A 60,948-nucleotide genomic window follows, 5' to 3' on the forward strand; every position below is an offset into this window, starting at 1 on the left:
AGATGGCTTCTCACTGTTACAGTCTTCAAGGAAGGAAAGGAAATTATTTTCAAACGCTTCACTAAAGAAAAAAAATTTACCACAGTTTAAAAATCTTCTCCCTCTTTTGTACACAGGAACGTCATTTTTTATCAGAACCATTCTTAGAAATGTATGGCTCCAAGCAAAATTTCAAGAAGGAATTCCCCTATTGTTTGTTAGGTCAAAATCCAAACCAAACAAACAAACAAAACCGATTTAACTCTTCCCACCTCCTAAGCGTTATAAACGTTGTAACCAAAGAAACTAGCCAGAACTATAGCACCACTTCTGTTTTCAATTTGCTTGCTAGGGCATTTTTGTATTTTCACCCACGCTGTTTAGATCCTTTAAGGAATCAGTGATGAGTTCTAATTTACTAAGAAGTGTGTAATTTGGGCAAGAAGCAGTATTAACTGCTTTCTTTGTACAAGGCAACAGAGTAAGCACCTTTTTGGAGGGGGTTAGTGAAGAGAAATAGACCTTTAAAGAGCTTATAATACAACTGGGAAGGGAACAAGGAGGAAAAGAAATCACCATTTAATGTGCATCTGCGAAGCCCTGTGATGTGTACTTTGTGTACTGTACTGCTTTGAGATCCTGTTGCAAATGATAGAAACTGATTCTGGAACACTTAAAACAGAAAGGAAATTTACAGTTAGCTTACTAAATCTAAGAAATAATGGGGAATCAGGTTTGGGAAATGATAAAGAATCAAGGAAATCTAAACAGAAGAGACTTGGCTTAGAAATACTCTGATTAAGGTTATGCCGCTAAAATCTCTTGCAGTAATACCAGGACTGCTGGAAACTCTCCATCCCACTGGACACTTACCACTACCCCAGAAAATAATCTTTGTTCCCTGCATCACTGCATCACTCCCCAGATTCAAAGTTCCAGTTGGGAGTGTGTTTGGACAAGTTTGGGTCATGTGCTCACTCCTAGCTGTCGCGAAGGAAACGGTCCCCTTTACCTTACTACAGGTACGCAGAACCCTGCCCCCAAACAAACTTGATTCACTGATGAATGAGGTTTGAAATGGACAGATTTGGATGTTGGGCAGCCAACAGAATAGCAAGTGTTCACAGCTGTCTACCACTTTGGTCTCCTAATATCTATATGCACCACTCATCCTTTATGTTAAAACAAACTTTACATGTCAAAATAAATCCTCCTTCCTAAGATAATACAATGCTTGGCAAAAGCTTGGAATGTAAAATTTTTAATGGCAGAACCACCATTCCAAAATGTCAAAATAAGTTGGAATAATGAGCCCAACCTATCAGTTTAATAGAGAAACAAGTTAAATCCTTAGGTTCAAAATAGCAATTTAGTTCAAAATACACAAATACAGAACTGGAAAATCATATTTAAAACATATCACATTAAAAACAACCAAAACAAAACACGGGGATTTGAGTTGACTGCAAGTATGGTGAGAGTAAGGCTGCCAGGCAGATGATGACATTTTGACTACAATGATGTGCAGTGCCCAGAAGAAAGGGAGCAAGGGTTCCCTGCTCTCTGCTTCAGTCAGGCCATAAGGTTCTCATTTCTGGACCTTCAAGACAATAGGTAGGAGAAACACAGACAAATTAAAAGAGGAAAACCCGGTGCAGGAAAGGTCTGGAGACTGTGTCATATGAGGAACAGCGGAAGAAAGCAGGAGTTGTTAGATAAAAGGGATACGGTTTTCAGACATTTTAAGGGTTACCATGCGGAAGTGGTTTGAAATTTATGATCCATCGCTCCACATAACAAATGCTTAGTCAGGGTCTGACAGGAAAACTGTCTCCATGCCTAAACCATGTGGCATTCAAGCATAGTTGCCGGCAGGCAGACCTTTGTACAGCACATCCTTTCACAGAGAATGTCAAGGGCCGTGTCTCTGGAGCATCCCTGAAGTTTGACCCTTCCCATCTGTAAACATGACCTGGACTAAACATCAAAAACATCAGAGAAATGTTTTCCTCTATTTCCACTACATTCTGAAATGGCTATCAGAAGGAGCCTTCAAAGTGGGGGCAGCTCAGCAGTACTGAAATGAGACAGACTTTCCTCTGATCTCTTTGGAAGAAGATACTGCAAGAACCAAATCTGTCTACAACCTTAAGGACTTTATTTACTCATAAAACTCTACTGAGCACTGACTCTGGGCCCGTCACTGTGTTGAGAACACTTAGATAAAAGACACCATCTTTGTTCCCAAGGAACTCACAGTCTAGTGGTGATATGGGTAAATAGATCATTGTAATGAAACTCAATGAAACGTTATAATCATGAATATTTTTCTAGGTAGATCTTATAGTTCCCTACTTGACACTAATATTAATAAATCATTTTGATTCTTTAAGTTTTCCATACTTAATTCTAAATGTTCTGAGGATTAACAGATGCATACTTATTACGAAAGATATCTCCCTTCCTAATTAACTGAGGTTATTTACTATTTAGAGACAGACGGAGGATACAGATAATTCCCAACACCGGAGGATACATGTTCCCAAGAGTTGAAGATACATGCAAACTCTACTAATAGTTATTATGTTAATATTCCATAACTCTGATCAAGGTTATCATCCAGTCCACTTTCCTGGATTTACAGTATCTAATAACTCTCTCATCTACCTATAGGAACCTATAACTGCTATACAGGATGATCCATTTGGTGTGTTTGGGATTTTTAAACTATGTAAATATGTCTTTGACTCTAAAAACTTATAAGCGGATAACAACATAAAACATATAGATGCCTTTCCACTTAATCTTTTTCATAATTGAAATTTTTGTTCCATAATCAGCCCACAGATGTTATGAAACTATTTTTAAATAATTCTTAATACTGAAAAATTTTTAATTCATGAGTTATAATCCATAGCAAATTTCCAATGATTTTCTATCTTAAAATTTGCAGACAAATTGTTCTTAAATAGAGGATTTCAAATACCAATATTTTAAAATAATGATAAGCTGTTAGACCTAATTTCCCTCCAACTTGTAATTTAATACATATACACCACATGCTCAAAAATGTCCAATCTTTCTCAACACATTATTAAAGTAATAAGGAAAACTGGACTACCAGTATCAGAGATGTCACAGTTCTAATGGAAGAGCTAAGGACAGGAGGCAAGCATTCATGGGAACAATTCTACTTTTAAAAATGGGTAAAAAAGGTAAGTCATTTAAAGTATTTGTCATGTGAATGCATGATTATGACTTCAAATTGCTATTTAGTTACATTTCATATTGTAGGCTATTAAAACTGCACTTCTGCAGCCCATCGAATGCTAAGTTGACAAAGAAAACAGTATTCACTTTTTTAACAGTGGTTTGCACTAAGAAAAAAAGAAAACAAAACAAACCCACCTACCTAAATATGTTAAAAAGAAAAACATAGAGTAAGAAGTGAGATTCTTCCCTTTCAAACGTCCTGCCAGAGCTACCAAATATTTGCATTTATAAATGAATTGATACAAATGTTTACCTTGAGATTAACAAAAAGAGAAACACATGAGGATCACTGGTGAGACTTGGTTTACACAGCTGGACTTGGTTTCTTTTTCACTTGCTTCATCAGAGACCAGACTGACTTCATGTTTAGCCACTCTGCTTTCTGCAGGAGTCTCCTGTAGTTTCTTCATTAGCCACCTCAGGCTTTTCTCTTTTGTTTGCATTTATTTTTATCTGAAGAGCTGTCCTGTCCTGGGCCTTTCCTGGTGTTTTCAACATGCACTTGCAGGCTTGGCTTCTGCTCCTGCGGTTGAATGGACCTCCTTTTTTGCCTTGTGGTAATGTTTGCTTTTTCCACTTACCTAGAACAACATTTGCAGCACTGCATTCTTTCACATTCTTTACATCATTTAAAAACTGATACAAATGAATTGTGGCTACTTCCTGTGGTGTTTTTCTGACTTGTGGGCACAGCATAACAGAATATTCTACTGACAATCCCACCTTGTGTCAGAAAATGCCTCCTGATATATTTAGCATTAGCTAATTTCTATACTCTTTATAGACACAATAAATGAGCCAAGAACACCAAATAAATGACAAGGCTCAGCAGTAATAAATTCTAGTCCCTTCATCTTCTTTCCAAAACTTAATGTAATTTTTTTTTCCATTTGTTCATCATTGGGGAATCACGGCTTTTTAATAGATTAAATGTGTTTAAGTTAACTGGAAGATTTATTATAATTTTTAATGTCACAACTTTGGCCAGCAGTAGCTTCAGTGGTAGATTTTTAGGTAGGTTCCTATGTCTTTTTGGTATGAGTTTATTAATCTTTGAAAGCTTTCTTGCTTTCTGGCACAAGATGATCCAAGCTATCTGGTATATTTCTAAGCCAAGCATAGACTGAGATGTTTCTCCAAGGATCCTTAGTTTCCTTTAGTGAAAAAATACAGAGAGCAAGAACTGGGTGATAGAGTGCAACATGGGGTACCATTGTCCCTAGGTTATTGCAGTATCAAAGGTACAAATTTTTCTTTTAAAGTTTATATCGATATTTCTAATTCTGTTCCAGAATTACAATGTTCCTATGTAATTTGAGGGATTCTATAATTGTAGCACTTTTTCTCTTACACAAGCAAGAATAATTCCTATTTTCCTTACTGAACTAAGAGTTCCAAGATACCCACCCCAAAATCAATATGGATGATAAAGTACTAACGAAAACTCAGTACTTTCTGGGTAGCCGTTTTGTTTTGAGAAGGGATCCCAGGAAGGATGGGATCCTTCCAGCTACTCAGTTATAGGTTCACTCTTCAGCCTTCATTCTCCGTGGCTATGTAGGTGCTTGTTCGACAGATAGTTTGCTTCACTTTTTTCAACCGGTTTTTTTTTTCTTTTTTCTTTTTCTTTTTTTTTCTTTTTTTTTTTTCAACTGGTTTTGAGTGAGGTCTTTTGCATCCTCATCACTGCCAGCTCTGCACTGTCAGAAGTAGAAGCTTTGGGTCACTGCCCTTCTTGGTTATAATACCCAGTTTTGGAAGAAAGTCCAACAGCTAGTCTAGTTCAGTCTGAAAGGATGGAAAAATTTCCCTATGTGGTCCATTATAACTTACTGCACAATTAAAAGTACAAATTCATTTATCCAAGGGGATGCTGGGCAAATTGATTCTTCCCATTTCTCTTTAATTTCTAGTAATTAAGTTAAAATTTAGCTCTCCTAAATTTTGCCCTTATCATAAAACTCTTTAAATGTACCCTGGTCTCTTTCCTAAGCCAAAAGCACTTCCTTGTATATACCACAAAACATTTTCTCATTCCCTTGGCAAACTGATATATCATGGAATGTTGTATTTGTATTAATGAACCTAAGTGATTGTCCCAGTGAATACCACTTCCATCCAGCCCGGGCCAGTTCAAAGTGTTTAATTTTCTTCAGGAAGATCAAAGAAAGACCTCACGTGCAAATAACATTACGTGTAAACTCAAGAGTTTTGAAGTTTAGACTAAAAGTCTCTCCTCTGACCCATGATCCAAAATTCATTTATTTTGAATATATCATCTGATAAATTTTCATGTACCAAAAACACATATATCTTTAATTATAGATGACACTGGTGTAGAACTCCAATTTTTCAGTCTTGGACTCCATTTTTCAATCTTCCAGAAACTACTTTAGAATATCAGAAAACAAGCAGAATGCACCAAAATGAGACAGTTCAATAGAAATACTATGTACATTTACATAATGTAATTGCATATCTTCACTTCAGTTTTTCTGTCACTTATCCTTATAGAGAAAAAACACGACATCACATTTAATTTACCAGTTCCATTATACAATATAGGTGTGGTTACCCTTTGAAATTTTAACAGGTTTTTAATTTAAAAAACACCAAATTTTGAAATAAATATTATTTAAAAACCCACCAGATTAATTTTTGTTGTTGCTATTTTTCAACCCCTGTTTTTCTATAACTGGGACTTTTACTATTTAGGACAGATTTTCAAACTATCACATTTTTCCCTTCTCAGACTCAGGCCCAAGATTCCGATCTTTTCCATGACCTTATTCTTTTCTTATTTGTACAAAGTTAAATTTCTCTTCTTGAGTTTAAGTCTCTGATATAAAAAAGTATTCATTTAAAACAGCTTAGTTCATATAATATTTAACTTTATATACATAAATTTATATTGTCATCCTATTTTTTTAGCTAAATATACAAAACACATTCAAGCAAAATATTCCAATTTTACAGATATGCTTCTTACCAATAAAGCCTCATAGTTTCAATTAAGCGTATGGTTTTTGTTTCATTGTTTGCTTGTTGTTGCTTCCCCCCCTCAAAAGATACTCATTCTTTAGATTCTAAGATCTCTGAATTTTACATTTTGAATTTTAAAAACGTTAAATATATTAGTAGCCTGCCAAGTGTGGTTTGTTTTGTCTTGCTTTTCTGTTTCTTGTTTTTCTGTTTTGTTTTGTTAATGCACACACAGTTATTTATGATTATACATATTTAAATATGTACTCTGGGGGGAATTAGTCCATTTTTATCTACACCCTGTGACTCTAAAAGTAAGGTTCAGGCAGTGGAAGTGTTGATTTCTGTGAACAGACTTCTCCTGGCGAGGCCCCTTTTCCCATTCTGTGTGGGACACTGCAGGACTGCACTTCCTTAGGTGAGGACCCAAACCCATTACTTCTAGGCTGTGCTCTTCTAATCCATGGGGAGGTAGTGATCCATCTCAGGGACTTAATCTTATTTCCAGACAATCTATAGAAAACTTCTTTTCACCAATGGGGACCTCATAGGAAGGTAGATTTGGGGCTACGAGTGGAAGTTTACAGCTGGGTTTTCATTACTTTTTAATAATAGTTACATTTTCCCACAAGAAAGTCTTTAAAGAAGTCATCTTTTGCACTTGGTGGCACCATACAGATAGCTGAGAGGATTCCCCTGCATTTTTTCTTCGTGCTTTTAATGACTTTGCAATCTCTCTTGCATATCTGTGGGGAAGGCAGTTAGGAATTTGTCCTTTCAAGGATACCGTGACTGCCTCTGGCCACAGTTCCAGGTTGAGTCTAGGACCATCATACTGCAGAAAACCAGTGGGGCCCACATTTATCTTGTTTGAACAGTGACCCCTGGAGTCAGGCAACATGGCAGCTCTGTCAGGATTCAGCTACAATTTAGGATCATAACTGATAAACAAGATTAACTGATTAACATGATTAATTTGGTACAACTCAAATTGATACAGAATGGATTACAAAATGGTTCAAAGATGAATGGAAGAGGTGAGGGCTTCCTTTCCAGTTCCTGAACTTGAATCAAGGCCCGCACATGGTAAATTAATCGAATCTAGGGACAACCAGTCACAAAAGACATTTAGAACAGGAAAGTGTTCTTAAAGACTAGGCAGGCAGATAGACAAACTCAATTAATACTCTGTTTCTAAAATAACAAAGCCTAGGCATCCGTGCAACACAGAGGGAGGTAAGGAGGTGACATAATAAAGAGGATTAAAAAGCAAAGGATCAGAGTTCTAACCATTTGCTCACTCCCTCCTAACCCACTGACCACCTCTGCCTTCTCAGGGTTTCTGTTGTTCCAGATTCTATCAAATTACTGTGGAGAAAAAGACCATACACTCAGAATTTAAGAATAGGTCCATACTCTTTGATAAGAACTGCATTGCAAGAAGGAAGGAAAAGAGTACTCACCGCATCGTAATTAGGTGACCACCACACCCCTGTTTTTTAACACATCAAAATGAAAGGCTTTCCTTTAAACATAATTTCAACTTTAGACCCCTTCTTAGAATTGCTTTGTGATCAACAGCAGAAGTGGAGCCTCATGACACCCAGGTAGGGGAAAGGAGAACTCATGAGCCTTGGAGAAGAAAATCAAAATCAAATCAATCAAAAACTAACACTAGGGGCTTCCCTGGTGGCGCAGTGGTTGAGAATCTGCCTGCTAATGCAGGGGACATCGGTTCGAGCCCTGGTCTGGGAGGATCCCACATGCCGCAGAGCAACTAGGCCCGTGAGTCACAACTACTGAGCCTGCACGTCTGGAGCCTGTGCTCGGCAACAAGAGAGGCCGCGATAGTGAGAGGCCCACGCACGGCGATGAAGAGTAGTAGCCCCCGCTTGCCACAACTAGAGAAAGCCTTCGCACAGAAACGAAGACCCAACACAGCAAAAAAACAAATTAATTAATAAACTCCTAGCCTCAACATCTTAAAAAAAACAAAAAAACAAAAAACTAACACTAAAAGTGTTAGTTACCGAACCTCAAAAAAAAAGCTATTTGAAAGAGATGCCTTTGGCAAACCTTTGAAAGGAGGCACAATGCTCAAATGGCAAAACACCATGGATCTATCATTTTTGGAGAACTGATTCCTTTATTTAACTATTGGCAAGCAGTGCTGTCTTATTAGGAAGGGCTGATTTTTTTTTTTTCATCAAATCTCATCTACCTGAGGATGGATCAGGGTGGCTCTGGACAGGACCTCTGAGTCCAAGGGAGGTGGGAAGATGATCTGTGGGATCCCTTCCCTTGCCAAGATTCTGCAGATGCCACTATAACCATCAAACCCCGGAACAAGGAGGAATGAGAAGAGGGGATGGAGGAAAGAAATACACCTGACAGTCAAGTCCCAGTGCAAAACCACAGGTCCTCAAAGTTGGGAACATCAGCAACTGACATTTCAGTCAGTCTGCATCATTGCCTTCTTGTCATTAATTTTGGTATCTTATGACCAGAGTTCTTTCAAAAGGAATCTATTTCCCAAGTCTCCTGTGGGGAACATGAGCCAGAGGAAGGGGGACACCATGAAGTGACTGTAACCCTGGAGTTCGGGAATTCTGCCCCCAGGGTTATGCTAGAGTATTCGAATGCCAGCAGGGTTTTCCTGCCAAGCTGCAGCAACAAGCAGACCACTACCCAAAATAGTATCCTAGAACTCGGCTGGATAAACTGTTGGTGACACAGGTTTAGACAGGATGGAGGGGAGAAACATCACCATGCTTCAGCCATATGGTCTTCCAGCCCCCTTGCCGGCAGGTTAGAACAGTGAAGCCTGTTCTGGAGAATGCCATTGCTGCAGTCCTTGGTGGCCATGAAAACTCAGCTCTACCCTCAGTGCACACATTTCATGTGAACAAGGCAGTACACAGTCCCATGCTCCTGGGTCTCTACTACATTCAGCAATGCAGTAGGGAGGGAGTCTTCAGAGATGAATCCAATATTACTGCGATATGACAGATTTTATTCTGACCTTCCTTGAACAAAATATTGACATGAGCCAAATCTCCCTTGTGGAATGCATGCAGCAAATCTTTTTAATTGAGATTAGAGAATCTGTGTAAAGGAGCTTACTCTAAAATTTATCTGCATTATTTATAAGAAGAAATTCATGATTAAATTGTTATCATGAAAAAATATTTAAGTGTAAATATTTTTACACTTAAGAAGTGGAGTTCTTCTTCCCAAGTGTGGCACCCAATACTTATGCAAATTTCAAATGATTTATTTTATTTGTGAAAGCTACTTCACATTGCCCTTTAACAGAGACAATCCTTGTTTAACTAATTCTCACTTTAAAGTAATAAAACTAAATTCTTTTCATAGGGTGTGAATCATACATTTCACTTCTGGAGACCATCTACACACAGCTAGTACAAATTAAAGAGGTATCACCATAGGAATCGAATATTGTAACTTGCTGCATGGTTTTGTATTCAGACTAATTGAAAATAATCTCTGCTTGACCACAAGCCCACACTTTCTCCTATTCTAGAAACACAAAGGTGATGTCTGCTGAGGAAAACAGAGTGTACAGACTTGCTCCTTACCCCAAGACAAATCTAACCCAGGTCAAGTGTATATATACCATGACCAAGAAATGATAAAATAGATTCTCACACTTAAACTCGATTCTAAACAGCAACAATTTCAAAATGCTATTAGTTCAGAAAATATTAATTCCCATTTCACAGGCTTGTCTTAAATGCATCATTACTGGAATTAGTTAACTTAGTGTTCATTACATAGATCACATTTACTGTGTTAATCTCAGATCAACCGTATAAAATAGTAGTCCCATTTTACAGAGTAAGAAATTAAAGCTGAAGAAATTAAAATAGAGCCTAAGTAAAAGACAGAACTGGAATTCATATGGAGGCTGCCTAATTTGCAGGATTATAGCCATAATTATTATATGATTTCTGCTTCTCTTAAGCCCGTGGTAGAATTCATAAACTCTTATATTTGAAAGAGATCATAAGCGAGTCATTTAATCTAATCCTCCCCCACTGCTCCCACCATGCAGAAATTTCTTCTTCAGAATCTTTAAAAGAAAGAACAACCAGGCTTTATTGGATATTTCCAAAAGTGGAGCTTCTTTCTTTGGAAGATAGTTCATTTCATTGCTGGACTATTAAAATGGTTAAGTAGATCTCCCTGAATCCAAGATGACATTATAAAGATTTTTTTCTGACCTCTTTCTCCTCTAAAACTCACTAGCAAACAAGAACAAGAAACAGAAATAGAAACTCTAACATCAATGAAATCAGAAGAACTGAATCCATAAACCCCAAACCACAATGAATGAGGACTACAACACAAGACATAATGGCAAATGATCCCACAGAAAAAGTGTGCTTGACAGAAACAGGGCTGGATGGCCACAGGAAAGGCAGTGAGAAAGTGAAAAGCAAGCTAATTTGCCTGGTAGACTCTGAAAAGGCTAAAGAATTTCAAGTTAATACTCAGCAAGTGGTGATACTATCAAAAGTAATAGTAAGGCAGGAGACTACAATGGGATCATTTGATGGCTAGTCTTTTGTTTAGTTTCTGTATTTGGTTTTTTAACTAGGAGAACAGTTAAACCGAAGGGTCCCCAACTCCACATCACAAAGTCAAGTAACCTCTCTCCACCTTTTTGGGATACCTGAGGATTGTTCTCTGGAGAAAGTTAACCAAAAAGGTTCTGGACTCAGGGATATGAGGTCCAGAGGAGAACAAGGTGAGAACAAATTATAAAGTGGGAAGGAGGTTAAATACATGAGTCTCCAGATTTAAAAACCCACTAAGCACCCAACACAATCAATGAAAAACGGCCCACATCAAATTTTATTATTGTGAAGCTTCATGATATCAGAGTTAAAGAGTAGATTCTAAGAGGTTCCAGAGAGGAAAAAAGAAATAGATCATACAAAGGACCAGGAATAAAATTTTAAGAAAAAAATCTGAAATGAATAGACAAGGGAATAATGCCTTAAAAACTTTGATAGAGATGTAAAAACGTTTCATCCAAAATTTTTTTTTACATTTTGTAAAAAGGTTTATATCTAACCAATTAATCAAGTAAGTACAAGAGTAGCAAAAAGGCATTTGAGGCGTACAAAGTTTCCCATAAATGCTTTCTCAGGAAGCCAATAGACAATATGTTTCACTAAATGAGGAAGTAAACCAAGAAAGAGGAAGAATGGAAATTAGGAAACATGAGAAAGGTAAAGGGAATTCCCAGGATGACAGCAAAGGAAGTGCTAGGACCACAGCTGTGCAGCAGACCAAGAAAGTTACCAAACTGGACCAGAGCAGGAAGTCAAGGCTCTGAGGGTGTTGGTATGTGGAAGTGATATCTCCAAGAAATATTAGAATGTATAAAATTACCTGATAGATTTGATCTTGGAGGAAATTGCATAGAGAGGTATTTTACAGAGTTCTTGTACAGGTTGGGAAGACAGAGTGTTCTCAATACGAAACACATAAAAAGAAAAGGTAATCATTAACTCCAGGAAAAACAGAAAATTGCAAAAGAATGGACCTATTATCACAGTGTTCTACCTGATTTAGCATTGAACTTTATTTCAATAATGAAAACATAGATATGAATTAAAAATTGAGATGTAATTTTCTTGAGAAATAAGGAAAGGAAAAGTGGTGTAAATAATTTAAATCTTTACCTATCATTATGGGAAGACAATAGGTAATGTCAAAAATTGATGAGTTGACAGATAGCAATCTAGGCATCTTATTTACAAATGAGGAAATAAATCACAGAAGCAATATCTGTAATAGTTTAATATTTTTGCCTGGGGAGCTTTGGGGAGCATGGCAAAGTTGGAGGAAGGGATAGTGGGGAGAACAAAGGAATACCGTTTCTCGTGATAAGCTTTTTAGTATCATTTTCAACTATTTTCTTGTAATACTTACATAACAATGTTATTTTCAAAAAATAAATTTATTCCTTACAGTAGCTCCAAGATTGATTTTATATTGGTCTTCCCTGCTGGTGCAGTGGTTTAAAGTCCGCCTGCCGATGCAGGGGACGTGGGTTCGTGCCCCGGTCCGGGAAGATCCCACATGCCGCGGAGCGGCTGGGCCCGTGAGCCATGGCCGATGAGCCTGTGCGTCCGGAGCCTGTGCTCCACAACGGGAGAGGCCACAACAGTGAGAGGCCCGCGTACAGCAAAAAAAAAAAGATTGATTTTATAATAAAGCACTGAGCTCTACTGATTTGTCTTTTTAGTTGCCTTCTTTTAGCCTCTACCACGTTACAGACAGATTCTTGGGAGCCACTAGTTAGTGTGTTTGTATATTCATTTAATTGTAATTAATATGTACAGGTATACCTCATGTTACTGAGTTTTGCTTTACTGTGCTTCACATATATTGCATTTTTTACAAATTGAAGGTTTGAGGCAACCCTGCATCTAGCAAGTCTATTGGTACCATTTTTTTCTAATAGTATTTGCTCACTTCATGTCTCTGTATCACATTTTGGTAATTCTCCAAATATTTCAAACTTTTTCATTATTATCATATTTCTTATGGCAATCTGTAATTAGTAATCTTTGATGTTATTATTGTAATTTGTTGGAACACCACAAACCACGCTCATATAAGATGTGGAACTTAATGGATAAGTGTTGCTTGTCCACCGACCAGCTGTTTCCCTGTCTCTCCTTCTCCTCAGGCCTCCCTATTCCCTGAGACATGACAATACTAAAATTAGGCCAAGTAATAACCCTACAATGGCCTCTAAGTAAAAGGAAGAGTCATACATGTCTCACTTTAAATCAAAAGCTGGAAATGACTAGGCTTCGTGAGGAAGCCGTGTTGAAAGCCAAGATAGGCTGAAAGCTAAGTCTCATGCACAAGTTGTGATTGTAAACATTCTTTTTTTTTTTTTTTTGGTACGCGGGCCTCTTCGTGGCCTCTCCCGTTGCGGAGCACAGGCTCTGGACGCGCAGGCTCGGCGGCCATGGCTCACGGACCCAGCCGCTCCGCGGCATGTGGGATCTTCCCGGACCGGGGCACGAACCCGTGTCCCCTGCATCGGCAGGCAGACTCTCAACCACTGCACCACCGGGGAAGCCCTGTAAACATTCCTGAAGGAAAGTAAAAGTGCTATTCCAGTGAACACATGAATGATAAGAAAGCAAAACAGCCTTCTCACTGTTAGGGAAAATGTTTTAGTGGTCTGGATAGAAGATCAAACCAGCCACGATATTCCCTTAAGCCAAAGCCTAATCCAGAGCATTAACCCTCTTCAATTCTATGAAGGCTGAGAGAGGTCAGGAAGCTGCAGAAGAGAAGTCTGAATCTAGCGAGGTTGGTTCATGAGGTTTAAGGAAAGAAGCCGTCTCCATCATATAAAAGTATAAGGTGAAGCAGCAAGTCCCTGATATAGAAGCTGCAGCAAGTTATCCAGAAGATCTAGCTAAGATAATTAATGAAGGTGGCAACACTAAACAGATTTTTAGTGTAGACAAAACAGTCTTATATTGGAAGAAGATGCCATCTAGGACTTTCACAGCTAGAGAGGAGGAGTCAATGCTTGGCTTCAAAGCTTCAAAGGACAGGCTGACTCTCTTGTTAGGAAGAGAAGTTGAAACCAATGCTCATTTACCATTCCAAAAATCCTACGGCCCTCAAGAATTATGCTAAATCTACTCTGCCTGTGCTCTATCAGTGGAACAACAAAGCCCGGATGACAGCACATCTATTTACAACATAGTTTACTGAATATTTTAAGCCAACTGTTGAGACCTATTGCCCAGAAAAAAAGACTCCTTTCAAAAGATTACTGTTCATTGACAAAGCACCTGGTCATCCAAGAGCTCTGATGGAGGTGTACTATGAGATTAGTGTTGTTTTCATGACTGCTAACAAAACACCCATTCTTCAGTCCATAGATCAAGGAATTATTTCAACTTTTAAGTCTTATTATTTAAGAAATATATTTTGTAAGGCTATAGCTGCCATAGATAGTGATTTCTCTGATAGATCTGGGTAAAGTAAATTGAAAACTTTCTGGAAAGGATTCACCATTCTAGATACCTTTAAGAACATTCATGATTCATGGGAAGAGGTCAGAATATCAACATTCACTAGAGTTTGGCAGAAGTTGATTCCAGCCCTCATGGATGACTTTGAGGGGTTCAAGACTTCAGTAGAGGAAGTAACTGCAGATGTGAAATAGAATTAGAAGTGGAGTCTGAAGGTGTGACTGAATTGCTGCAATCTCACGGTAAAACCCTTAACATAAGGAGTTGCTTCTTATGTATGAACAAAGAAAGTGTTTTTTTGAGATGGACTCTACTCCTGGTGAAGATGCTGTGAAGACTGTTGAAATGACAGTAAACGATTTAGAATTTTACATAAACTTTGTTCATAAAACAGCAGCAGGGTTGGAGAGGACAGACTCTAATTTTGAAAACTCTACTGTGGGTAAGATGTTATCAAACAGGATTGCATGCTACAGAGAAATCATTTGTGAAAGGAAGAGTTAATCAGTGTGGCAAACTTCACTGTTGTCTTATTTAAGAAATTACCCCAGTGGGCTTCCCTGGTGGCACAGTGGTTGAGAGTCCGCCTGCCGATGCAGGGGACACGGGTTTGTGCCCCGGTCCGGGAAGATCCCACATGCCGCGGAGCGGCTGGGCCTGTGAGCCATGGCACATCCGGAGCCTGTGCTCTGCAACGGGAGAGGCCACAGCGGTGAGAGGCCCGCGTACCGCACACAAAAAAAAAAAAAAAAGAAAAGAAAAGAAATTACCCCAGCCACCCCAGCCTTGAGCAGCCACCATCCTGATAAATCAGCAGCCAACACTGAGGCAAAACCCTCTGTCAGCAAAAATATTCCAACTCACTGAAGGCTCAGATGACGGCTAGCATTTTTTATCAAAACAGTATTTTTTAATTAAGCTATGTACACTGGTTTTTTTTAGACATAATGCTATGGCATCCTTAATAGACTACAGTACAGTGTAAACATAACTTTTATATACACTGGGAAACAAAAAAGTTCATGTGACTTTATTTATTGCAATATTAGCTTTATTTTGGTGGTCTGAAACTTAACTCGCAATATATCCAAGGTATGCCTGTGTAAGTCAATTCTGGATTATCTGGGTAGCTGTCATTTCAGTGTTACCAGGTATATCGTTCATTTTGTGCCTTCATTATCATGTGTACATCTAGTTAAGTTAGCACCAATTATTTTAATAATTGCAGGAAGATGAGAAAGAGCAATAAATGATGCATTAATATCAAAGGAAGTCCAGTTGAAATTATGGCAGGTCATATGAATGAAACTTATGTAGTAATCTGAATGGACCAAGTGTTGATGAAATTGAGTCATTTCATAAAGCCTATTGTAGAAGAGTGCCAGGAACTCAAAAGGACCAGTAGCCAGTACCATATTCATGTTGCAAGTAGCAATCTGGGTTCAGCAAAATATTATCAGTCACATAAAAGTAATGTTGTTATTCTGAATTGTATTTATTGGTTCTGTAGGGTTTTCTAAATAATATTTTTTAATTGTATCATATAATAACTAAGTATCAGAAGTTTATACCTATTTTTACATCATATATATTGGTACAAATAATAATATAATTTGTTTCAGTCATGGTGAGTTCTCTTTCTTCCTTTAAATTAATTTCAACATTAAGTTATTCTGTTAAGAGAATATGTGCATTACTTAAATTTGAGAAGCACTGACTTATTGTTTGTATTTACTGAGAGATCTCTCCGGGCTGGTTTGCTACAATCCAATATGAAATATCACTCACTGTGGCCCTCACCAAGTACTCATTAACTTCGAAGGAAGTACTTTTTCCTCTCACCCATTTTAATTCACCAACTTTATTATCAAATGATGCAGTAAACAGCTTCACTGTCTTCCTCTCTGGAATTTCTTTATCCTGACCTCCACTTACTGGGTACTCATCTATCTATAACCTATGCCTTCCCTGAACTTGGAGAAAGGGGTGAAAAAAAGTTGGAGAGTAGGATTATTTCAGTTTCCTTTTGCTACTATAACAGGTTACCACAAATCTAGTGGCTTATAAACAACACAAATTTCTTCTTTTATAGTTCTGGAGGTCAAAAATCCAAAATGAGTTTCACTGGGCTGAAATCAGGTGTCAGCAGAATTGCATTCCTTCTGGAGGATCTCAAGAAAAATGTGCTTCCTTGTCTTTCCCAGCTTCTCGGGGGTCCTCACATTTCTTGGCTTGTGTCCCTCCATCACTCTGACCTCTGCTTGGATCATCAAATTTTCTTTTCTGACTCTGACCCTCCTGCTTCCCTCTTTCATTTACAAGGACCCTTGTGATTACAAGGGACCCACCCAAGTAATTCTGGATAGTGTGTCTATCTCAAGATCCTCAACTTGATCACATCTGCAAAGTCTGTTTCACCATGTAACATAGCATATTCACAGGTTCCTGGGACTAGGATGTGGAAGTCTTTCTGGTGGCATGATTCTGCCTAACACAGTGGCTATCAATATGCCCAGCCAGTCCCAAGAGCAGAAACTCTGATGGGGGAACCCAACTTGGAAAAGTGTGGGAACACATTCTCCAGAAAGAGAAGAAAAGGGGAATGGACGTAGGTTAAGAGAAAGAGGCATTATATGGTGAATGAAGAGGAGGTTATTTTTCTGAGGAGGATTAAGGAACAGGTTGAAGGCTTGAGATGGTGGGAAAGACTTGGAAAAGTCACTGTGGAAGGTGGGAAAGCCTGCAACTAAAGAAAAAGCAACTGCTTCCCCAGGGCTTACCTGAGTAAAGGCAGTTACCTGAGTAAGACGTGGGGTCTGAGGTCACGCCAATTAGCATGTACATGAAGATGGCACTAAACCCAGTGCCAAAAGAGCTGTCTAAATTTTTATTTCATATTTTAGGACAAAACCAAACAATGACATAAGAATTAAAGTGTTTCTACCATCTCCTTTTTGTTATGCCATGTTTCTTCTTTTTCCTTGATTCCTATAAGAAACTTGACACTAATTAAGCTAGCATAAGAAGGTGGTAAAAAAAGAAGATGAATCATAGACCACACTGGAAATAAACCAAGAAATAAGAAAAACTGATCTCTGCCCCGAAGAACAACAATGGTGAAAAACTGCGCTAGCAAAGGGGCTATGTACTGAGAGTTTAAATATTTTTTAAAGGACAAAACGTGGAGTCTGATAAGATGTACCAGCTGCTTCTCTTTTCTAAGACATTTGCCCAGGAGACAGCTACTAAAGCTTGAGTGCATTTCTCTCTTGCTGTGTCACAGGATGTTCCTCTCCCCTCCCCACCCCCTCCCTGCTCTCCTGCTGCGTGTGTGTGTGTTTGGTTTCTCTCTCCCTGGTAAGAACTCAGCCCCCGCCTGTCTCCTGCTGTTGCTGCTGCTTGACTAGCTTGCTGCCTCTTGCCTCTCCTTTCTCTCTCTGCTTAGCACCTTGCCTTCTGGTAAGTATGAAAAACACTCCCCCAAGCCCTGTGAGATGATGTAGGGTGCGGTTTGTGGTGTTCAAAACTTGCAACTTTGAGACTGCCAGTGAACTGTTGAAGAACTTTCCATTGTTTTATTTACAATTAAAATGTGTTGCTCAGGAAGGGATGTGTGTGTGGTAATCTGTTGGGACTGCCAGGACAAGTGAAAAATTCTCTCTCAGAGGAGGCAAAAGATGGGCAATGAAGTTTATAGAAAATAAAACAGAAATAATTCCTTGCTGTAAAACTGATTGATATAGAAAGGGAATTTAAAAGTAACAGAGTTCTTTGTTTTTTTCCTCTTGTGGATTTGTCTTGAGGCTACTTTTAGGAACTGAGTTGTCCTGTGGTTTACAACAACTCAGTTATTCTGTTTTAAAGTAAATGTGGAGCATGAGTTTAAAGGAGATCCATGGACTTAATATTAAAAAAATCAATGATTATGGCCTCTGATGAATGAAGAATAAATCAAATACAAACAAAACGCTTGCATTTAGACTAACCACACTAAAATTCCTATGGACAATCAGTTTTAAATTCATTGCTTTAAAGTTTGGTTTACTTTAGATTTTATTTCATCCTCAGGAGGCTCCCTAACACTTTAAAACCCACATATGGATTTAAACCAATAAATGTTTACTGTTTTCAATTTGATTTAAAAAGTATTCTCTTCCCTTGATTTCCAAAGACGAAGTGCTAAAGGCCAGGGCTCCTTTTAGAAGAGCTTAAAATAACTTCTGGCTGGACAGCAGGTGCCATGTGTCTTTCTCCAAGTTCAGGGGAAGCACAAGTTATATATAGATGTGTGTGCCCAACAAGCAGGGGTCAGGATAAAGAATTCCAGTGATGAAGACAATGAAGCTGTTTACTGCATCGTTTGATAATAAAGATGGTGAATTAAAATAAATGAGAGAAAAAAGTACTTCCTTCAAAGTTAATGAGTATTTGGTGAGGGCCACAGGTAGGTGGCAATGTCTGTACATTGAATTTTCTGTTCTTGTTTGCATTCGAGCATTTGACATTGCCTGCCCTAAGAACCAGAGGAGGAAGCTGCATAGTACATGGAGCAGTATGTTTTAGTTTTCGCTTTCATGCCACCACAACAGCAAAACCTGTGTGTTATTAGGACCCTGTCGTAATTGTATGCTGCTAATTAGCAGCATCACCATTAAATATTATTTACAAATAAAGCGCACCATAACTTAAAGGTCTAAGCCAAAGGTACTGCAACACTAGAAATGGTGATAGCCAGAAACCCTCAGCCCATTCCTCACCCCCTATTTCCAAAGAGCTCATATTATACCTGGATTATTCCCCTAGTTCATTCCCTCCCTGCTTTTTAGACATTTCTACTTCTTAAAAAGTATTGTTATCCTAGAGCTCCTTGACTGAGACAAGAAAGTTGCAATCTGTTTTTTTTCTAAAAGAAAGTCAGTTTTTATATCAGAACAAAAAGGTATAGAAACTCAAGGAATTGTTATTATGAGCATCACCATGTTTCCATACAAGTTCATTAGTTAATTTATACCTTTCCTCATTCTCTCTTATTCCAAAAATGAGGCTGGTTTGAACCTCAGAAAATAAAAAGTGTTTTTCTGATTGATAATTACATGTTGCTCATTTGGGAAAAGGAAAATACCAGACAAGCAAGTATCTCCTGTATCCAATATAATAATTCATTTATATTAATGGACTCATACTAATCAATATGGATTAAAATAGAGTTTAGAATGTTATCATTATGAATGATTTTAGTAAGGTCAATGGCTCTTGCATTCAATGTTTTAACTTTGGGGAAAAAAGCACCAATTTAAATTTAAACGTTAAATGTATATATCTATGTATTTATAACGGCTGTAAATCTACATAGAATTATATAAGAGAATGGTAACACAAACTGGCTATTCTAAGCAAAATGACAAATATGACCATGAAAAACGGTATCTTGAATTACTCTGTTAACATCAGTAATAGGAGATACTATCGGAATTTAAAGACCAAAACCAAAAATATGCTAATGGTATGACTCGATTTGGAAAGACGCTTCTCACTGTTCCTACTCAACTAATTGCAATATTGACGGTTTGTGGAAGTACATTCATTCTATGTTAGAAACTGTAATTAGTAGGTGCCCATGTGGGAATAGCCTTACCATTTACCTGTAACTGGGTTAACCACATCAACGCTGGCTGTGCTTACCACCAGATACCACTCCCAGTATGGAGACCAATCAGTCTGTACAGCTGTCGGGGGAGCCACAGTCAACACCTGTGGGGGACAGTTCAGTATTGCCCAGTCAAAATGGCCTTGAGAAGCAAGATGATCAGGATTCCTCAACCCCACTCCTAGCACCTGAGGAGGAGGCAGATGTGCAGCCTGAACGGGGAGCCCATGATATCTCTGAAGAACTGAACCGACAACTGGAAGACATCATTAACACGTACGGGTCTGCTGTCAGCACGGCAGGGAAAGAGGGTCCCACCACGGCCAAGGAGCAGCCTGAGAACACAGCACCACCTGACAATGAGGACAGGGCCTGCGAGGAGGCCGCTGAAGAGACGGAGAGAGAACCTCCGGCCTCTGGAGAGCCGCCCACGTCCAAAGAGCCTGTCAGCAATAAAGAGCAAAAACTGGAGAAGAAAATTCTAAAAGGATTAGGCAAGTAGTTACATTCTAATGTATGACTTTTCTTTGAATTATTCCTAAAAAGGGGCACTTCCTCCAATCTTGCTAAGAGCCACATCTCATATCTGGATTTTACCACAATAGCTTCCTTCAGGATCACCAGTACCTTACTGTACATATCCTCAGCCCCTTAGTAGTGTGTTCCATTACTACATATATAAAATATTTTTTAATTTAACAAAGCTCTTCAGAAATGTATTAATTATATAATGTTGAAAATCTCAGAAAACAATTTTACTCTCATTAGTTCACTGGTTCAGCAAATATTTACTAATGCCTAGTCTTTATGAGGTACACAAAGATAAAAAAGTCTTTGGTTAAGGAGCTCTAGGTCTGGAGAGAAAAATAAACATGTACACTAATTGTTATATAGGATAAGTGCTACAACAGGCACAGGAAAATTGTTAGGAGAGCACGGAGGATTGGTAACACCAAAAATGGCTGTGAAAGAAGGATGAGAGAGTTAATTTTTTAGCTATAAGTGAGAGCATGTTACTGCACATAGGAGCGTCCCTCTGCTTGTCTTGGTGAATTTCACTGAACTACTCACTGCAATCACCACCTCCTATGTGATACATTCCCTGACATGCCCAGGTAGAGTTAGCATCACCTTCCGTCTTTCTCCATGAAATTTTCGGCAGCAATCATTTGTTTATATACCTGCCTCCCAAGCTGGAGGGAAAATCTATTGAGACAGTGGTCCCATCTTACTCGTTTCTGGAAGACAGTGCGGGAGAGTAAAAGATCATGGGCACTGGAGTCAGACTCCAGCGGACAAGTTACGTGTAAACCCCAAAGTATGTCTATGCTGTCATAGGACCTCACTTTGGCGCGTGAAACCACTGCTGGCAATGCTTTCAAGAAGGGCTAAAGGACACATTCAGACAGCTACTTTACCTACTTAACATAAAGATGAACCCAGATAACACCAAGTTCTAAAGTGCAAGATTAGAATCACTTTAGTGTTTTGGAACTCTAGGAAACAGAATAAAGTTGCTCTGTGTTACAGAGCTATTTTTTCTTCCCTATCCAAGGCATCTCAGAAATAACCTTTTACATTAGTCATTGTTAAACTTTCCGTAAGATAAAACAAAATCACATCGCAGAGGTGAATGATTTTAAGTATTCCTAACCAGGAAAGTTCTTTGGCTTTATCACTTTGAAACTACTTCTACATAGGAATTCCTATGTGTTATAATGGGGGGATAGGTATGAAGAAAGCAGGGGTGAAGTTAAACATGACCAATTTTGGTTTCTATTCTGTCTTCCATAAGTTATTTCAAAGTCTGTATTAACCGCATACTTACCAAATAATCAAAAAAATTCTTAAAGAAAGAAAAAATTTCACAACTAATTCTGCCACTTTCAATAAGTTACCAAAGTTCAACTGAATGTTTATCAGAACCAATGTTTGTGATCAGAGTGCCCAGGTGGGTCCACTCTAATTACATGTGTATAAGCTGCTGACACTTTCATGCTGTTCCTCTGAACACTATCAGTATATTCTTCTAAACATTGTACTATTTCAGCTATATTATGGGTTAAAACAATTTTTTTTAATTAATTAATTATTTTTGGCTGTGTTGGGTCTTCGTTTCTGTGCAAGGGCTTTCTCTAGTTGCGGCGAGCGGGGGCCACTCTTCATCGCGGTGCGCGGGCCTCTCACCATCGCAGCCTCTCTTGTTGCGGAGCACAGGCTCCAGACACGCAGGCTCAGTAGTTGTGGCTCACGGGCCCAGTTGCTCCGCGGCATGTGGGATCCTCCCAGACCAGGGCCCGAACCCATGTCCCCTGCATTGGCAGGCAGATTCTCAACCACTGCGCCACCAGGGAAGCCCAAAACAATATTTTTAAGCTAATTTAAATATTTTTAAATCATTTCAATTATCTGCAAGTGGTTTTAACAGGTTTCTTGGCTATTTTTCAATTAAATGATACTACACTATGGTCTAGACCAATGATTTCAAACTTACTGTGCATTGGAATCAAATGCAGAATTTGTCAAAAATGCTGTTGCTGAGCAGAGAGATTCAGAATTGGTAGGTCTGGACTGGGGCCAAGGCACCCTGGGTAATTTTGACACAAACAGATTGCGGAAGCAATGGTTCTGATGCTTCAGAAAGTTCTTCCTCCACCCATGTGGAGAAAATATAAAGTGCCGGCTGTGGTCTTCTTTTAGAAACTATTTGAAGCTTTTATAGAATATTAGTATGTCATTCAATCCATACCTGAAGATATGTCTTTAGTCTTTGCTTACATATGTGATCAAAGATGAGTCTTTAATTATTGTATGTTTATCAGATAACATTTGCTTTATTGATACATTTGAGATGTATCAATGTTCTCACTCAATAACCCCAAATTTTCCAAAGTATATACTTTGGGATATTTGAGATTTCAGACCAAGCTTGTCTCCTAACTGCCAGAATTCTCTGACCTCTAATATATACAATAGTGAAAAATCTCCAATAGTGATGGGCACAGTTTACAACATTTCCTAAATTTATTGGACCAAAAACACCCATCTTTCACAGAACACCTCTGAATATTTGGGAAATGTCTCTACAACCCAAGCACTCAAGACTTGTTTTTCCTTTACAGGCTGCATATACTCCCACAGTTAACATATTATACACTGGAGCAGCTGGGGGAACACTTTAAAATCTCTTTAGTTGGTGGAGTCACTTTCTCCTTGGCATTGACCAAAACAAAAAACAGACTCCACATTAGACAGCACCATGACATGTCCTCTTAACATCTAAGTGTCCCCCTTCCTTCCCCCACCCCATCTTCCAGCTCACAAGTGTCTTATTAATCTCTTCTCTGTCAGCGTTACGTGGGCTGCACAAGTCCCACGTAGTAAGAAGCATAAAACAATGATAAAATGTAATATCCCTTCTGATATTTAGATCGATAACTGATTGAGTAGGAATTCATAGGTTTGAAGCATAAACCCACGAGAAAAACAAAGCTGATCCACAGGTCCATTCTGAGCTCAGAATCTATCTAATCAACTCACTGATTTACTGAGAGGGAAATTAAAGCCTAGAGAGTTTTAAAGTCTGCCAAAAAAAAATTATTCAACTAATTGATGTGGTTGTGAGACTAGTCATAAAGAAAGCAAGGTGCAGACCTGAAGTCACTAATATTACAGGGCCAAAGATATATAAAAATAATTGATACGTTGGTTGAGGAGCATTTAATTGAGCTACAGTTCAGTTAATTGGTTTCATCTTTCCAGTGACAGGTGAGTTTCAGTTCTACCTTCTGAGTAGCATCTTGACTAGGACATTGATTTTCTAAAATCTTTTTGGCCATTGACTTACTCTGCCTTAGAATGGTCACCCTCCCAGGCAGTCTATTTTATAAGATTTTAGCTTGATTTTTTTTCTAGTTTCACTCTGAGAAGGAAATAAACTGTTGCTTTGATATAAATACTAAATTTTCTGGAAGAAATGGTAGAAAACCAGAAGAATTTAGGAGAGAGAGGAATCCACAGAGACTGAAGGGTCTATGAGTAGATTCATAGAGAAGCTCAAACTTAGGCCAGATCCTGAAAGGAAAGGAGGGTTTGGAGGAGTAAGTGAAGTAAGAGAAAAGAAAAATTTGTCTTGGGAAAAATGATGAGTACTTTCTTCTGACCCAAGTTGGGAATGGATGTATTTATTTCTTACTGCTTTTTCTGATATTATTCTTTTTTATTGTAAGGTTTTGCTTTATTTTGTTTTCCCTGGAATAATCTCATTATTAGGCTCAAAGTTGTTTTCTTTTTAAGAAAGTTTTCTTTAGTTATAGCTAAGAAACTGCTAGCACCTTAAACACATAAAGCCGATTTTTCCTCTTGTGTCAGACACTGTCACCAAATGACCCCATTTCCTAAAATTGTAAATTACAGACTTTCTTAGAAGATGAGTGGGTCTCTGTCTATCCCCCTCAACATAGTCCCACACAGCACTCTAGTCCAGTGAAACCAATGGAAGTTTACAAATTAAGCTCTCTGACATTACAAAGTTACGTATTCCATACATGCTTGTCTCCAGTTTCTTGGATTTTTTTGTTGAAATCATTTTTGAAGGGCAGACTGATTCATCTGAATGTTAAACTTCTATACAAAATAAGAGAATATGAGAGCAGAAAGACACCTCAGTGAGTGTGACAATTAAAAACAAAAAACACCTGTTCTCATCATTAAAGAAAACAAAAGGGGGAGAAGATACTGAATGTGGAGAGAAAAAGAGGCCCACTGGACTCACTCAAGACACGATAGGGTTTTCTACGTCGATACTCACGCTGAGAGGTATGCTAAGCATACATTAAATGTCACAGGGGAGGGGAAGACCTGCCTTTCCTCTAGCTGATCACAGAGCTGTCTTCTGGACAGCGTTTACCTGACTTACATGATATTAGTGCACAGGTTGGCTTTGTTCCATCATTACCAAGATTTACTAAACACTTGCCGTGGGCCAAACACTGTGTGGGGTCCTGGGCCGAATCTGGCCAACAGTGCAGGCTCTTGCCTTTAGTGGATGATCCTCCAACTCAGGACAGCAGTCAGCATGTGAGCACAAACTGAAGACAGGGTGAGGGGATGGCCTGACCGACACAAGTCTGTCCCTGCTGCTACAGAAATCACTCAAGGCCACGCCTGGTGGCGGCGGAGCGCAGAGCTTACCAGTTTAAAGGCAGCGTTATGCCACAGGCCATATTGGATTGCTGGTGGGGCACCACTCACCCCCACCTTCTCCCCTGTCTCAGACTGTGTCTCTAATCTGAGCTGATTCACTGGGCAAATATAGATGAAACCAGCTGTTAGGAATGAGGTCACTTTCTTCAAAAAAAGTTTCCTTTAATTTCTCTAGGTTTCCCTGGCATCAAAATTCCACATGGGAGTGGAGTGATTTAGAGCAAGTAGACAAACCTTGGATTCAAGCCTTGGCTCTGCCAGTACTGATTATGTAACTTTGGACTTCTCTGGGCTTTCGATTCTTAATCTATAAAATTAACCAGTTGTCTGGGTGCTCTTTGAAGTTCCTTCTAGACCTAAAATTCTTTGATGCAGTTAGAGTTATCAGTTTTAGCAAATGAAAATACAAGCTGCCCAGGGAACTTTGAATTTCAGATAAACAAACCATTATTTTTTACTACGAGTGTGTCCCATGTCCTGTATTTCATCTGGCAATCCTAATTCCATGATATATCTGCCTCTCCAGGATGAAAGCAAAAATTCCAGCGAAGGAGACATGGCTGTTCTTGGGGGAGAGGTTGTCAAAGTTGTTAATATTCTTAAGCAGATTTATATCAGGAAACTTGGGCTCCACTGTATGGTCTGACCTCCCAACCCTGATTAGAAAGGGTGGCTCTCACAGGTGGGTGAGGATGGGGAAGCTGCTCCACCTTGGCCCTACTGTTTGCAAAGATACATTCAGTGGTACATACACGTAGGCCTCAGGGTCTGGCTCCTGCCTACAATGCTCAGCCCAGTGGGCACTGAAAGACAAGATTTCCAGGCATCACAGAAAGGCTAACCAGGCAGTGTGAGCTGAAGAGGACAAAAGGAAGAACAATGGGGAAAGCAAAGAAAGAATCTGAGGCTCACTGTCAAATAATCAGGAACAGATGAGTTTTTAAATGTAGCATAAACTCCAGCTGGAAACAAAATGAAACTGCCAACAGAGATTAAGGCCTGGGTGAGAGAAGGGAAGACCCAGGGAGGCTAAATCTGCAGCCAGAGAGACACAAAAAGGCCTATGAAAAAGGCCCTGCATGTCTTGGGTCCATTTTCTCCATATTTTGACTTTATTCCCCACTTGTTAGGAAATACAACCAGAGTCATTCCACCCAAACGTCATGGAGCAGGCTCATGCACAGAAACAAGAGAATTGGTTCCCCCCCCCCAACAAAAGAGCAAAGAGGTACTAAAGGAACAAAACCAAAAAAAGGGGCAGCCTAAACTGTCATGTTTCTCTGCTTTGGGCTGGAATTTTAACAGCTCCATGTATTAATGCTGGCTGTTTCACAGTAGTCAGATATTTGGATAGGCTGGTTTGCTTCTTTTCTTAGATAATTAACATGGGGAAGTGGATGATTTATTCTTTCATAAAGTCAGTGTTTTTTATTCTTTTGAATATTTTCAGAATGTTCAAAATCCCTTGGAATATTTAGAACATGGGGGGAAGTAACAAGAATGGATTCTGGGGATGAAAATTTGGGGACTACCCTTATAGCAGACATTTATTGAGAATCTACCAGGAGCCTGACACTGTACCACACATTTTTACAAACTTCTCATCTAATCACTTATTCTGCAAAATAGGTATCATTCCTTCATACAGGGGAAAAAAAACAAAATTACATCTGCGGCTCAGACAAGTGAAGTGGCTTGGCCAAGGTTGGATAGCAGCTAACAAGCAGACAACCTGAGATTCTAACTCTTATCATTTGACATCAAGTTCAACACTTATTTTTTAAAATGTCTTTATGGTCTTTGTTTTCTTTTAAGGCAAAGAAGCCAATCTGCTAATGCAAAATCTGAACAAGTTGCAAACTCCTGAGGAAAAGCTTGATTTTTTATTCAAGAAGTATGCTGAATTGGTAAGTTCTTTGATTAGCCCTTTTTGTCAGAAAGATTCAAGCTCTGGTTAGAGCTGAGAAAAGGATGCTGTTAGTTTTTCAGGTATATCATTATAGCTGGTTACCTCAGACAAATCAAAGCCAGAATTCATAAAGGCAGAATTTTTAAAAAAGAAAGAAAGAAATAAAAAGAAACAGGAAAACTGAGGAATAACAGCAAAAGGAAGAAAGAGGATACAGTTGGAGTCTACTCCACCTTCAATTATGTGCATAATTTGGGAGATGGAAGAATCATAATTAAAAATTGTGAATATTTAAAAGTTCTTTTTGCCTTTGCAATAAAACAGAAATACACTAGAATAAAGGCAAACTTTCATCCGGTTCTTGTACACAGATTTTTTGAGGGGGTGGTCCCCTCAAGAAGGCAGAGGGTTAATCCCACCCCTCAGTTTGTGACACATTCTCATTTATTCTTGATGACTTTATTGACTGATTCATTCACTCATTCTCTTTGATCTACATTCTTCTCCTTGTCCCCCACGATGGCAAAGCATTTGACATGGATTGTTTTGTTTCCAGTTACAGGTCCTCCCATGCAGTCTCCCTCTCTATAAGGTAGGACCACTGGCAGGAAGGGAAGCCACTCCCAGACTTCAGAGAATCTGTGAAGTGGATGGTCTCCTCGCCAGTACTCTTATAATAGGCCAGTTGGAAGAAAGAGGAGGGTTTAGTGAAGCCAGCCCCCCTAGTTTCAGTGAACCCTCACAAAAACTGGCTAAAGGAGTGGCACCTGAGCTCCGTGCACCACCCCTGAGGTGTACGAGACCCACTGAGGAGATGTGGTGTCCTCTCAAGTGAGGCTGGGCAATGTACCTCTCTCTCATTTCTGCTTCTTTCCCTCATTTCTTTTCCACTTTCTTATTTCTTTTGGAGAAGCAGTGACAGGAAAATGAAACTTAAGCCCCTACACACAACAAAACAATTCCTCCAGGCAGTAGATTGAACTGCCCCTGAAGGCAGATTTACCTTACAGCAAAGAAGCTTAAAGAGTCAGTGCCTCTCACTTGTATGGGCCCCTCTGAGGCCCTGAACATAATTCTCTTTTTTAAATTTTTTCCTTTTTTTTTTTTTTTAAAGAAGGTCTCCAAAACTGAGACCCACAAACCCCTCAGGTCTCTGGCTGCATCTTATCCCTACTGATGGAGTAGAGTTTAGTGAGTGACTTGTTTTCCTTCTTTTTTTACTCTAATTTTAGCACTGTGATCCCTATTTATTCTTTCCTTTCTTCCTTGTACCTCGATGCGTCCTGTTATGCTGAATTGTCACGCAACAGACCCAGAGAAATTCTGAAACCCTGAATGACTAGTGATTGCTTAACTCTACCAACAATACTTTTATTTTTTAATCACATAAACCACATCACAATAATATAAGGAAAATGCTGAATATACAAGTAAAAATATCTCTAATCCTACAATCTAAAACACAATCGTTGATTTATCTGTCTTCCTTTCCAGTTCTGCCATACATTCAGAGATACCTTTTGTATAACTACCATCATAAGGTGCATATAATTTAGTATCTGTTTTTTTGGCTCATATGACAGACATTTTCCCATGTACTTTGTAGTCTTCATAATTATATTTTGTCAAAGCTATGTAATTTTCCATTAATTGACTTTATCTACTGGTTCTCTAATTTGGGGACATTTAGACTCCTTCCAGTGTTTGTTTTACCAAACATTCATGCAGTGAACATCATCATGCATGAGATCTGTTCGTTCTCTTTTATGATCCCAGGAAAAAGTTTCAGAATTGGGATTACTAAATCAAGCAGTATAAATGCTTTTTTTAATGGCCATATTGTTTTCCAAAAGAATGGCAGAAATTTATAAACCAAGTATTAGTGTATCAATTTTATTGCAACTTGTTTAACATTGGCTGTTAACCACTCATGAGCAATTTCAGTGCCATAAAATGGTAGGTGTCAAATTTAATATTTTTCCCCAAAATCTGGCCCCATCCTCACCTGTCCGTCCTTGCTCTTTTCAATAATTACTACATTGATTTCCCTTTGCCCTTCAATTTACTCACTCATACCAAGGCCATTCATATTTAGTTCCTAGTGCCATGTTCCATACTTGGATGAACCGGGCATCTTTCTAGACTACTACTCTTTATGGTGCTGTAGCCCCACAGCAGATTATCGGGAAAAAACCACTTACCCAGTCTTTCCAAGATTTTCTTCATGAGCCAGGGCTGTTCACCCTGGTCTCCAGGAACTCCCCAAGCCCACTCACTCTCCTAGCCAAGAAGTCAACCCCACAGAGGTTATTTTTCCAGAAATTCTACTCAATTCAAGTCTTACTATACTTTGGCATTTGTATCATACCCTATAATAAACTGTTAAACTCAAAATATCATTCTAGAAAAAATGAATAGGAGAAAATTGACCCCCAAACACCATCACATATCCTTTTCAGAAAGGAAAAATTATGAAGAATTTCAATCTTTTACTTGGACACTTAAAAGCTATTTTCCCTGCTCACTGATTCAGATATTAATACGGAGAGTGTCTGAAATACAAGTGTTAACATAGAATAAATCATTAAATTCAAGGCTGTGAATCAAACTGTCACCCTAGCTCACTCATCCTTACAGATTCTAAATCCTGTAATATCATCAACTATTGTATTTACTAATAAATAAGGATAAGTTCATTAATAAATAAGGACACCTCATGACTAAATTAAGAAATGACCTGGAAGAAATATTTTTTGCAAATTTCCTCCATTTAAAAGTAGTTACAACGTTACTACTTGGCATTAATTTTACTTTTTTAACTTAATAGTAAAAAAAAGAGAGAACAAGAGAAATTCCAGATAAAAATCTTATATGCCTGTTAGAATTGTACAGAAGACACATGTCTAAGGGTATTATTAAATCACAAGGCCAGCATTTGACTGAAGTTGACCCAGCTGCAATACGTTTGCTTTCATTCATTAAGAAACCCCATATGCATTCACATAAATCTGAAGTATGGAACAAAATTAGCCACACTCTAAAAAAAAATCGTCAGCAAGTTAAGGGGTTCTATTTAGAGCAAAGCAAGACAGACCTAGCTATATTTCAGATGTGTATGATCCTGCCTTAAAACTGGAACATTTAAATGGCCAGTGAGGTATAGCACAAATCCTCTCTTCCAACTTATGAAACACATGCAAGGTATCCTCCTCCTGATGCTCAGATAAATCCACACATAGGGCAGTGTTCCCCCAAACAGGGGAAGTTTTGCCAACCGTGGGCCAGTAGGCAATGTCTCTGGAGATACTCTGGATGTCACAGTTCGGGGTGCCACTGGCATCCGGTGGGTAGGGGCCGGGGATGCGGCTAAACAGCCTACAATGCAGGGGACAGCCTCCACAGCAAAGGATGATCTGTCCCCAAATGTCAACAGTGCTAAGGTTGAGAAACCCTGACAAATGGTTTAATCTTCCAAAGGTAAAGTCTGAACCAAAATGGCAATAACAATAATAACAACATATAAATGTCAAGAAAGGACAATAGGTCATGTAAAGTATGAACACAAGTATGAGAAGTTTCACCCCTGTCTAATAACTATGGTGCAACATGAGGTTAGCACGAGAAATATATAATAAAATATAATTGGTTTTCCAACTGAACCTCAAGAAGGATACCAATTTCAATCGATATTTATAGTAATACGGACTTAGTTTTTCCTGATGCTAATTCTCACTAATAAGTAAAAAATGTCCTGAAGTATGAAGACAGAACATCATGTATGAATAGCCCCAGCTTAATCTGGCAAGGGTTTATCATGGACATTTCAGGCTGATGGGAGGGAGGGAGGAAAGGATTAAAATAAGATGTAAACTGAAGAAAGTGTGACAGTCCTGTTCATCTAGTTCAGAAAGAACAAATGCTTTTTCAAGACAGGGTAAGTGAGACATGTATCAGGGCTCACGCTGTGTGTGTATCCATTTGCATCTGGCTCTGCGAGGTACCAGGAGCACCTGGGGTCCAGAAGCACCCAGAGGCTCCCAGGCCTTTTCCTCTTCATTAGCCAAGAAGGTCATTATTAGGATGAGTACCCTCCTGGCCTATGCACCATTCAGGTTCTAAGGGAACTAAGTGCAGCAGAGGAAATGGGTCTGGAAAAAGGCTCCAGCTTGTTCGTGGCCACACTGATCATCAATCTGGGATCCACACTCCTACTACGCTAGTCTCTGGAGGCTGAACCCCCAACTCCCCCCATTCCAACAAGATTTCCATAAAAATGTGTTGCCAAATTTACCAGACAAAAATACAGAACGCCCAGTTAACTTTGCATTTCAGGTAAACCAACAACATTTTTTTTTTAAGTAAAAGTACCTTCCATGCAATACTTTGGATATACTTTTACTAAAAACTTATTCACTATTTATTTGAAATTCAGATTTAACTGGGTGTCCTACATCTTACCTGGCAGCCCTACCTCAGAACTTTAGCATCCCGAGATGGAAAGCCCAGGGGTTCATTGGTTTCATTCTCCATGCCGCCCTTGATTTCGATACTTTAGCTGTGGCTGCTGGAGAAGTGAGAGAAGAGGCCCCACCTGTGCTCAGCAGATACAAGTGTCATGGTTTATTCACCATAAGTACAGAGGGTGAGGGAGATGGGCAGGGAGCAAGGCTTGTTAAGGACACCTGCCATGTGTGCTGTTGGGTTGTGCAGTGGCTATTTCTGAAACTTTGGTGACAGATCATCAATCCTTAGGTAGTCGAGGGGTACATTCTCCGCTCCCCCTTTCTCATAACCACAGACTTCATCTTCTGTCTGCTAGGAAGCTGCTTTTCACTTTCCTTTTAAAAATAGTTACTAAAGCTTGTCTTGAGAAAGAATTGTGAAAACTAAATGTAAACCAAGCAGACACACCACTGACTATCCTCCTAACGCAAGGCATTATCATGAATTCTGAGACATGCTTCTATACTGACTGACTTCATTAGACTCAAGAAAGATAAAACTGTTTCTAGACCACCAAGAAGATCAAAGCAAAAGAGATCAATAATAAGAATGATGAAGGAACAAAACCCATAAATGTTATGCTCTTAAAACCATATCTACAAGTACTGCCAACTTAACATTTATGAAGTTCTTTTGATTCCAGAGGGACAGTGATAATAGCAAAACATTTTCCAAACAACCATACAGCCGTCTTTAGGCGTTTCCTCTTTGGGTCCTTTTCTATCAACTCAACAGAGATCCCTGCCGTTTTCTTTCACATTTGCATCCCCACATCCAGCTGGATGAGCATCGCTCTGAGCAAAGGAAGTTAAAACTCCTACAGAAGAAACAGGCACAGATCCAAAAAGAAAAGGACCAGTTACAAGGTGAACACAGCAAAGCTATCCTTGCACGAAGCAAACTGGAGGGTCTGTGCCGGGAGCTGCAGAGACACAACAAGACACTGAAGGTATGTGTCACCGAGGCCCCACATAACACACCTTCTTGCATGCTCTGTAGGCACAAGCTTCTGCTACTTACGGTAAGGGTGTGAGTTTTAGAATCAGAGAGAATTGGGTTCAAATACTAGCCCTGCCACTTGCTCACCTGTAACTTGCAATAAATTATTTTACCTCCCAAGCCTGTTACCTCATCCATAAAATGAAGATTATACCAACTTTGCTGCGTGGTCAGGGAAAAATTAAATGAGGCCACACATGTAAGGTGCTCACATAGTACCTGATGTGGAGCAGACCTTTAGTAAAATGTGTGCCATTCCTCTTCCTTATGTTGAGTTTGTTTTGTTTTGTTTTTTAAGGTAGGCCTTAGTTCTACTCTTTAAAATACAAATTTATAAAAATTCAACATTTTTTGTACAATAATGAAATCTGCATGACATGAAATAAATTGACACAAAGCTAACTGACAGAATAAGGCAAGATTCAGAGCTAAAATGTCAATAGTCACCTGAAAAAAGAAGCTACTCGAAAAAACAGTGAAGCTCTTCAAGCTTAATTATTCAATCTAAAAATAATAGACTGATCACTTCAGTCAGTCTGCATGGGTTTCATTAATTACAGCGTAAGCCTCTAGCAGTGTGGTTAATTTGATTACACACAGACACTAGCTCCATCCAGTGAAGCAAGATGCAGGGCTCTCCAAGATAATACTGCATGCATCCACAATCCCCTTTCCAGCTGAAGATCCTAAAGCTTTTGACAAACAAGAATTAATTAGATAGCAATATTCTTGTGAGATAGTTATTATTACACGTGTTTAAAAGAAGATACTTTAAGAAACAGAGAGATTAAGATCATCGCTAAGTTTTTACAATGGAGTTAGGAAGAAAAATGGAAGAGGATAATGGCTCCTCATATCCCAAAACTGTTTTCCGATATCTGGGAAATGAGAGGCCAGTGTGATGAACTCTAACTCTCAAATTACGAGTTGTAGGAGATGGGCTTCTGACATCTCTTTAATCATTGCACTGGGACAATCGAAACCCAGGTTATATGGGAATGGGGTCATCATCCTCAACTTCAGATATGTAATCAAGTAATAGCACTCTGTGCTTACATAAATCTCCTGGCTTTCAGTAGCGTTGTATAGTAAGGAGATAAAAGTTAAATTTCCTTTAATGATGTGGATGGAATGATGTGGCTTGATCTCTTTGGACAGCATTCAAAGACAGAATGACGCAAGTGGCAGGAGATCCTGTAGCTATACCCACACACCCTCAGTAATGGCTTCCAGTTATGGAAATGGAATTAATTAGCATTATTATGCCAGGACTTGTGCTGAGTGCTTTTACATACACATTAGGTGTAATGTTCCATAAGTAACAATTAGCTCTAGATCATTTATGTCTTTACTGAATTTTTGTCTTGTTGCTCTATCAATTGCTGAGGGATGGGTGTAAAAAATCTCCTACTATAATTGTGAAATTGCCTACTTCTTTCTTTTAATTACATCAATTTTTGACTATAGGATTCTTCTAGTTCAAGCTATTCATATGTCTATATGTAAATTAATAATTTATTGATTCATTAAATAAACATATACTGAATACCCATGGATTGTGTCCCAGGCACAGCACTGGTTCTAAGATGCACAGTGATGCTTGAAAAGTTTTCTTAGTTATTTCAGATTTTGTCCCTCAATTTTCTTTGCATTATTAATTTTCACTTTGAATTTTGTGCATGATAAAGAAAATTTTATCTCAGACACTGTCCAGATGATTGCATTTTCTTTACCAGTGGACTCAAATTTTATGACTGCAGTACATTTATTTTTCTCTCATTGAAAAACAATGTAATGTAAAAGGCAAGACGCCATTCTGTGGGCCAGGATTGGGTGCTATGATGGTTTGACATGTGTTTAATGCCATATTAACAGCCATACCTTCTTTCTCTAGCCAGTGGCCAGTGAAAAACTCAGACTTGCTGGGTAGCATGGGGTGGTCCTTTCATTTACTCATTCATTCATGGATGGAATAGTTATAAATGCAAATGACATTCAGATCATGGAGTATAATTCTACGACTAGGAGGTTGTAGGCTTCTAAACTAATCGGGAACAATAAGGAGACAATCACTATCACATGTATATTCAACTGCTCTTAACAGACGCCAAAATCACTTTTAGTGAAATACATATAGTAAGTGTTAGCATTCAAAGTTCAGGGAAATAACATCTCCAATAGTTAATTTCTTCAGATTAGGAAGTGTAGATTTCTTCTACAATATCCCTAAGAAATTTCCACTCAATAAATGTTTATACTATGAATAAATTATGATTCTGATATCAGGAGTCATATTAGAGTTAGAAAATATGCAAATATTGAAGAAAGGGGATACGTAATGATAAATTAAAATATTTCTAGAGCATGTATTTTCAGCATCAACTTTTATTTTGATCACATTATTCTACTGTAATAATAAAGATTTGCACAATTACTTCTGTTTCAATCGGCATTTCTTTTTAAAAATCCTGTTACATAATTTGATCATGGTAGGCAACTAAATGCAGTATAATTTTACGTGCCAACAATGAAGCAAGCTTTCATAATAACAATTAATCAGAACTAAAGGAATCCTAAAATGTCTGTAACACTTGTCAGCAGTATCTCTATCTTCGGTATGATGTAGCAAGATTAAGCCCTTTTATTTTAAAAGAATGGGAGGAATAAGTACAACGCAAATAATTCTCAATATAGATATGGGGAAAATTTGGGTACATTGTCAGCAGTTAGCAATGAAGGGGGACTTCTGATTTAGGAGAAAAGAGAACAGCAATGATATAAAAGTTAATTTTCAATTCTTAAATGTTAACAAAGTAGAAGAGGAGAATATTAGATATTTCATTTTAGAGTTAAAGAAGATTTGAAACATAATATTGCTTTCAAATTCAAAATTTACACTGAACATTTCCATTACCCTATGAGACACATGGATGATTGTTCCTTCAAAAAATATCCAGCATAGGGGACTTCCCTGGTGGCGCAGTGGTTAGGAGTCCGCCTGACAATGCAGGGGGTATGGGTTGCGCTCTGGTCTGGGAGGATGCCACATGCCGTGGAGCAAGTAAGCCCGTGTGCCAGAACTACTGAGCCTACTGAGCTCTGGAGCCCGCGAGCCACACTACTGAAGCCTGCGCGCCTGGAGCCTGTGCTCCGCAACAAGGGAGGCCACCACAAAGCCCGTGCACCGCAACGAAAAGTGGCCCCCGCTCGCCGCAACTAGAGGGAGACCACGTGCAGCCACAGGGAGCCAACACAGCCAAAAATAAATACATAAATTTATATAGATAAAAAAAATATGCAGCATATTTTCTAAGATTTCCTTTTACATTCTTGAATTGCTGTAATTCATCTATGGTTATCTTAGTTTCCTTTTCAAGCTTTTTGATGAAAGTTTTTTTTTTTTAACTAAAAAAAATTTATACTGTGATCACTTATATTTAAAAAACTTGGGCAATACAATTATGTGATTAATATGCCATCATTTTTATAGAGGCATAAGATCTATTGTTCTTCCTTCTATACCAAACCAAAGGAACACATGATAAGTCCCATCAATCAGTAAAACCAAGTGGCCTTTTTTTCCAGGCTACAGCCAAGAGATCAGAACCTTAGGGCTGCATGTCTGTTAGAAATCCCTGCAGTTTATTCACTCAACAGGGGACCCGTTGTCTTTAAAACAAGTCTACTCATCACCAACTATCAAATTCAAGGCCCTTGCTGCACCTGCTCTGAGTGACCGTGTATTCACAGCTAAAACCTTTGCTCAAGCATTTATTTTGGGGCTGAGCAATGTTACCTCTAGAGAGCTGAGGAAAAAACATCCTTCTTACCCTGCACACTAATCTCCTTTCATTGACCAAACCCTGAGTTCTGTAAACCCTGGTGCGTGTAAACCAGCATAACAAGAGTTTGCTTTCTATCCACAGGAGGAAACCCTTCAGAGGGCACGTGAGGAAGAAGAGAAAAGGAAGGAGATCACAAGTCATTTCCAGAGCACACTCACAGATATCCAGGCCCAGATCGAGCAGCAGAGTGAGCGAAATATGAAGCTCTGTCAGGAGAACACTGAGCTCGCAGAGAAACTAAAAAGCATCATTGATCAGTATGAGCTCAGAGAGGAGGTGAGAACCACATCAAACAACTTAGAAGCACTGCATATAAAACCGGATCTGGGTTGTGAAGGGGGGGAACTTGGTTAATGACAAAGTTATGGCCAGCCCTCTCGATTGATTAATATTTAGGATTGGATTTCTTTTACTAGCCAAAATAAAAACAGACGGTATTACAAAGTACCTGGCTGAAAGTCATACAGGATTTCTTCAAAACTGGAATCACTGCAAAGCAAAGGTAACAAATAGAAAGTGGTGGGCCGTGAACACAGTTATTCTTGAAAATAGTATTTCTCAGCCTTTTTGAAACTCTCTACAGAACCAAGAAATACCTCACACACTCCCTCTTAAGAATTACTATGTCACCTTAATTAAAAGTCTGCATTGTATATACCCCACAATCAAATAATATATAAAATATTACTATATAGTAATTATAGTAATAATGGCATTATTATTTATGCTTAGCTTGTGCCAGGCAATGTGCTAAGTATTATACTTTACATACAATGTGTCATTTAATTGTCTCAACGATCTTATGCACCAGATGATAACATATTATCCACATTTTATAGATGGGAAGCAGAGGCTATGAGATTCAATCACTTATCCATAGACACAAAAGCCAAAGAGTTTTGTTGTCAATGGTTTACATTAGGGGGACTATAAGGATCTTTTATTATTCCAAAATTAAACTTTAATATTCAATATGTTTTTAAGACTCCAGATGCCCCCTCAGGATTTTGATATATCATATCCCTTTTCCCATCCCACCCAAATTTTAAATATCTGCCTTAAAATGTAATATAACATAGTCAAAGTAGCCCTGTTGGCAACATGCTAAGGTTTTATCAAGAAAAAACCTGAGCCAATAGAAGGTGGTAATAGCAGTCAGGTAAATCAAGAAACTCCTCACAGTAAGCCATAATGCCATGCTACCATTTTATCTTGTCACGAAGACCAATCCTGCTCCGAAGTGGAGGTCCAGGAGAAAACAAAAGGGAAGGAGCTAAAAAGAAAATGTCCATACTCTTCAGAGAGATCTCATATGGGAATGGCCTGGTAGACTAGTTGTATATTCCAAGGATTGGTTCTAGGTAAGGCCCAAGGATGGAATTCCACATGTCCTCTTGCCAGTGGGACCTCCTAATGACCAAGAAATTCTCCACACTGAGGTAAAGTTGGAAGTTTCTCTTCAAGAGGTCAAAAGGCATGGAGGAGGCAGTAGCACATCTGCGTGTCAATTCACCTGTGACCCTCAGCCTCGTCTTGCCCACCAGAGAAACAGAGCTGATGTCAGGGGTTCCTGTTTCAGTCCCAGACCCAAGGCCACAGGCTGTTACCTCAGGGCTTCCTCACCACCCTTTGAGGCAAGCATGTAGAGGAGAATTCACCATGATAAAGTGAATTAATGTTGTGATTAAAAGTGGTTTTATATTCACAGAAAGCACCAAAATACCAAGTGATAGTGCTGTAGCCGTTGCAACATACATCATTGTCTGTGCTGCCTAGCATAATTACTAGCGCCATATCTAATATTTACCAAATTTAGAAAAATACTGTTCGGACCTTTTGGAGTTAGCACTGCTGAACTCTGGCACCTCCACCTTTTGCAGCCCCTTTTGTGTAGTGCAAAATGCAGGGGACTCCACCAATTTATGACTTTCATATAAAACCATAAGCGATGCCAATGCATTTATTCTCCTCTTTTTTTTTTAAATCTTAAAACCCAGCGAACACGTGTTTATGTCAACATTACTTTTTTTTTTACATTGTTTTCAGCACCAATAATAAGTCAAGCTTAATAATGTGCACTTTCTTTTTCTTAGCACCTGGACAAAATATTTAAACACAGAGAACTGCAGCAGAAGCTGGTGGATGCAAAACTCGAGCAGGCGCAAGAAATGATGAAGGAAGCAGAGGAGCAACACAAACGTGAAAAGGAATATGTACTTATCACCTGAGTCTGTGTGCTTGTCTGGTCTGCCTTGGGGTCAGAGAACCCCTGAGAATGTTGTTTTTGACAACAGTCATAGAGCACTAGACTGATGGAGAAAGAGCCTAAGCTTCCCTGGAGAATGAAATTGGCTAGCCCAGTAGGAAACACTGTACTACACTGTTTTTTACCTAAAACAGTCATGCATCCATTCACCAAACCTTTTTCAAACACCTTTCATGAGCTATGCACGCTTCTAGGTGCTGGGGTGTAGCGGTGAACAAGAAGGAGAAGGCCACACTCCAGCATGAATCTAACTGGGAAGAGACGCAATAAACAACAAAACAAATAAGGAAGGATAATTTCATATAATAGTAAGTGCTACTAGGGAAATAAGGAGGAACCTCGAATGGGGCAGAAGGAGAGGACCTACTTTAGAGTGGGTGATTAGGAAGGCCTACCGAGAGGAGGACGCTTGAGCTGCGCCCTGCCTGATAAGAGGGAGTCAGAGAGGAGGTCTCCAGCAGCAGTGTCTGCAGAAGAGACAAAAATCCTAATGCTGGAACCGGCATGGCATCCTCCAGAAATTGGAAAAGGTCAGGGTGGCAAGAGCAGGCTGACCCATGGGAGAAAATTTCAAAATAAAATTGCAGACGTAAACAGGGGCCAAATTGTATAGCTCTGTAAGCTTGAAATGTAGTTTGGATTTTATTCTAAATGTAATAGGAAAGTACTGGGTAGTTTTAGCAAAGGAAGTGACATGATCTGCTTTGCATCTGTAAAAGCTGAATTTGGCTCGTAGGTGGAGAGTGAACTAAAGAGGGACAAGAAAGCAAGAAGAGAGCTAGGCAGCAATCTGGGCAAGATCTGACGACGGCTTGGACTGGGGAGGTGGCAGTGGAGAAGGAGAGCTGGATGTGGATAAAAGTTATGTTTTTAATGTAAAACCAACAGGCAATGCTTTGAACAGGAAGATGGTGACAGTGAGGAAAGGAAGGAGTCAAGGATGACTCCTGAGTTTTTGGTTTAAGAAACTGAGTGGTGGCTTTTACTGACAACTCATTAACCCCAAACACTCCAAAACAGGTGAGAGAATTGAGGCTCAAAAAGGATATGTGACTTGTTTAAGGTCACACACTACTAAGTGACCGAGATGTGTTGGTCACGTCTCCAGTGTATCTGTCCCCAAAGCCCAAGCTCTGTGATAGTACATCACACTCAGAGATGTGTTTCAGAGGCATGAGTTAAAGCAGTGTCTGTTGCTGGGGAGAGAGAGATTTGACACAGTCAATGGACCAGTTGTTCAAATGTAGCCATTTAACAATTGATCACAAGCTCTGCATTTGCCTAAAATCAGACTATAATCATTTCAATTTGTTAGAATAGGAATTTTTTTAAAACTTCGGTTTTCAAACTTGGCAACAAAAGGATAAATTCTTGAGAACATAACCTGGTGGACGTTGCATAATTTCAAATCAGATGTCCATGTGCTCTTAATAAAAAGATTAATTGATTAAATCCATCTACAACCTAGCTCTCAAAGTAAGAAGTAAAGCATTTATTTATTATTCAGAATCCAAGAAAACGGATACTCCACTGTTGATGTAATTACTCTCAGGTAAGATATGCTTCCTACAGAATATCAGTACCTTTGGTATTTAATATATGAGGCATGAGAGAGGAACAACTAGGCAAAGATTCATGTGAGAGAGACTGGGGGGCAGACACAGAGTGACTCAACCTTAGCAAGAAACTAGCATGCTGCCCTCTTTTCCTTCCCTGATTTAGCAAAACAGCAGGTACAAGTCAAAGAAAGGTAGTCTCCCTCAGTTCTTCAAAGCTAGCGGCTACCTTCCTGGGTTCCAGCTCTGACACTTCTTTTTGAAAGTGATGAAATATCAAGTCAGAGCTGCAGGGGAGGGGAGGGGCCGTTCTTCATTTCAAGAACAGGCAGCCTCCTTCTTCCTTCTTCATCGGGAACCACCCATCACAACAGGGCCCCTGTGGTCAAGCAGGGGCCGGCCGTGTACATTGCAGCCACACAGCTCAGATGGCCAGAGGGGGCGCTGCAGGTCTTCCACTCCGCGGCTGCCTCAGACCTCTCTTACAGTGAGTCAATTGCACTTCTATAATAATTGATCCTCACTGCTCACTGGGAGGCATGGAGGGACATATACAACCCCCTTTTACAAATGGAGAGGTCAAGACTAAGTTGGATAAGAAAAAAGATGCCTCCAAGTTTTTACAAATAATGATTTTATTATTTTTGGTTCTGATACCAAAAATGAACATTATTTTTTACAACATGAATAAACAAAAAGAAATTTATATCAGCCTATCTTGAAATAAAATAGAAACTTCTTAACTGACAGCCACCTGACTGACTAACCAGGTTATCCATGATGTTCACCGTTCTCTGGAAGCACGCTGACAGGTGGCCACAGCATGCTGAATCCTGGGGCTAGTTAGCCACTCTGGAATATCTACCCGTGGTTGCCCATGTTAAGTAAGATAGAGCTTACTAAGAATCGGGTCTTTGCTCCCAAACCTTTTCTTCCCAGTTATCCTTGGTTTTGTATTATGTAAATCAACAGAATGATACATAAACTGATGAAATATGTGTTAAAAGAAAGAGTTGTTTCTAAAAAAAACTATGCTTAATGAGTTGAAAGCCTAGATGTAGGCCAATAGCAAAAAAAAACTGTCAACTTAGATGTGAGCAACTATAAAAGACTGGAAGAAAGTTGTAAAACTCTAGAGAATTATCCAATCAAGCTGCTTTACAAATATCTTAGGTCTTTAGGTTCTAGCAGTATTGTTTTAAAAAAATTATAGATCTTATATGCCATATTATAGATATGATTTTTGTAAAAACAAGCAAAAACCCTCCGAATTCCAATCAGAAGATCCATACCCAAAACAAAGATCACAGCCCTACATCAAAATTGATAAATAAATGAACATACATCTTAAGTTAAAATAACATGTCTTACATATGTATGTGTCATTTTTACGCCTAAAACAACTTTTTCAATTTAACCCATGAGTTCCAGTTCTGATCGTACTTGACATGAGGGCCTTGGTTGTATTTGAAGGGCTGCCTTATAGAAGAGAGGTGAGGCTTCTTTTGTAAACCTTATATAGGATTTGGAGTAATAGGTCAAATTTCTAACCTGGTGTTTCTCAAAGTATAATCCATGGACCACCAATATCCAAACCATCTTGGGTATTTGCTTTAAGTACAGATTCTAATCACGCCCTAATACTTCCTAACTTATTTTCTCTGAGAAGGATTTGCAGTTTAACATGCCCCTGAGGAGATTCCAATGCATACTATGGTGGAGAACAGTGGTCTAATATAAAGGAACAGTTGGGTTTAATATAAAGGAACAGTTGCTCACAACAATGCCCCAGGTGGAAATATTATGGAAATGTTCAAGCAGAGGCTGAATGATAGTTGGCCAGAATTTCTACAGACGGTCCAGAATTTGGTGGGAGGTTGAATTTTGTGTGATTCATGCTTGAGTTGGAGACTTTTTTCCTCTTTTTTTTTTTTTTCCATTGGAATCACTAATTTTTAGTTGAGAATCAAACTTTTTAAACTAGTTGTTTTCTTAGCTTTCTTAGATTCTTTGCAAAGTTCCCCCAAAATTACTTAAGAGGATTACTTAGCAAGTAATTAAGTTTACACACAAGTTACAACAAACGGTAATCTAAATGAGTCTTTCCATGCATTCTCTTCTCACAGTTGCTGAACCAGGCAGCAGAGTGGAAACTTCAGGCCAAAGTGCTGAAGGAACAAGAGACAGTCCTGCAGGCTCAGGTGAAGTAGGGGTACAACAATGCATGGGTGTGCCCTCCTTGCTGTGAACCAAAGGTAGTCAGCAAGAGGCCTTCCATGTGGGAGGGGAAGTAGGGACCGAAGTTGGAAATGAAGAATAACTTCATATTTATTATTTTTAAGTAAAAATAAAAGTACAATGTTATACCTAAGAAAAATAAATGCTCTGCACCAACAACTTCCAGTCAAAAGGTCTGCTGACATATCAATACAAATGAGGGACAACCAGAATAAGCTGGTGGCCAGGTCCTTGCCTACCTGTTCATATGTCCTCTCTCTCCTCCCCCATTAACCTGTCAAGGTAAGGGTAAAATGTAACTGTCCAGATGCACCATCTATAACTGTCAATACTGAAAATGTCCTTACTTGTTTGACATTATTTATAATAAAAGGAAATTAGAAAAATAGAGTCAGCACCCACGTTTTTGTGCTATCAGAGGTTGGCCTTGTCAGTGTCACACGATTAAAGATGGCAGACATCAGAAACCATTTTGATTTGGCTTCGTGATGTTATGTGTATGTTTTGATTAGACTATGGGAATTCGTATTTCAGGCTCAAAAATAAAGCCTCATGCAACAGCTGGCTCTGGAGGAAAGCCAGACCTATCCATCTTTCTGGTGCCCTTGGGGCTCTGCCCCTGCTGGCAAACACTCCCTGTTAGTTTCCAGGAGAGCCATCCTGCCACAGGCCGGGCCACAGAGGGGCTCTAGCTCCCCTGCTGGGAGAAATGCCCAAGTGCTAAAGGGACTGTAAAATCTCACAGAGCAAATGCACAGAAAGCGAGAAAATCAGAAGCCTGCCAAACTGGGCAGCATTAATTTAAGATTTGAATAATTCACTTGTAAATGTTTATGTGCTGACTGCTGAATATTTGTTCATTGTGAAAAAAATTCACTGTATGAATGAACAAGTTCAATGAATACGTGTTCATTTTTTTTTTTACGTGTTCATTTTTTAAAAAGGAAAGTAGGAAAAACAAGAAACTTAAAATCACAAATTATACCACTACACAGACAAAAACAAAATAACATTTTGATATCTAACCTTCCTAAAGCACACCTTTCCAATGTGTGTACAAAACCCAATGATGAATTGTTTCCCCCACTAGTAGATCAAAATAGTTTAAAAATATTAATTACATAGAAATACGAACCGTAATTTTTTTTCACTATTAATAGAATCGAAGGACTAAACTCTAAAGTTACAAACTCAAGGTGATCCTTTAGGCAGTCACGGAACACATCATATCATGGTGTGGGGTGGGTGGCAGGCAGTGGCAGTTTTCTAACCAGAGGCAGGCAGGGGGGAAAGGAGGTGTGACCTCACTGTCCAGTGGGGGGGCTGTTGTGGGGGAGAGTCCAGAGAAGCAAGTCAGGGCTTCTGGCTCTATCCCTGTCCCATTCACAGCACAGAGCCTTGAGGGGTACAACAGGCAGTACTTGAAGCTATTCATTGTTCCATCTGTTATAAGCAATCTCTATTCCTCTATGTTAAATGAAGAATAGATTAATACCACTAGACTCTGGGCTAGAGAGTGACTCATTTGGCTGGTATCAGAATCTAGGTCTTTAATGACCTGTGAAATAACATAAAGGTGTGATCCAATTTCCCACCTATACCCACTCAAGTTTGAAAAAGTATGACCCAGGTTTCTAGACTTGCCAGTGTTCCTCGTTCATCCCTCAATACTGGGTCGAACCCAGGGACCAGGGTCAGAGTCCTGGCTCTTCTACTGTGAAGCTGTCTGATTCTGTGCAGCTCACCTAAACCTCCCTGGACCTAAATTTCCTGGTCTGTAAAATAAGGATGTTGTAACGGATCAATGATCCCAAGCTGGAGTCCTCTGACCTCTGGGAGGCCCATTACTTTTCAGTATTTCCAAAACCTAATAGCACATAAGGCAGCAGCTACTATCTAAAATGTAGTTGTTTCTGACATTATATCAGCTTTTGCTTAGCAGCATGGATGGCAGTTATTCATATGTTTGATTAAGTTTATAGAAGGAAAATGAGTTAATTAACATGTAGTATATGCAGTTTGTTTTCAAGTTATGCACTCAAAACACTTAGCTCAGGGCTTCCCTGGTAGCACAGTGGTTAAGAATCCGCCTGCCAATGCAGGGGACACGGGTTCGAGCCCTGGTCTGGGAAGATCCCACATGCCACGGAGCAACTAAGCCCGTGCACCACAACTACTGAGGCTGCACTCTAGAGCCCACGAGCCACAACTACTGAGCCTGTGTACTGTAACTACTGAAGCTCGCGCCGAGAGCCTGTGCTCTGCAACAAGAGAAGCCACTGCAATGAGAAGCCCGTGCATCGCAACAGAGTATCCCCCGCTCACCACAACTAGAGAAAGCCTGCTCATAGCAACAAAGACCCAACACAGACAAAAATAAAAATAAACTAATTAAAAAACAAAAGAGTAGACACATTCAACAATTAAAAAAAAAAAAAACACTTAGTGCCTGCCCCCATAGTAAGCATAATTAATTCAACTAATATTTATTGAGCATCTAAGTGCTAGGCATGGTTCTAGATGTTAGAAATATAGTACTTAATAAGAGAATCAAAAATCCCTGCCTAATTAAACTCACAATCTAGTGATAAATATTAATTAAAATGCTAACAACTGATTAGTGTATGCGCTAACATTAGTATTATTTCATAGGTAAAGATCCACATAATGATATATGAGACAAAACAAGTCTTTATTTGAAAAAAAGTTTAAGAACCACTGGAAAAGATGATCTCAAAACCACGTTCAGCTCTAGTTTATGAATGTAGAGAATATCCAGAGCTGAAGAACTCAGCTAAACTAGATAACCCTGCCTCCTCCATCACCTTGCTTTCCATGGCACGTGGCTCTCTCTGTAAGGACCCTCCCTTGTCTATCTCTTTTGTCTTCAAGGCATTTTCAGAACTGCAATAATTACTTAATCATCACGAAGAATACAGAGGCCCCAAATCCCTATGTGTAATAATGTTTAAATGAGCTCCTCTTGAAAAATATCAGCATTATATTTTTTAAATGTTTAAACCTTGAAAAACAAAGTCTATCACAGATGATCTTGCAAGGCACTCAAACACTTCCTTTGGTTTGACAATTAAAGGAGTTGGATGGGGCTTCCTTGGTGGCGCAGTGGTTGAGAGTCCGCCTGCCGATGCAGGGGACACGGGTTCGTGTCCCGGTCTGGGAAGATCCCAAATGCCGCGGAGCGGCTGGGCCCGTGAGCCATGGCCGCTGAGCCTGCGCGTCCGGAGCCTGTGCTCCGCAATGGGAGAGGCCACAACAGTGAGAGGCCCGCATACAGCAAAAAAAAAAAAAAAAAAAGAAAGAAAGAAAGGAGTCGGATGGTAGGAAGGAGAGGCCTTAGTCTCCATTTCTATGGTCTTAGCAAAGGAAATATCAAGGATAGATTGTGTTTTCCTAGGCGGAAGTCACTTTTCAGTCATAAGACAACATGTTGCCAATCTGGGGCATGATTCTCACTTAGGGAAGAGATGTTTAGCTTTCAATTATACAAACCAAGGCAATAGAGTAAATGTCAGAGATGATCAATGGGATACAATTGTGGCTACAAATAGAGTGTTCATTGGATCGATAAGAATGAAGATGGTAGTAGATGTGGGAAGTCAGCAATACCCACAAAACACAGCAGCACGGACACAAAATACTACCCCAGGGGGAAGATCAGTGAGTCAACTGTTAAAGATGGGTATTCATAGTCTTTAATCTCAGAAGGCCTCACCTTATCTATATAAGATGAAAGGAGATTCCTCTGCAATTACTATTATAATTGGACTAGTTCCCAAACCAAATCTCCCAAGTTGGCTAAGACAATTCCTGGACACGTTTCTGTTTCATATATGCTATGAATGTTTGTAATTAAAATTTGTGCTCAGGTAAAAGAATGTGTGTGCCGCTCCGCCCATTTAAAAGTGAAATGTCAGGGCAACTGTTGTTGTTACTAACCCTAGAATAGTTTGTTTATATTTCTGCCTCTGGTAAAAATACTGAGGAAGACCTCTGGATGTCCCTTCCACGCTTCCCTGAAATACCAAAGTGAAAGAGGGAATATGACACATCAAACATGCATCACGGGCTTCCCTGGTGGCACAGTGGTTGAGAGTCCGCCTGCCGATGCAGGGGACGCGGGTTCGTGCCCCGTTCTGGGAAGATCCCACGTGCCGCGGAGCGGCTGGGCCCGTGAGCCATGGCCGCTGAGCCTGCACGTCCAGAGCCTGTGCTCCGCAACGGGAGAGGCCACAACAGTGAGAGGCCCGCATACCGCAAAAAAAAAAACAAAAAACAAAACAAAACAAAAAAACATGCATCATGTCAGCATAATAGTAAGAGGGAAAATATGACCAAACACATATCCATAAAGTAAACAGGAAGTGTGCATTTTAGTTCGTATCAATAAAGAGTGACAGAGTTGGTTACTTGAGAAAAGTACAGTCCATACAGGTTTTGCCACCTATGACAAAGAGGTCAAATAGGAAGAAAAGCAGACTATTAAAAACAGTCACTAAAAGGAAGAAATGGAGAGCTATCGTTTAACAGGTGTAGAGTTTCAGTTTTGCATGATGAAAAGTTCTGGAAATTGGGGTGTACAACAATGTGAACATACTTAACAATATTGAACTATATACTTAAAATGGCTAAGATGGCAAATCTTATGTTATGTGTATTTTACCCAATTTAAAAGATGAAAAGAGAGAAAAAGTTGATGGTCACTAGAAAAAAGCCAGAAGTGGTAATGAAGTGAGACACTACTCCTTGGAACTCTGGTATATCTGTCTTCTCCATGCCACAAGAAAACATGGGGAAGGGAAACAAAATCTGCTGAATTTATACACCAAAAGAACATTTTGCCCAAAGAATAAGGAGAGAGCTGGCCGGGGTGCGTGTGGTTGCCCCCGTTGAGCCTGTCAAGGTTGTGCAGGCGAAATGCACCGCACACGTGCCCACTCCTTCCCTTCCTGTCTGCAGCCTACAACTAGAGAGAGGGTCTAGTTGTGCAGGAGAGGGTCTGGGAGGACCAGCTCAGGAGATCATATCTGCAAACCCCCTGTACTTCTGCGGGAATTACTGAAAAGCTGGAAAAAGAAAGAGGAGAAAGTAAGGAAAAGAAGTTAACAGGAGGCTTGGCCAAAAATACAAATGAATGGATTTTGTGATAGGTGAAGAGGATCAGCTGGGGGTAGCTGTCCCCACCCTATACCACTAGACCATGGGCAGTACAGGCAGCCAGTCCCACAGGAGCTTACACTCAAATTGAGGAACTTGACCTATTCATTCACCCTGAAATCAAGGTTCAGTGGATCTCAGCCAGTACTTTGGGAAAAAATGAAACAATTAAATAGACTATATCAAGAGTGCATTGCATATAATGATCAAGTACAGTTGACACTTGAACAACATGAGTTTGAACTGTGCTGATCTAATTACACGTCGATTTTTTTCAATAGTAAACACTACAGTACTGCAGTATCCAAGGTTGGTTGAATCTGCAGATGGGGAACCGCAGATATGAGCACCCGGGAGTACAGAGGGCTGACTATAAATTATACACAGATTTTGCACTTCATGGAGGATCAGTGTCCCTCACCCCCTGAGTTGTTCAAGGGTCAGCTGTATTGTCTTATGCACTATGTGTGTAAAACCCTAGGGTACCTTCCTGGCCATGAATTCCCTTCTGCCATGTTACCCAGTCTTTTTAAATCTGTATGCCAAAGAATCATGAGAAGAATTTTAGGCCACTAGAGTTACCTCAAGTTTTATCACATATCCACAGAGTTAATGATTGATTTCAAAATGATGGTCAACTGTTGTCTGACTTGGGAAAATCTGTGTCCTATGAAAAGTTTTACGTTATTTTGTTGTTCTTGTGTACTGCAGTAAAACCCTGCTATTCTGAATCATGTGAGAATGAGCCATTCTAGATAAGCAAATTTTCTTGGTTCTAGGGGTTGTTTGATTCCCACACCCTTCCTCTAACTCCCATCCCCAAGACTGGGAACTCTCCAACCTACTGGCTTTCGGTCAGTCACTCTTCTCTGCTTTTGAAAGGACAGTCTCACAAGTACCACCAGCCAGCTGGCGCCCAACTGAGGACTTGAGACTGTTCCAGACAGTCAGAGTACCAAAGTCTCATTTGAAAACGGAAACTTTCCATGTTAGTAAACAAGAATCATCCATATTAAATCTCCACTCACTCAAAATGTGCTATCCTAAAATTATTTTCAAAAGATTTTATTATTGTATCACTGTCAGTAACAATCAAGGATTTATGCACTCTCCTTCCCTATCCTGCCCTATTCCTACCCCAAATACAAGCCTCGGAATTAAGGATGTGGAGGTACAAAGCTTCTCCATACTCCCAGGCTAATCCTTATGATGTTTTATTGGTGCAAATTAGAAAAAGGCATTTCTCCCTCAAGACTCATTATTTCCATCTATAAAAAAATTGGTATCATAAACCGATTTTGTTGAAAAGGGACAACTAACTGCTGTTGGCTAGAACACTGTATTCATAAATACACAAAACCACAATGTCAAAAAGGGAAATGACGATTGCTTATGATAGCACAACCTGCATAATGCAGCAACCCTCGTCCATGTCTGGCCCATACTTGTCTTCATTCTTGCTTCCTTCAAGACCAGGTACAAGGCTCACCTTCTCCGCAAAACTGTGGCTCAAATGATCACCTGCCACACTCACCTCCTTCTCTGATCAGTACTTAACTGACTTGGTACTTTGTATTCACTGTCCTATAATCAAGTTGTCTTTGGGATTATCTTCCTGTCAGGAGTGCAGGTCCCTCAAAAACAGGAACTACAGGTTAAATGCTTTTGTACACAGAGTCAGTGCTTATGTTCAATGCTCAAAAAATGTTTGCTGGTAAAAGTTATAATGAAATGGTGATGATGTATTTTATTATTTCATTTTTCTTTAAAGAAGTACTTCAATCATACTCACTGACCTAGGCTGATCTCATAGTAAAAAGAATTGAACATATCACTAACATTGTATTAAAAATTACCTTATATCATTTTTGTTCTCAAACAATAAACAATGACATGTTGTTTTGTTCTGGAAGCATTCTGAAAGCAGTCCTAAAACAAATCTACTCTTTCCCCGTTTACAGCTTACTGTCTACTCTGAAAGGTTTGAAGAGTTTCAGAGCACACTGGCAAAAAGCAATGAGGTGTTTGCCACCTTCAAACAGGAAATGGAGAAAGTGAGTATTGCTTATCCCCCACGAAATACTGACATCTTCTAGTTCGACACGCAACACTCCTTTGGGTTCATTTTTCTCTTGCTAAGATATTTCAGTGCATTTCATGAAGTAATGAAACATTTATACATGCAAATGAGATTTGGACTGTATTTTTTTTATCGGTAAGTATCTGGTGAATTAGTCTTAGGAAGAGTCTGAAAACACTCGGATACATTTTCACTCTGAGGAAGAATATTTTCATTTTCTAGGCCATGGAGAGGTGTAAAAAGAAAAGATAAGAGCTAGAAATTTAATATTATGTTGTTTATACTGAAATTAAAAACTAATCTTTTAAAGATTAAAAAAATTAATTTTCATACAAATAAGCAAAAGCAGAATGTTAGAGTAGAAAATACCATTTCATAGGATCCTTCTCAGAAGAGAATATATGTAATAAGGTATAACGGACAGGGCGTTGAATGAGGAGATGAAGTCTGGGTGTGTTTTTACTCATCAAGTAGCAGTGAACAATTCACTTAACTTCCCCCTTATCTATAAATTAAGAAACGATTTCCCTTGCCTACTTGACAAGATTGTGAAGTTCAAATAAGTTAATGTATTTTTAAGGGTCTTAAACTTTTTAAAAGTCTTTTACAGATATAAGGTGCTAATATTATTGTTGGACATACTGTTTATATTTTGTTTAATTCAGTGTCTTCCCAAAATAAAATCAGCATCAAAACTGTGTTTCTGAACAGGCACTGGCATTAACCCTTTTTAAGTGTAGAAAGCATTCTTTGAAAAAATTTTCATAAACTAATATGATAAATTTCACAATTCATGAGCAAACTTAAAGGGCCAACATTTGTTAAAAGTTACAGCTTTCTCACTCCACGATGGATCCATCCATTTAAAAAAACTTTTTTTAATTACAGAGTTTTAATTTGGAATAAATATTAGAGTAGTAAAAATGCTGTTATTTATTGCAAAATTACATAGTTTTAAGATTGGAATAAATATTAAAGGAGTTTTCTATCTGGAGTTAATTTATAGACTCTTAGCAGAATTAGCAAAAAAATTTGATATGCATATTGCATTTCTTTAGGTGTGGTCCCATGGATTTCATCAAATTCCTAAAGGTGCTGATGACTTTTAAAAGTTTAAGTCAGTTAAGAAATGATCAAAATAAAAAAGCACTCAAGGCTCACATAGCTTCTCTATAGGGCCCAGGGGCCAACTGCCTGGGCCCAGCCTCTAGCCTCCAAGCAGACCCGCCTCAGGCAGGTTAGCATGAAGCAGCCAGTGCCCAGGTGTGGTTCATCCAGGGTAACTGCACCTGAACACACGCCTTGTCCTTCAGGCAAGCAGAGAGGAGGAGGAGCTCCTATAACCAGGAACGTGAGTAGTTTCAGGTCTGAAAAAGCCAGGCTTCATTTTAGTAACTTCTGGATGCCCTACACCCAGCCCGGCCTGGCAACTAGCATGCACTCTGCACATGTTGCATTAAATGAAATAACTCCAGCCCTACTCTTCTGCTAACTCACCTGAATATTACTCCACCTCTCTGAACCTTAGTTTCCCCGTTTATAAAGTGGAAGTGAAAACAGAACCCTCCTTGGGGGACTGTCTCAAGGATGAAAGCAATAATGCATGTAATCACATTCTGTGAATCCTACTGCACTCTACAAATGTGAAGGCTGAGAACATAGAAAGTTGCCTTTGTGTGGCTACTTCTCAGATGTGCCCAGATATTATCAACATTTTAACATCTGAAAAGCCAGGCCGACCTTCTCACTAATAATCTTCCATTCAGTACAGTAAATAATCTAAATTTCAAGCTTATTCTTGGAACTCAATAAGGCTATTTTTATTTTAAGAAAAAGAAAAAGCAATGACAAAACAGAAAGGCCTTAAGTAGTTTTCCTTTCTCCTTAATTGGCTCTGGTGCAAGTAAGTTTGTTCACCACTGACCTAGATGATTCAAAAATAAATCATGACTCTCTCCACTCAGTCATCATTTCTTGACATCGAATTTTTGCTTGCTTCAGCAGCTGGTAATGAAAGGACTTTTCTTGAAGTCACATAGGGAACTGATAGTTTCTTTGATATATTAACTCTTCAGAATTAACATTAAAACACTCATTTTTGTAGACCACTAAGAAAATGAAGAAGCTGGAAAAGGACACAGCCACGTGGAAAGCTCGGTTTGAGAACTGTAACAAAGCTCTGTTGGACATGATTGAAGAGGTGAGGAAGTTTTTCCCCTTGTTCATCTTCCCTTGTCTAGTCAATATATTTATACTCAGAAAATAATTATGGTCTAATACCACAAAATAATTACTTTTGAAAAAGAGCTGAATTTTTCTGGGATGTGGTATATGATATTGTAATAAAAATAATTAGAGCAAACGTCAATTTAGTAATTTAGTCTTAGGTCCAGACTCATAAAGAGTGTTGTGACCCTAAGTCACACGCCTACTTGTTGATTCCAAAGCTGTCCCCAAAGCAGCACCACACCTGCTGGACCGTGAATTCCTTAAAGGCAGGATGAGTGTTTTACCTGTCCTTGAATTTCCCTGGTGCCTGACACAATACAGGCGCAGAATAAATTAATTAGTTGATTTGAACATAACTGAGAGAAGACACTAGCCCAAGCACCCAGGGTATGTGCTATTTTATAGACAGATACAGAGATATATTGTTTAATTCCTCCAACAGGCATTTAAATACTGATATTACATCAGGCTCTGGAGATTCTGAGACCATAAAGGCAAAGATACATGGTCCTTAACCTGAGAGGCAGGGCTTTCAAGTGAAGGCCTCTCCACGTAAAGAAGTGGGGGAAAAAAAGGTACAGAGTAGCACAAAGGTGGGGCTGAAGGAGTAAGATGATTTCATGCACAAACACACCAACATTTCTAGAGGAAAGGAGAATTGAACAGTTCAAGCAGCATCATGAATGAGTGTGTGGTGAGTTTCTCTGGATATAATTACTGTTCTAACAATTCATCCCAAATTGCAACCAATTCCAAAGAGATGTGCTTATTATTCATAAACATAAATCAAACAGTTGCTGGATTAGCATATAGCAGTTTATCTACAGAACAGATAAGGCATTGCTGATGGCCAAGACCCAGTCCATCTCAATCATTTTGTCATAAACTTCTACTTATGCCTTCTAAGTCTTAGAAGCAGGAAATTCATTATAAGATTTTAAAAGCCCTAGACTGAAGCAGAGAGAAGCTTTGCTATCTTTCTTTTCTAAAGAAAAGAATACGTGGCTTAAAATTCTACCAGAGTCTCCAACACAGTACAAAACTAGAAGTGATGTCCCTGACAGACAGTATCTGTCCAGCCACCACCCTGTGGTCAGAGCCTGACAGACAAATTCCTGGACAAATGGTTTTGCTTCTCTCCATAGAGCATCCTGGCAATTTTGCTTTTCATGTCGTTTTATAAGTGTGTGTGTGTCTGTTTAAATCACAGAAAGCACTGAGAGCTAAAGAATATGAGTGCTTCGTGATGAAAATTGGAAGGCTAGAGAACCTCTGTCGAGCTTTACAAGAGGAGAGAAACGAACTCTATAAAAAAATTAGAGAAACAAAAATGCCTGAAAAGGATGACCAAGGTCAGCTCACCTCTGACGACGACGAACCGGAGTCAAATACCTCCGTGGGTGAAGAGGCAGATGCGGAGGAAGCCAACAGTGTTCACAATGCTGTGCAAAATCTGACCGCGGCCTTCATGGTCATTCATCGTCCAGAGTCAACCCTCGCTGCGTCCAAAGAAATCCAAACAGAAGTCAGCAGTCCTCAAGGGGGCGGCGGCACGGCCCTCAAGGAGCTGGAACAATCCCCTCTGAGCCCAGCATGCCATTCAGGGAGTCCCCTGCAACCCCCAAGTCCTCAGGCTGAGGCGGAGGGAGGCAACGAGGCAGAACCTCCCCTCAGATCAGGGTCAGGAGCACAGGCCCAAGGCAATGGCCCCCCTGCTGCACCACAGGCTGATCCGCAGCCCCGGAAGCCAGAGGCAGCATTTTCCAGCCAGGCGCCGGAGCCTCCGGCAGAAGCGTTTCTACGGGAGATGGAGGCCAACGAGCAGCCCCGGAAGCCAGAGGCAGCATTTTCCAGCCACGCCCCGGAGCCTCCGGCAGAAGCATTTCTACCGGTGATGGAAGCCAACGGGCAGACCCGGAAGCCAGAGGCAGCAGCTTCCGGCCAGGCCCCGGAGCCTCCAGCAGAGGCTTTTCGATGGGTGATGGAGGCAGACGTTCGTGCCACCCCGCCCGCAGCGGGAGAGCACGTGCCAGCTGGGGAGTCTAGATGTGAGCCCAGGAGGCAGCCCCCAGCAGCAGCAGCAGCAGCAGCAGCAGAGGGGCTGCCAGGAGGGGCCTCAGCTGGGCCCCCGCTGCCCAAAGTGGCCGACACCAATCTCGAAGGAGTCGACTAAGCCTCCTCTGCCTTCTGAGGCTGTTCTTCCCGACTTTCCATCGTCCTAACAGATTGTCTCCTGAAAGAGGCGTTAAGGGCTGGGGACGTCTAATGGAAGAGACTTATTTAGAATCAAGACATTTTAATATGTTATGCGGAGTACCTTCAGCCTTTGCTATTTGTTCTCAACTTATAACTGATTTGGAGCTTTTCTATTTAACACTAATAGGATAATTTTCTCAAATGGCAACAAAACATACGAGTAGCAAATTTATATTAATTTGCCATTAAGATGGTACTTAATTCAATTTCTTAACAGTAAGATTTGGTGTTTAAAGACTCCCATCACAATATAGAAATACTGAAAATGTGATGCTTTATTTATTTCCATAGAGTTTAATAAGTGCCATAGTAAGTAATGGATGACCAGGTTCCATTTAAACATTATATACATTGTGTGTGTGTATATGTATATGTATGAATATATACATATATGTGCTTATGCACTTATATACACGTGTATATTTTATACACATGTATGCAAATATATATTACACATATATTCTATCATCTCTTTTTGGCTTTCTGTCATGCAGAATATTTAGATGCTTATCAAAAAAATTATCTCTTACTTGCACCTGGGACTACAGTAGACTAATGCTCTGTGAATTAGAAATAGGTTCAGAACACAAATATTAGGCTACATAATGTTGGGTAAAAATAAGTAACCCAATGGTAGGTCAATAAATTCAACCAATGGATTAAATGACAGAACAGGATTGGGTTAGATTGCAAGGCTATACAGAGCACATAGACACAAAGATGGCCAAAAGAGGCCCTAAAAAATGGGGGAACAATCACAGCAGTAGACTGCTCACCTCTTGCAGCTGCTTCTCCTACACAACTCGGCCCCTTGCCTTGCAACACCCTCATGTGGTGAAGCAGCCCACTCACGCCTTCCTGCAAGGAAAGGGTTGGAAGTGGGAAAGGGAGGTGGGAATAGAGGGATTGAGGGCCCTCAGGCTGAGAGTCTGTGCTCTGGTCCCCGGCTTTTGAGCTAGAGGTCTGGAGAGAGCATATTCACCTGGCCCTGCCAACTCTTCAGTTGCCTCCCTGTTGTCTACCACTCTCTCCAGAGGGTTTCCCCACCACCTCCTGCTGTCACGGCCCTAATCTATATTCTCAAAGCTTCTGCTCCTTCTTTCCAACCCTCTCCTTGGCAGCAGGAAATTACATTCAGCCCTCATCTCAATTATGGCTTAGTAAAAGCTATCATTTTTCCAAAACAAATCCACACAGGGTTTAAATATGAGTGATGAGGCTTGCAAGCCAACACATTTTCTGCTTTGATGAATTCTGTACAGCCAGAAGTTCAAAGCAAAGGACAAGTGGGTCCCTACTCAAAATGACTTGAAAAATAGGTGAGGATTTAGGAGATGCAAAAGCTAGAAACACCTGGGGTTGTCTACATGAGTATTACATTATTACTGCGTGACAAGAATCTCTAATGATACTGACAGCATGAATTACTCTATCTAGAGTAAAGAGAGACTGCAACAAAGAAATAGGAGGGAAGAGAGGGAGCGAGGGAAAAAACAGATCTAACCCAACCCTACCTTAAAAGTTGAACTCAAGTAGAAAAATGGTTTAAAGCAAGATTCTCTACTACTCATCCAAGAAATCATTTTTTAGTGTTGCATGTGGCTGTCTGCTAAAGCACACAAAGTGCTTGTAGGCAGCAACCATATGCTATAAGAATTGTAAACTACATAATATTTGTTTGAAGCAGACAGTGAGGGTAGTAACAAAATGCTAGTCAGGAAAAAAAAAATCAGGAAGATAGCAGAACCCATGTATTTTTAAAGGCTTAAAATTTTATAACCACAGGGTATCCAGCCAAATTCAACATTAACTGAAAATCTTAGCTATTTAAACATTCATTTAATTCAGAGCCAAATATGTACTACAGCAATCCAGGAGGGTCTCCTTTCCCATTATTTACAGAGGCTGAACTTCTAAGAATGGGGTAAGATTAGATAATCATAGTAAAGTCTCACTCTGAATGTTTAGCAAGAGAAACAGGCAGGAGAGGAGCCGAAATCCAGTAAATCAAATATTCTAATAAATATTCTAAAAAGTCCATTTTTTTTCAATCCAAAAGCTTTCATAGCAACACGTTACTCACGAGGGTGTATATCTTGGGCAGATTTTCAGATACAATAACTTGCCTGAAATTTGCAAGGCTTAATATAGGCTTTGGAAGAATTATTTTAATATTCAAAGAATGTTTTATTATAGTCCTTTGGCCTTACTAATTATAACAATAACTCATAAGGCCCAAAAGAGTAAGGAATTTCTGTTCTTTATCAAGGTCATATAACTATTTCTAGAGATGCCAAGTCTACTTTCCAGAAACACTGAAGTTATTGGTGTTTTCTAAATTAAATAACTATAATTTATGTATTTACTAAAAAGGCACTTCTCTTCCCAAATGCTCCAGTAGTGGTTTTATTTTAAAATTTTTCACTTATATTTATTTTTACTTATGTTACTTCTATGTTTCAACAATACCTAACAAAGATTGTGGTTATATTCTCTTGGTTGAATTTTTGGTCTATGAGTAGAATGTACATGGAATGAACACTTTGAAAATCTTGGTGTGGATGTGTGCGCACACGTGCGCTCGGTGAGAAAAGAGGGAAGGAGGAAGGGAGAGAGAGAGAATGTGACGGCCCAGGCCTAATGAGATAGCAGAACCCAGGCTCCTCGGCCTGGCCATCCGCTGCTGCAGACCTATCACACTTCAGTTCCAGTCTCCCGTGAGACCATGTTTCCACAAACTTCTCTGGCATGTGCCCTCACAGAAATATTCTGAGGAGTAAGGGAGGGAGTGTAGAAGGTGTCAGCTCATTTTCTCCTTTTTCTACCTGCTTCAAGACTTTTCTCTAACAAGATCGGAAGAGGCCCACTGTTCTGCCTTTTGCTTATTCCCTCTCCCCAACCCATCTTGATCCGGGAGGGGCTTCTGGAACGCAGCATTTCCTAGCATGCTTGGAGAAGAGGGTTGCTTAGCTAGAATGAAAAAAAAAAAGATTAAACCTTGCTTTTTTCATATGGTATAGATACACATTTTTAAAATAGCTCTTTTTTTTTTAAATAATGAAAATATTATGTGTATGTTGCAAAACTGAAGCTGCTTTTCAATAAGACTAAGAGATAGCGAGGAGAGAGATCATTTCAGGAAAATTTCCTTAGCCCCTGCTCTAACCAGTAGTTAAATCCAGTATTTAGAAAAAATGAAAGTAATTAAAATGTAAAGGATTCACTAAAAGAAGATATGAAATAAAAATGATAACTCTGGTCTCTAAAATTTGTTCCCATCATAAACTGGCAAATAGGATTTAGGAAGTAAGTAGGCAAGTAGAGTATATAGGTTAAATTTTCACAAGGCTTAACTAATTTCCGTTTCTGAACCTGAAAATTAAAGTTATCATTAGATCAACCATGAGAGCATTCCGTGAGAATAGAAACATTCATAAGTGATAGCAATAAAGGTTTTCCTCAACACTGTTCAGTTGTATCCTCAATACCTGAAGTCGCGTCTCCTTGGTGGTATCCCCTGATAGAATTTCCACAAATGCTAGTTACTGATGCATATGTGTGTGAATGTACACACACATATGCACACAACACACATGTATAAAATTTGACACAGATTTAATTCTGTTCCTATAGGTGAGTCTTTACACCTGTATTTTCAAAGGATACCTACTATCATTTTTCCTGACAAGGACAAAGTATAAAAAGGAATCATTTTCTTCATGAATAAGGATATTTGACAGAAACATTTAACTAGCAAAAGCAACCTACAAATTCATTGATCCATGGCAGAAAAACTATTCACACAAGCTGTTTCACTCTATCTGGAGATAAGAAACAAGACAAATCACTTCAGCAGGACAATCAACCTTGGCAAAATCTGAATGCAAGTCCTTCCTGCTGGATATTAGAGCCTCAGACTTTCTATTAACACCGGCGTTAATCCCATTTAATTAACTTATTTATTTGCAATATATGCAAATATTTTTGAATGAATGAATGAACTGTTTAATATTAAAAACTTTTTTACTCTTTTTTAACCCCAAATTAATTTTTTAATTAAATCCACTTTTTAAAATTTTTATACAGTTTTTAAAGGTTACTTTCCATTTACAGTTATTATAAAATATTGGCTATATTTTATATTTTAACTTTGAATTTTTTTAAGTGGCATATCATAATGTTCAATTACCTCATATCATAATTAAAAGATACCTAGGTGTCAGATTGATTATTTCAGAACTGACAGTCAATGGATGACATAAAAAATAACACAAAACCACCATAACAAGAAAAGCACGAAGACATATGTTAAGAGAGGGGAAGAAAGAAGGAGAGAGAGCTATTATATAAAAGAAAAAATAAAAAGATAAAACTTTAAGACTATTAAGAGCAATAAAGGAAGTGGCACATCAATTGGTGGTCCCTTTTGTGAAAGCAGGATTATAATAAAGGGCAAGAACCATAATGACATTCACACACCTCCACACTGTAATGTCAACTTGGGGAAATTTTTACAAACATGTTTCTCAGTGTTGTTGTTTTATTCTTTCTTCTTGTTTGCCTTTCTTTTAAAATAATAAATGTGGTCTTTTTAGTATTAAAATAATAAAATTATAGAACATTTAGAAAATAGAGAAAAGTGAAGATTTACCCAACTCTATCACCCTAACAACCACTGTCAGCATTCACTATATAATAGTGTATTTTATTTTATTATAAATTTATTTTATTTATTTATTTATTTTTGGCTGCATTGGGTCTTCGTTGCTGCGTACAGGATTTCTCTAGTTGCAGCGAGTGGGGGCCACTCTTCGTTGCAGTGTGTGGGCTTCTCAACGTGGTGGTTTCTCTTGTTGGGGAGCACAGGCTCTAGGCGCGAGGGTTTTAGTAGTTGTGGTGCACCAGCTCAGTAGTTGTGGCACACAGGCTGAGTTGCTCCGTGGCATGTGGGATCTTCCCGGACCAGGGCTTGAACCCTTGTCCCCTGCATTGGCAGGCGGACTCTTAACCACTGCGCCACCAGGGAAATCTTATCATAGTGTATTTTAAATTACCTATCTTTTTTATTTAACGTTGTGTTAGTTTGTCTTTGGGGGAAGGTGCAGTAGTTCAAGTGAGAGTAATAGCTGTTAACAGCTGCCAGCTTTGTGCTTTCACACTGTTATTCAAATTTTATATGCTTACATGGAAGCATATTATACTATTTTAGAATAAGCATGACTGTGCAAATACAGATACACAGCACACTTATATGTTGTTTGAAAAAGTTATGCCATGCAATGCACTTAAACGTCCCACCGCACATACACAAATTTCCAAGTAAATCTACTGGACATGGGCTAGGGTAAGACGTCTAAACTTAACACAGCTCAAAAAATTATATAAATATCAGAAACCAACTCTAGAGAAATACAAATGCCTTAAATAACAAAACAAAAAAAAGTCCAACTCCAGTTTATGAAGCAACAGGAAACATATGATAATACCATAAATCATTACATTGGCTAAATAAAGGTCAATGATCTAAAACAAATCTAATCTCTTTAAAGTTAATGAGACAGTTAGTGGCTTTGTTGCTCTAATGAAATGATGGTCACCATCACTGGCTATAGCATATCTATTAAGTAGGGCAAGGCTAAAAACTGTTGTGACCTGAGATTGTTCTAATAACTACCAGGCAGATGCAACCAACCATGGAATATTCAGGGATCCCATATACTAAGAAAGTCAGAGTTGAAATTTATAGAAATAGTACAACAGGGATGCTTTCATCACATCTAAAGTCACAAGGTTAAACATATGTCAGATTGGAGGACTGGCAGTGTGATAGTATAAGCAAGATTTATTAGAATACAGCTAATGCTCTACCCTAACCAGTATAATTCCTCATAGACTACTGTAATATAGTATATATTATACGTTAAGACTTGTTTTCTTAAGAGTCTTATCAAGAAGTTATTCCCTGGAATAAAATCAGTCAAGTCCAAAGTGAAAAGTGTAGGATAGCTCTGGTCCACGAATCAGGCTGTTGAGTCCCTTGTCCCTGTTCTGCTACCAACCAGCAGGGTGACTTTGGAGAAATCACTTAATATCTCTGGGCCTCAGTTCACTCATCTATAAAATGACAGCCTTGGATTAGATGAGCTCTAAGGTTCTGACAGCTCCGATTACATTCTCAAAAGACTTAGGAAGTTATGTGGGTTTTCTACTCTCCAGAGAGGGTTTTAGTATAAGAGATCTGCATATCACCTTGGGCATGTCTGTTAGAGGTTAGGCAAGAGGAAAGAGACAAGAAATTACTCTAATAAAAAGTTGTTTTTAATTTTAAAATTTAGACAAAGAAAAGGTTATGGGGTAAATCACAAATTCTTTGATTTTTCTCAATAAATATTGAAGTCTTTCTGTGTGTGAGGTTCTGTGGTCGCCCCTGGTCAGAGCACCAGTCAGAGCTCCCAGTCAGAGCACTTGGTCATCTGACTCAGGCCTGAGTGTCCCTCCCACTACTTGTCCCACAAATTTCAGCAGCCAAACAGCAGGAAGGAAACTTCTGGGAGCATTTTTATTACAAATGCTACCCAGATCTCCAGGTGAGAAAGTGTGTGTTCCTGGTAGAGAAGGAAGGTTATATGAAATGTGTGTGTGGTTATTTGTGTGTGAATGTATAATGTGTGTGAGTGCGTACCTGTATGTGAGGGCATGTATGAGGATGTATGTGCAACATGTATCAGTGTATGTGTGTAGTTTTGTGCAGGTGTGTGGTATGA

General features: G+C 39.2%; 1 protein-coding gene across 1 annotated transcript; it reads left to right on the forward strand.

Annotated features, from left to right (window-relative positions):
* Nucleotides 1-17,583: 17,583 nt before the first annotated feature.
* Nucleotides 17,584-60,584, forward strand: TXLNB (taxilin beta). Its single transcript, XM_067701923.1, has 10 exons — nucleotides 17,584-17,735; nucleotides 19,965-20,417; nucleotides 26,944-27,035; nucleotides 32,319-32,489; nucleotides 36,466-36,660; nucleotides 38,478-38,597; nucleotides 42,333-42,407; nucleotides 49,581-49,673; nucleotides 51,804-51,899; nucleotides 53,139-60,584. Exons 2-10 carry the CDS (start codon nucleotides 19,979-19,981, stop codon nucleotides 54,099-54,101), a joined length of 2,244 nt encoding a protein of 747 aa, XP_067558024.1. The 5' UTR covers nucleotides 17,584-17,735; nucleotides 19,965-19,978; the 3' UTR covers nucleotides 54,102-60,584.
* Nucleotides 60,585-60,948: the final 364 nt, after the last annotated feature.

This window comes from Pseudorca crassidens, chromosome 13, assembly GCF_039906515.1.
Source record: "Pseudorca crassidens isolate mPseCra1 chromosome 13, mPseCra1.hap1, whole genome shotgun sequence".
In the NCBI taxonomy this organism is placed as follows: domain Eukaryota; kingdom Metazoa; phylum Chordata; class Mammalia; order Artiodactyla; family Delphinidae; genus Pseudorca; species Pseudorca crassidens.

What these genes read in the sequence shown, in the direction of transcription:
- TXLNB (XM_067701923.1), top strand. Translation starts at nt 19,979, where the DNA reads ATGGAGACCAATCAGTCTGTACAGCTGTCGGGGGAGCCACAGTCAACA. An exon ending in TCAAGAAGTATGCTGAATTG is followed by an intron (nt 27,036 to 32,318) that starts GTAAGTTCTTTG and finishes CCCCACATCCAG; the next exon opens with CTGGATGAGCATCGCTCTGA. An exon ending in TCAAACAGGAAATGGAGAAA is followed by an intron (nt 49,674 to 51,803) that starts GTGAGTATTGCT and finishes TCATTTTTGTAG; the next exon opens with ACCACTAAGAAAATGAAGAA.